At 41.1% G+C, this 72,089-nt stretch overlaps 2 protein-coding genes across 2 annotated transcripts; one reads left to right on the plus strand and one right to left on the minus strand.

Moving 5' to 3' along the window:
* Nucleotides 1-27,506: 27,506 nt before the first annotated feature.
* On the plus strand, nt 27,507-53,394 carry MEIOC (meiosis specific with coiled-coil domain). The gene is made up of 8 exons (XM_044418701.1): nt 27,507-27,546; nt 27,807-27,952; nt 32,909-33,069; nt 36,184-36,288; nt 36,766-38,617; nt 47,901-48,035; nt 50,800-50,980; nt 53,137-53,394. The coding sequence occupies exons 1-8, from the start codon at nt 27,507-27,509 to the stop codon at nt 53,364-53,366; spliced, it is 2,850 nt and encodes a 949-aa protein (XP_044274636.1). The 3' UTR covers nt 53,367-53,394.
* A 3,907-nt stretch (nt 53,395-57,301) lies between these two features.
* On the minus strand, nt 57,302-63,506 carry CCDC43 (coiled-coil domain containing 43). Its single transcript, XM_044418704.1, has 5 exons — nt 63,288-63,506; nt 61,955-62,042; nt 60,334-60,469; nt 58,769-58,827; nt 57,302-58,059 (listed from the first exon to the last, which is right to left on the minus strand). Exons 1-5 carry the CDS (start codon nt 63,450-63,452, stop codon nt 57,872-57,874), a joined length of 636 nt encoding a protein of 211 aa, XP_044274639.1. The 5' UTR covers nt 63,453-63,506; the 3' UTR covers nt 57,302-57,871.
* Between the last annotated feature and the right edge of the window lie 8,583 nt (nt 63,507-72,089).

Raw genomic sequence — 72,089 nt, forward strand, 5'->3', positions numbered from 1 at the left:
GCAACTTCAGGTGGCAGTGGTGGCATGGAATGTGTTTGCACAATTATACAACTTTTCCTTTTTTTTTAAAGTAAATTTTATTATTATTTTCTACACACTAAAAAAAAGAAACTAAAAAAAATCAGTCATCAGAAACATCAGACCTACTGAGTCAGCCTCCTATGTTTTTTTTTTATAGCAATCCGTAAACATATTCAAGTCTACACATAGTCCCATTTCTCTAGCCAATGATAAAAAGAGTTCCAAGTTTGATAGACGTATGTATCCTCTTTCTCTTTCAGAGACAAAGTCAGTCTGTCCATTTCAGCACAATCCAGAGTCTTTTTTAAAATCAGTTCATCAGTGGGTGGTTCTTCACTCCTCCAATGTTGGGCAAATACAATCCTTGCTGCAGTAATTACATGTAGAATCAAATACATTGCTTGTTTATCAACATCATCAGGTACAATCCCTAGTAAAAAAGACTTCAGGTTTAAATATTAAAGATTTTTGTAATATTTCCTCAAGCCATTTATGTATTTTAGCCCAATATTTTTTTGCCTTATCACAAGTCCACCACATATGATAAAAGGTACCCGCTTTATGTTTGCATTTCCAACATCCATTTGACACATTTGTAAACATCTTTGCTAATCTATTTGGCAATAGATACTGTACCATCTATAAAACATTTTATAAAGATTTTCTTTATATGAGGTTGCTAAAGTTACCTTGATATTTCTTTCCCACAACTTTCGCTATTTCTGTAACTCAATATGATATCCAAAATTTTGTGCCCATGCTATCATAGTTTCTTTAACTTGTTCATCTTCCATTCTCATATTCAAATGAAAATTATACAGTCTTTTAATCATTTTCTCATCTGATTATTTATTTATTTAAACATGGTCAAATGTTAACTCCTTATAAAAACCCCACATTTTATAATCTTTAACATATCTCAATTGTATTTGAACCTTATGCTACCAAGATATATTAACACCCTGCTCTCGTAATTCTTGGTTCGGTTTCAATCCTTCATCATTATCCAAAATATCATCCTATCTCACAATCTTATCAAAATTCAATGCGTTTGGATATACAAGAGCTTCCATAGGCGAAAGCCATCTTGGCAACTTAGTGTACACTTTTGTCTTTAATTTTTCCCACACCGACATTAATGACTTTCTAATGTAATGATTTAAAAAACAACCATGTGTCTTACACTTCTCATACCACATATTAGCATGCCGACCCATTTGTAGATCATGCTCTTCAAGATAAAGGATTCTCTTATTTCTTAAAGTTATCCATTCTTTTGGCCATGTTAAGACAGAATTTTATCCAACTTTTCCTGAAGTGGTCTGACTTGGCAACAGTTATCCATGACTTGTTTACATGGTTTTTTTGCTTACTGCAATGTGCTCTATATGTAATTACCCCTAAGGAATGTACAGGTAGTCCCTGGGTTACAAACGTCCAGCTTATAGACAACCCATACTTGCAAACATGCAGACTGCCATAAACCCTATATGATTATCTCTTTTAAAAGACATTAATATCTCTAGGAAACTATGCAATGTGTTTGGCAACATGTCATCAGTGGTTGTGTAGTTTCCTAGGGATAGTCACAGCTTTAGTTAGAGATATTTACAGCTTTTTGCTAGAGATAGATATTTGCTAGATATAGTCACGGTTATTTCTACAAACTATGTAATACATTTGGCAATATATCATCAGTAGCAGCCTAGTTCCCTGGAGATACCAAAAAATATGGCTTTTTGTTCCAGGAATTGGTTCAAGCGTACCCAAGCCATTGTGCTTCAGGGCACATGTAAGGGTGTGTAGTTTCCCTTTCCCTTGAACATTTGCCCTTGTAACCAGGCCCTCAGCTACTCTAAGTCCATTTATAGTGAGAAAAAGAAAATGGCTATACAAACAACCCTTGAGGCCTATTTCAAGAGAGCAACTCCAGTGGTAACACTGCCCCCCCCCCCCCCAGCAGCATAAACAAACCCTGATTCTCCAGCATTGGGTCCATCTACATCATCATCTGTTAATGTTAGGCTTAATGTTCATCAAGGTTTTATAGTTTTAAGAACTGTTTGTTTTTTATAATATGGTATATCCACATATACCCACATACATAAATACATACAAAGTCTATCACTCTCTTTAGCATCATCATTGCAAGGCTGTATTGTATTTAAGATGTTTTTGTGAATATGGAAATGTTTCTTAAGTGTTTTATGCATAGAAAAGTAAAATAGATGCATATACAAAGACAAGCATTTGGCTTATTAAAGTGTTCCAACTTTCATACAAATTTCACTTAACGATGATCTTGGGAACAGAACTTGTCCATAACCTGGTGACTACCTGTATAGAAGCTTTGGTTGTTATGAAATGTGGCAAGTAGGCTACTCAATGGTGCAGGGCATTAGAATCACATGGCACCTGCCTGAAGGACCTGCACTGGCTGATGAGCAGCGATAGGGCAAGAAGCATGTCTCACCACAGCAACTGGCACCTGTGCTGCCATTGAAAGGCTCAGACTTGTACTGCAACTGGCAGCAGGAGACAGAATCACAATTTCCCATCTCTCTTGAGTCAAGAGCAGAAAAAAGGCACACAGCACCCATACAGCACATGGCTTCAGAACCCAAACCAGGGTGACATCTCCTGTCTATTATCTCGCATTAGTTACTCTAACCCTCCTCCTCTAATAAACAAGGTTGTCTTTGCAAATAGTCGATAAGTTCTGAACGAAAAGCTCCAAGCTAGATTTTATGTCACCTCAAGAAACTCTCCTCAGTAAGACTGGGAAATGCAACACATACCATTCTTCACATGTCTACTAAAAGGCAAAATATTTAATGTTTAAATGGACAATTGAGAAAATTTCAGTACTTGCTGAGTCTTTCTGACTGGCTGTGAAAGCCACAACAAACCAATATAGGTAACAAACTTCCCATACAATGACTTGTCCATGGGCAAACCCATGGTTTGTTGTTGGACCCATGGACTGTCCCATCATCCAGACCCAGGCAATCAATCCCATTGTATGTTGTGGGAAGTGGGTAATCAGGCACTCAACAAAAGTAGCAAAAAACAGTTGTTTGATTTCTATGCTGCCAAAATGACTGAGCGAAAATAGTTGAAGCATGCCCCCTTTCTCCGTCACCTTTAGTTTTCCTTAAAAACTGGAACTTGACAATTACACAATTACTTTCCCCCAAAGTTCCTCCTACTTTCTCCTCACCAACTAGCTCTTCTATATTAGTCAGAATATAGTCAAGGATGGAGGATCCCAGTATAGAAAAATATCTCTTTTCCTGGAATTTCGGAGAAAAACTTCTGTGGAATTTCTGTGGTAAACTTTGACAGCTACCAGAGCAATTAACTTCCTTCATTAGTGTTCTGGTCCCCTCCCAGAGGATGTGAGCAATGCTGACCATGCTGACACTTGACTATACTCGTACTTTTCCTGTGCTCTTGCGATCCTTCGGCCTTTTCATGACATCATCATTGTCCTCCAGGGCCTCTTCCAAGTTTCCCAGTCTCTTTTTGCAGGTTTCTTTTTAGAGTGCGGAAAATCTGCTATTAAATTTTAAATTGCCAGAAACCAGAACAAAGGCCTTGCCAAAAGATGGAAAATTCGCTATCCTGTAGCTGTACAACAGCGCCATCTTGTGCTCGTTTAGTAGAATGTATAGAAAGGCCGAGAAATACAACTCCCTGGAAAAAGCTCCCTGTAAAGGATGCATTTTGCCTCCGCAGCAAAAATGGAGGAAGCTTCCATACCCCGATGGGTTGAATCCCTCACATAAGGTTCTCTGCATGAGGAATTTAACCCACTGCTGGTGGGTTTTTTCAGCGGGGAGCGGGGATCACATTTCACTCTAAATTGCTGAGCAAATGGTCCGTGAGCGCACACACCTCCTCAGGTGGACTCTGCCTTGCAACTACACCCACAGAACTCCTTGTCTCCACCTCTTGTCAACCTGTGCCACCAAACCTGTTTGCCCTCCCAGTGAGCACAATGGTTAAGCACAGATGGCTACAAAAGACAACTTGATGGTGGGGGAAGAGGACACATCAGCAGAGGCCATTCTAGGAGGTGCCAGAAGAATCTTTGGTGCCCTTAAAGCCTGCAACGTGCATAGTGCAAAAAAGAAGAAGTGAGGTACATGTACATGCAAAGAAGGGCTTGGGGAAGTCACAACCAGGCCAAAGCACTCTAGAGCTACATTTTTCTTGTCCCAGAAACATTGCCTATTCCATGCAGAAGTACGAGAGGAGGTGGGGTGTGCCTCACACAAGCACACAGTTGTGATCCTACCACTGCTAATTAGTATATCCTCAGAGGAACACAGCCAGGACTAGCTCAAGCTCACAGTAGGCCCCAGGGAAGCCCTCTGGATCAAGACTCCCACTCTGCCCCCATTTAACTCACAACATACTCGTACATACACCTAGAGAATTGACATTGAACAATAATGCAAAAACATTTATTTGAGTGATTGATTGATTGATTGATTGATTGATTGATTTCTGTGCTGCCCATGTCAGGATTTCAGATCTGCTTGGAATGAATACTTGGGTTCAGTGGAAGTGCACGATTAGGCACTCAACAGTTTTATTTACAGCAACAGAAATCCCTAAATTACAACAGACTGACTACAAGGAAACAGGGCATTTGCAGAGTTTTATGGAGTAGCAGTAACATATGCTTTTTTGCAGGGACGAGGATGAGACCTCAAAATGGAAGAACAATAGAAGTTCAAAAGGAATATACAGAAACACTGAGAAGCCTCATGATTCATAGAGATAAAACAATCAGCAGTTTCAGAATATAACAGGTTTCAGTGTTTGCTTTTTACAGTCTGGGGGAGGAAATTCAAGAAGGTAATGGGGGAGCCAGCAGAAAGGCAGGCGGGAGTCTTCAGGATCGCATATCTATTTGCATGCATGGGGACTTGTCTCCTTTTCCCACAGAAGGAACCTGATGGGAAAAACCCTGCAGGATGGAGGTGGGGAGGCTGGGAAGCAGGCAGTTTTCTATATTCTAAAGTATAAAACTTATAATTTTTATTAGGGCAACTCCAGCACCCATTAACCATGACAGTTCTCTGGGTGGTTCACAAGATCGAAACACACGATACAACAACAAATCAACAACGCATAGATAAAATATCAACAATGAAATAGCGACAATGAGCCCAAAAAGCCACACTCAATTAGCAGCAATAAATCTAGTAATATGCAAAATAAACAAGATAAAATGACGGTTATAAAATATTTACAATGCATTTAACTATTAAAATATTGGGTGAATTAAAAGTCTTTTACATGGTGCCGAAAAATATAAAGCGTGGCCACCAGGCACACCTCCTCGAGGAGTTGATGCGATAGCTGGAGTGCCACAACTGAAAAAGCCCTTCCCCTAGTAGCCACAGTCTTTATGATCTTCTTGAGCCATCAGGTAATAAAGGTCTTCTACATACGTAACATTATTATTATTATTATTATTATTATTATTATTATTATTATTATTATTATAACATTTCTATGCCGCCCCTTGCCGAAACCTCGGGGCGGCTTACAACATGATAAAATACATTGAAATACAATAGTACATAATAAATTACCATTAAATATAAAAATACAAAAAATACATTGATTTACAAGTACAAAATTAAAATTATCAGTATAAGATAAAAATATAGGAGGAGAAAGAGAAGGAAGAAGAAGTTGCCCAGGCCAGATCATATGTTTTAACAATTGAAATGATGTTTAAATAAAAAGGTCTTTACCTGGCGCCGAAAAACCAGTAACGACGGTGCCAGGCGGACCTCTTTGGGGAGTGAATTCCATAGGTTGGGCGCCACCGCAGAGAAAGCCCTCCTCCGGGTACTTACTCTCCTAATTTCTTTCATGGAGGGTTCCCGGAGAAGGGACTCTCCCGCAGATCTCAAAGGGCGGTCGGGCATATACGGACGTAAGCGCTCGTTCAGGTAGCCAGGACCCAAGCCGTTTAGGGCTTTGTAGGTCATAATCAACACCTTGAATTGGGCCCGGGCTTCAATGGGAAGCCAGTGAAGCTGATGGAGGACTGGAGTCATGTGAGCATAACGCCCCGTCCCCGTCAGCAACCTGGCAGCTCTATTTTGCACCAATTGAAGTGTTCGGACTGTCTTCAGGGGAAGCCCCACGTAAAGCGCGTTACAGGAGTCTAGGCGGGAAGTCACCAGCGCGTGTGTCACCGTCGCCAGGCAGTCGTATTCCAGGTAGGGGCGCAGCTGATTAATCAGCCGAAGCTGAAGGAAGGCGTTCCTTGCTACCGCTGTCACCTGAGCTTCCAAAGAAAGCTCCGGGTCGAGGAGTACTCCTAAGCTGCGGACCTTATCCCTAAGAGGGAGTGTTGCACCATTCAGGACCAGGTCAAATCCACCCTCTCCGAAACCCGATCCGCCAACCAACAGGACCTCCGTCTTGTCTGGGTTGAGTTTCAGTTTATTGGCCCTCATCCATTCCCTTACCTCGGCCAAGCACCGGTTCAGCACAGCCACTGCCTCACCTGGATTAGTGGAGAATGAGAGGTAAAGCTGGGTATCATCAGCGTATTGATGATTCCGCAGCCCACACCTCCTGATGACCTCTCCCAGCGGTTTCATATAGATGTTAAATAGCAGAGGGGATAGAATGGAGCCCTGTGGTACCCCATGGCATAGCTGCCATGACGTAGAGACATGGTCCCCCAGCACTACCTTCTGGAATCGACCGTCGAGATAGGAGCGGAACCACTGCAAAGCAGTGCCTCCAACCCCCAATCCCGCAAGTCTATCCAGAAGGATACCATGGTCGATGGTATCGAAAGCCGCCGAGAGGTCCAGAAGAACCAACAGGGATGTACTCCCCCTGTCCTTCTCCCTGCACAGGTCGTCGTACAGGGCGACCAAGGCAGATTCAGTACTGTACCCGGGTCTGAAGCCGGACTGAAAAGGATCCAGATAATCAGTTTCCTCCAAGAGTGCTTGGAGTTGTCCCACCACCACTCGCTCCAGCACCTTGCCCAGAAACGGGATGTTGGCCACAGGTCTATAGTTAGTGGCCATCTCTGGATCCAGTGACGCTTTCTTCAGGACCGGTCGTATTACCGCCTCCTTTAAAGGGGCAGGCACTCGACCCTCCCTCAGAGAAGCGTTAACCACTTCCAAAATCCAGGTCCCAATCCCGTGCTTGGAGTTATTTATTAACCAAGATGGGCAAGGATCCAATAGGCAAGTGGTGGGACGTACTCTTCCAAGCACCTTGTCCACATCATTGGGCCGCAATAATTGAAATTCCTCCAGTAATTTTGGACCAGACGGTGGCATTGGCGACTCCTCAGAGACCTCTGATTCATTAGTGGAGTCCAGCTCGTGACGAATCTGAGCGATTTTCTCCCTGAAATGCCTGGCAAAGTCGTCACAGCGGGCCTTTGAGGGTGGCATCGGATCTTCCTTAGGACCCAGGCGAACCAGGCCTTGCACCACTCGAAAAAGCTCCGCTGGACGGCATTGTGAGGAGGCAATGGAAGCGGAAAAAAACTTCTTTTTCGCCGCCTTCACCGCCACAGCATAGGCCCGATAGTGGGCTCTCAAGTGTGTTCGGTCAGATTCATCCTGTGATTTCCTCCACCTACGCTCTAGCCGTCTCCCAGCTCGCTTCATCACCCATAATTCAGGTGTATACCAAGGGGAAGAGCGGACTCTGCCCGGTGGGAGAGGACACTTAGGAGCGATCGTGTCCACAGCCCTGGTCATCTCTCCGTTCCACAGTTCGACCAGAGCCTCGACAGGAGCACCAGTCTTGTCCGCCGGAAACTCCCCCAGGGCCCCCAGGAATCCATCCGGATCCATCCGGCTCCGGGGGCGGGCCCATACAATCGGGTCCGCACTCTTATAGAGGGAGAGGCCGCTCTCGAGCACAAACCTCACCAGGAGGTGATCTGACCATGACAGGGGAGTCAAACATAAGTTCTTCACCCTCAGGTCATCCTCTACCTGCCCCGTCGTGAATACCAGGTCCAGAGTGTGTCCACGTTCATGGGTAGGGCCAGTGACGTGTTGAGACAGGCCCATGGCCGTCATAGAGGCCATGAAGTCCTGAGCCGCCCCGGTCAGTCCAGACTCGGCATGGAGATTGAAGTCCCCCAGGACCAACATCCTGGGGGTCCTCAACACCAGATCCGAGACGGTCTCTGTCAGCTCAGATAGGGAGACTGCTGGGCAGAAAGGTGCACGGTACACCAATAGAATCCCCAATCTGTCTCGTTCGCCCAACACCAAGTAGAGGCACTCCAGCCCTGGTCTCAAAGGGACCGGAAGACCCGTGAGAGAGATGGAGGCTCTGTAAACCAACGCGACTCCCCCTCCTCTCCCTTCTGGGCGTGAACAGTGTTGAACCAGATACCCGGGCGGGCACAACTGGGAGAGGGCAACATCCCCTCCCTCTCCCGCCCAGGTCTCCGTTATGCAAGCCAGGTCGGCCCCCTCATCCACAATCAAGTCATGGATGAGGGAAGATTTATTATTGATCGACCTGGCATTGAGCAACAGCACCGTCAGACCCGAGGGGTGGTTGACAAGGCTACCTGGCGCCCTCTGGTTGGGGGCAGGATCAGAAGGAGGTAACATGCAGTTATACTGTGTAATGACCTAGAATGGATCTGCCATTCCACCATTCAATACCCGCATATTACACCTTATTAGAATTCTGAGATTCCCATTTTAGTAAGTGCTTTGTGGCCACAGGCACAGTGCCATAAATGCAAAGAAGTGTACATGCCATGCTCTGCTCGGTTGTACAAATACCTTCTTCACTGTAACCATTACCAAGCCAGAGGCACTGGGAGAGTCTGTTTCATAGACCAGGGTACAGGAAAAGGAATGAAAGGTGGGGTAGAGTATAAAATATGAGTTGTGCAACATTGCTAAGAGAATATTGCAGCCAACAGTAAAACAAATCATTGTACACATTGCTTTCAGTGAGGGTGATTTCTCAGATTTGGCCATAGGCCAGGTAGCATGTAGGGAATTCTTAACAAAACTATACATATTATAAAATGTATCTCTATTCTAGGAAAAAAGGGGTTTCTTTTCCTTAGAAGAAACTGGTTTCAAGGTTAACCCCACCCCCGCAACACACACTTCCTTTCCCCAGACTTAGAGCCTTCTGTATAGCAATTACAACACTTCCTAATTTCCCCATTCCTGACTACAAACTTTGATAATTCAGCAAATTGGCTAAGTCTGTAATCATATGCTCACTTACATGAGACCAGCTTCAGCATCCATGTGTAAGATGGGGCTGCAAGCTACACTTCCCATTTGCTTTTAGAAAAGGTGAAATGGAAATTTTGCAGTTCAGTAATGTGCTACATTATCTTAGGCATTGCTGTTACCATTAAAAAGTCGGTTCCAGTCCTCTAATATTTTAAACTTCTCTGAACTAGGAGCCCTTCAAATTCATCAACAGAAGCAATAATAGGAAATCATGTAATGGATGTAAAAACAGAGGAAGAGAGTTGGTGACCAGGTGGAATTTCCAGTGATATAGACCTGTAATGAGAAAGGAAATAGGGAGAGTCACCTGTGGAAGGAAGGCTATAAGAGCAATGGAATTATAGAGCAGCCATTCCCAACTGGCAACACTCAGTCACACTGGACTTCAATTTCCATCATTCCTGGTTGTGATGGGATTTGTAACTGGGGTTACCAGACCGTTGCAGATAACTGGGACAAAAGGGGTATTGAAGACTAAATTAATGGACAATGAAAACAAGAGGGCACCTGTATTGCAGGGGTGAATAACCTGGGGCCCTCCAGATGTTTTGATTTACAACTCTCATGATCCCTCTCTTTTGGCTATGCTGATAAGAGCTGTAGGCCAAAACATCTGGCAACATGTTGCCTACCCAGGCTAGGGTGAAGGGTCAGGAGAGAAAAAGAGTTGTAGGGAAGCCCAAAAGCCACCTTCTTCAATCTCTGAGGGAAGCAAGATTTGTAAAATGGATTTCTTATGGTGTCAGCCATATTATGGCAGAGTTTCACTCATTTTGTCCTGACTATCTCTTTGGTCTGTCTGTCTGTGTAGGGAGGGGAGAAAAAGAGAGAGAGATTCTAGGAAAATAATCTACCTGACTCTTTCTTTTGACAAGTCTATTGAAGAACAATATTTGGTTTAGAGTGCATAATCACCTTTTGGACTCGTCTCTATTTTATACAAGAACCTAAGGCACCTATATTAAATGTCTTAATGTTTATTTCAACCATTGTGATTTTTCATCATGATTTTTCACATCTTCCCTTCAAACTTTATTGCATTATAATTTCCCCCTCCCAGGTTTCCCATGTGGGGTCTAACTAATAACTCCAATATAACTGCAACAAGAACAGAAAACAAATTCAATCCTCCCTGCTCTTCACAGCCCCTTACTGCAGGGAATTGCAGGACTATTTCCTCCTGACTGTTAAAAGAATTCACATTGGAGGGTATAATAGCCATAATCTATTCCATACACAGCCCCCCACACTGCATATGTTAGTTAATAGCTATAATAAACTTTAAGGATGCCCACAGTCTCCAAAGCTTATTTGGCAGTCACAAAGCCTGGCTTAGTCTCTCAGATTTTCTTACTTCTTGCCAGGCTGATTGTCTAAATGGGATTGTTTCCTTTTTCTTGTAGAGCATAGGGTCTATTCCCTTGGTTTAATCAGCTGCAGTTGCTTCATCTTCCTCCTCCTTTTTCACACTCAGGAATATTTCTTCTCCAAGATTTAAATTCAGTTAATAAAGGACTCTTTTGCTTCTCATTGGCTGCTTACTGCTATACCTGTATCCAGTGCTTTTTTTGTCATAGACCGCACCGGAACAGAGTTCTGGCACCTTTTTTTTTCAACAGATTTTCCAAGTTTTAAAAGTAACTTCTGAAAATTTGACGATTGGTCCACGTGAATTTGAATCGCCCTGTTGAGCGTAGCAGGTCGGCGGCAAAATCATTAAAACAGTGCATACGGGCTGCTTGTGTGTCGAATCCAATGCATGCGTACTTCGTCCGCACCGGTTGTGATGGCGCTGCTCGGCTTGTGGTTGGTCGTGTGCTGAGTGCTTACTGCGGGCGGCGACTGTCATGTTTCGTTACACAACTGACATGTGCGGGTGTGTGTACAGTGATTGACTACGTGTGAAAGGTAAGTAATTTCATGAGTTCTGGCACCATTTTTCTTACAAAAAAAGCACTGCCTGTATCATCAGGCCGTACTGAGATTTTGAAGAAACGAGTAGGTTATTTTACTTTTCTGCAACTATTCTGTGCAACATTGCTAGGCTCCACATTTCTGAAGGGTTTCTTGGTTGGTATCTCAGAAGAGTACTGTGTCAGATTGATTACAATAAAATGTATGACCAGTGCAAGCATATGATAGAATGGCAGGCTCGCAGGTTTGCAAAGCAGTCCCACAGTTTACTGCTAATTGGTGGGTGCTTGCTGGACACGCGGCTTGCCTTCTCTTTATCACTGTGGGATAGTTTGAGCTCAGGTACTACTTCTGATAACCAAGTACCTAGGGAGCTGACTGGATCTCAGCCTTCCATCAATTCTTTTATCCCCCCAAAATATGTCTTGGGTCTATGGCTGTGGGCTTCCAAAGACTCAGCATGCAGCTGTAGCTCTTCATTGGCTTTTGAAGCCCAATAATAACCCTTCTGTTTTACAACCACAATTCTATTGCTTCATTAGCTGTGTTCCCAATTACATCAAGTTTGGCAGAAAATCCATTTCTTTTTCACTTTAACCCATTGCTCACAGAGGTTTGCATTTGAGAATGTATTATTTGTAAAGGATATAGACCTTTCTTTGCTGCCTTAGTTGGTTTTTGAGATATCAGATCCTTCTCCAAGTCCACAGCTGATTTTTTTGCACTAAGATAGGAGGTAAATTTTTTGTTTCTCCTCTGTGATGTTCCCCAGAACATCTCATCACGGAGCAGTTGTTGTATAGCTTTTGCAGGAATGCAGTTTTTGCCCTCTGTTTTATTATTTTGCAGTATCAGTAGAAAGCTCAAGGATTGGGCAGCCATCTTGGTTGCATGCTGACTCCAACCTGCCCCTCCAGCCTGCCTCTTAAGGCAAGAATGCTCTCAAGGACTAGGCGGTCATCAAGCCTCTGCCTCTCCCTTCTTCTTGAGGGGTCAGACCTGGGGCTGTTTCTCCTGAGCCACCTGATATGTTGTGTTCCATAGTATCATCCATCTCTAGTCCCTCAAAGGAGGATTTCCCCAGCAGGGCCATAACATGGAGTACCAAGTGCTGTGATGCATGGAATCAAGTATAAGATAAGATATTAAGAAAGGAAATGTACTGAAATTATATCAGTGGAGGCACAGATTTATAAGGACTGCTGTTTGCAGTTCCTGACCATTTGGACATCTTTCAAAAGGTCTGGCATTATGCACAACTGCCAAAGTGTTTAGCGGGTGGCAGCCACCCCACCCCATCCCTTCTGGGGACCAAGAGTTACATCATAAGGTAGATGGATGAAACAAACAATATATATAAATTTGGCCAATAGTATGTGTAATTCCAGACTGTCCAATCTGGCTGACTTTGTTATGGCATATCATTTTTTTGATCCCTACAAGAACATTCATTACTTCATAAGATACATAACTGAAATGGGTAGCACCTGGTAAAGATTCCTTGCCTGTATTTTAAGATATCTGATTTGACTGCTTTGATTGGTTTATGTTGGGACACCCTCAAATCAGACTATTTAATATGATCTAAGTCAAAACAATGATCACTATGCTAAGTAACAAATTGACATCTCAACTTCAGAAAAGTATTGGTAATGGGTGGAGTGGAGGATTGGGCTTACTGTGGAAAGGAGCTGGATTATCACCAGTAACCACGAGACAGGGCGTCCTAGAACCCACTGGGATGAAAAAGTCCTTGAATGGGATAGGGCAATTCACAATAAAGGCATCATCTTCTATCAAGGAGATCTCTATCACTCAGTGATGAATAAAGATCTGTACTTCTGGATAATTATGACGATTTCATTCTGTTTGGCACTATATGGATGATGTCACTGGCATTTAAGACACTGGCATTTAAGTATACAGCCTAGAATCCCACGTGTTGGTGGATAAACTTCCCCAGCAGGAATAAAGCAGTACCCAACATTACTGTAGGTTGTGGCAAAAATAAATGAAAGATCCAAGAACATAGCTGTGGAGTGCTGGCAGAGGCACATTATTGTAACACATGACTTGGCTATTGTGAAACTTGCTCTTATAATAAAAGCAGATGAAAGTACCAAGTTTGCTAGGCTTTTTCCAATACAGCTGGGCCTTGTATCCACTGTCTCAATTGCTGCAGTTTCACGTAACCAAATGTGGAGGGCTGACTGTACAGTATACAGTGTTTGCTACTATCTATGGTTTCAGGCATGTGCTGCGGAGCTTGAATCCTTTCCTCCAACAATATGGTCCTACTGTACTTGGTAGATTTCACATCTGCCTGACTGCCATCATCCCTCTGTGTGAGCATGTCTGTGTTTCTTCCTCATTAGAGGAAGAATTTGAAACTTGAATCTGAAACTAGATGTCCCCAGGATCACATCAACTTGAGGATGGCATTGCTCAGGGCAGCCCTGAGTTCTCAGGGGTTTTGCTGTCAAATCTGCCTTAAGAGTAAGGTCCTCCTCTGGAGGAAGACTTCTTATGCAAAGCTCTGACAGGATAATACAGCTGAGTCCTGGGTGGGGGGTTGTATAAGCTCTCAGTTGCAAGGTGCTTGCTGTTGGAACAACACTTTTCATCAGCTCCTGCTGCCTTGTATACTATTTCCCAGGTCTTACCTTGTGACTGAAACTCTGTGCCTTGGACTGCATTTCCTGGGCTGCTTTTTGGATTATATTTTGTTGGAGTATCTCTGCCAATTTTGGACCATAGCTGCACCTTCAGGTCCTCTCTTCTGAAAACCACATACTTGCCTTTGCTTGTATTCTGTCTGCTCCTACCTTAAACTGATTCTGAATGGGACTGATACTTCTGTTCTCAACCACAACTTGCCATTTTCTTTGACCCTTAAATTTCCCCTAACTCTGGGATTGACTCAGTCATAACAGTGCACTGGCATGGATCAAAGAAGTGCAGGATAATATCAGTACAAGTCCTTCTAGAGACCTCTTCTGGAAGATCCAAGAAATCGAAAGGAAATTCAAACTTAGATTAGGAATGTTAAAAGATATATAGGGGAACACACTATCTGACCAGGAGAAAGTAAAGAGAAGGTGGAAAGAATATATAGAAGAATTATACAGAAGAAAGGGGGGCAGACTTCTTCAAAGAGGAATCCTATGAGGAAGAGCCTAAAATATTGAAAGTGAAGTGAAAGTTGCTCAGAAAGTACTTGGAAGGAATAAAACATCCAGCGTAGATACTGTACCAACAGAACTATTGTTGTATTTTGGGCACATCATAGGAAGGCAAAACTCCCTGGAGAAGAGAGTTGGCAAAGGAAAGGCAAAGACAGAAGAAGAAAAGAAAGACCAAATATGATATGCATTAACTCTTTTAGGGAAACTGCAGACTTGCATTTGGAAATGCTGAGCAGGGCTGCCAAGGACAAGATAGTCTGGAGGGCTTTCATTCATAAGTCAGAGACAACCTGGCAGCACATAACAACAACATGCCACCAACTGTGCAGCAACATTTTTTTTTACTGTTGGTTTTTTTTTTAAATTTTGAAATATTTAGGAATCCAAGTACACTAAGACACACAAATCCAAATGAAAAGAGCTAATTACAGCCCCATACAAATGCAAGCATGAAAAGATGGAAGAGTCACAATTGTAAAAGTCACCATTTCAGTCTGTGAGGGAGAAAGCTATATCAGACACCCTGCCTTTATGTAGACAGCATACTTTTGTCAATTATTCAAATCCAAGGACAGTTGCAGGATCAAAAACTTGCATGTCCAACAGATTAGTCATTTCGCAACCAATAGAAAAGTCTCTGAGCAAGCAACCAAATCCTTAACTCTTTTGAGGAAATAATCCAAGGAAGGTCCTCATATAAGCCAGAAATTATATCTGCTCTTCTACAGATATTGGCAGATGATACTTACAGTAAATTAAATGGATTAAAAGCAATATGGGAGAAACATCTGGGAGAGCAGATCTTAGAAAAAGACTGGTGCATTGCTTTGCCCTGGGAAAGCAGTGTTTTCAATCTTTGCTCAAATCAGAGAATCTACACTGAAAATTATACATAGATGGTATCTTACACTTCTTAAATTTCTGACGTAACAAAATCAAGCTGTCCACAATGTTGGAAGGGATGTGGTCAAAAAGGTTTACTATCAAATGTGGTAGACATGCCCTATGGCTACTGACTATTGGATTAAAATCTTTATGGAAATATCAAAGCTTACATCTCAGTAGGTACCATGTGATGCTAAAACATTATTAATAAATACCTTTGATGGCGATCAACTGTGTGCAACATCATAAAGAAGTAATTTATTTCTTATCAGTGGCAGCATATTTAGTCATTTCAAGATTCTGGAAGCCTAATATCGCCACAACTTTGGAAGTTTGGTTCCAAAAAATCTAACATATGCTGAAATTGGACAAGGTTATATATTAATTCAAATTACAGAACTCACAAAACTAGAGGCCTTTTATATGACATGACAACTCTGAACATCTTTTGTATTGGTTTAGAAATTATGACATATTTTATTTTCGATATTATGAGTATCCTTTATGGAGATGGTTGTGTTTATGCTTTATGTGAACATCATCACAGAATCATAAAATACTAGAGCTGGAAGGGGCCAAGAAAGCCATTAGGTCCAACCGCGGTTCAGTGCAGGACTCCAAGTTAAACCCTCCCTCTCAGATGGCTATCCAGCTGCATCTTGAATGGCTCTAGTGTGGGAGAGCCCACAACCTCCCTAGGTAATTGGCTCCATTGTCGTATTGCTCTAACAGTCAGGAACTTTTTCCTGATATCCAGCTGAAACAGTGCCTATGACTTAAGCCCATAATTCTGTGTCCTGCACTCTGGGATGATCGAGAAGAAATCCTGACCTTCCTCTTTGTGACAACTTTCCAAGTACTTGAGGAGTGCTATCATACCTCTCCTCAGTCTTCTCTTCTTGAGGCTAAACATGCCCACTTCTTTCAGTATTTCCTGAGACCCCAGATCATCCTTGTTGCCAAGTTCTGAATCCCTTTCCAGTTTGTCTGCTTCTTAAACTGTGGTGCCCAGAACTGAACTCTGTACTCCAGATGAGGCCCAATCAGTGTTGAGTAGAGAAGGGAACTAGTATGGAACTAGTACTTCACATTATTTAGAAGTGACACTTCTATTAATGCAGCCTAAAATAGCGTTTGCCTTTTTTGCAGACACATCACTTTGTTGACTCGAGTTCAGCTTGTAGTCTAAAACAATTCCAAGATCGTTCTCTCTTGCAGTATTGCTGAGCCACACATTCCCCATCTTGTAACAATACATTTGGTTTCTTTTTGCTAGGTGCAGAACTTGCTATTTGTCCTTACTGAATTTCATTCTGTTGTTTTCATCTGAGCACTCCAACCTATCAAGATCACTTTGAATGTTGTTTCTGTCTTCCAGGCTATTAGCTATCCCACCCAATTTTCTGTCACCTGCAAATCTGATAAGCATTTCCTGCATTTCCTCATCCAAATCATTTATAAAAATGTTGAAGAGCACTGGTCTCAAGACTGAACCTTGCAGTACCCCACTTGTTACCTCTCCCCAGTATGAGAAGGTGCCATTGATGAGCAGTCTCTGAGTCCAATTCTGTAGCAACCTGTGAATCCACCAGTTAGTTATTCCATCTAGCCCATTTTTATCTAGTTTGTTAATCGAGTTATCATGAGACACTTTGTCAAAAGCTTTGCGGAAGTCAAGCTATATTATTTCCACAGCATTCCCACACTTCACCAGGGAGGTAATCCACTTTAAAAAATGAAATCAGGTTAGTCTAGCAAAATTTGTTCTTGACAAATCCATCTTGGCTTCGAGGAATTTGTTTTCAAACTGTTTGCCAAATGACTGCTTTATAATCTGCTTCAGAATTTTCCCAGGGATTGATGTCAGACTAACTGGTCTGTAATTCCCAAGTTCTTCTTCTTTTTTTTTTTTTTCCTTTCTTGAAGATGGAGACATTTGCCCTTCTCCAGTCATCTGGCACTTCCCCAGTCATCCATAATTTCTCAAAGATAATAGACAGTGGTTCTGAGAGTTCTTTGGCCAGCTCCTTTATGACTCTAGGATGAAGTTTATTGGGCCCTGGATATTGGAACCAATGCAAACTAATTTGGCAATCCTCAACCGTTTACCTATCAATCTCAAACTGGCACCCTGCTTCTTCAAGTTCCTACTTCCTCTTTGTCAGGAAGGTCATAGATTGTTGTGTAGAAGAATGAGCCTAAGCAGGAATTGAGCACTTCTGCCTTTGTTTCGTCATATGTTATTTTCCCATCCACATTGAACTACCATTTGTTTCCTCTGTCTTTTACTATGGATGTATCTGAAGAAGGCTTTTTGTTGCCTTTAGCATCCCTTGCTAAATTCTCAGTTAATTCTCATCTTTAGCCTTCCCTGTCTTTCTGTGGTACTCTTCCTTTGTAGCCTAGCTTTTCTTCCACTTCATATACATGCCCCCCATTTTTTTGTTTTCAAATCATCTCTAATCTTTTTGTGAAGCCACAATGGCTTCCTTGGTTGTCTTCTACCCTACAAATTAACTATAATAAAGTAAACATTGCTGTATATGAATGTACCCCAAGCAAACTGGCAGAACATTGGCGGACCAATTTAAAGTTGCTTTCCATCTTTCCTGCATAACCTGGCATTGCAATCCCAAAGGCCATTCCCTAATAGACTAATTTTAATTCAGTAATTAGAGGCATAAAGCAGGATTTCCATAAATGGAAAGAACTGAAATTGTTACTATTTGGGTAGGAATGCATCATTTAAAACGATACTACAATCCAAAGTTTTTATTCCCTATGCTGCCCTCTGATGGCAAGAAATAGCCACAGCTAGTAGAGCTGTTCATGCAAATAGTCAACAGAGTGGCCTATCTAAGGCACCAGAAAATGAGGTAGACGTTTTGTCCCTAGTCTTACATTATGATGTAAAGCTTCTCAGAACTGCCAACTTATTCACAGTATTCCAAAGGATGAATCAGTCCAATAGGTGGCAAGGGAGCCCTCAGGAGCATCCTCAAAACCGGGGAATCCTATGCATGAAACTTTCAAAGAAGATATTGACCCAAATTGGGAACCCTTTTTACAAAGTTGTGTTGACTATGGAAACCCTGGGCAAAGGTCCTTGTTTACCCATATCACCACCCTACCCCTTCTTTATCACCCTTCATTCTACAAGCTCATATAAGCATGGCCTATTTTGGTTATGGAAGGAAAGTGGGTTCTGTCTTATGCAGAATCTCTTCTTGGGAGGCAAGCCAATCCTTACAGAAACCGTATTGCAGTCCCTTCTGGAAGGGAGATCTGAACTGGATGCAGAAGGTTTAGGTTAGTTTCTTCATGAAGACACTGTGAAACAAAGGCTCTGTGGTGACTCACTTTATTTTAAAAGGTATGGATTAGATGAGATAACCTGAAGCGGGATCTAGATGGCTGCTGCAGGAAACACCATTGGGAAACAGATCTGGACCAGTAGTTTTCAGAAGTTCAATGGTTCCCCTCCACCAAAAAATGCACAAATTAAAGATGCATGCATGCACTCTATCCACAACTGGCATCTCTCACTCATTAGGCTGGCTGAAATTAACCTTGGGCTGTATCTGTCATGTTGGGGGTGTGGGTGGTTCCTTATAGTGTTACATATGCATGGTGGAATCTAATTCCATACTGAAGTAAGAAATCAGACAATCAAGTTCTGTGGCACTTTGATTTTCTTGTCAATATTTATCAGTGACAGTATTTGCTATATGAGGACAAGATATCTTGCTGCATATTTAGATGTGTAAAATAAGTTATGATCTATTGTAACACATGCATGAACACACACATAGAGAGACATATGACACATATTTTGCTATCAAAATACTAATAGAGCATCTTTTATTTTACTCCATGAAAACTTCTTGATATGAGTTTGTTTTACACACACACCAGAGAGAGAGAGAGAGAGAGAGAGAGAGAGAGAGAGAGAGAGAGAGAGAGTTTGTTAACTTAAAGGACAAAGGAAAATGTGGGGGAAGGAACAACAAAACAAAAATATATTCATAGTAACTGTTCATAACTCCATTACTGAAATAGTGAGAAAAAAATCAACACTTCTGCTTCAGATTTATACATGAACGTAAGCAGTCCATGTGCCTAAATAGGCCTTCTGATAAAGCAGATGCCTAGTGGATATACATTCAGATGCAGCCAGAGCAGCAAGATCTTCTGACCATTGAATGATGCCATCATCCTGAACTTAGGAGAAAGATATAAAATTCTAAACCATTCTAAAAATACCTGTGGAGAACCACATTTTATTCTAGTAACAAAGAGAAACTGCCTGTATATATATTTTTTTTTCAAATGTTTTCTTGCCATTAGGTGAGATAATTGCCACTAAATCCGCTTTTTATTATTCAAAGCAATCAGATTTATTACATGCCTTAAGTCTCTGCTTCCTGTCTTTGGATAATAAATCCCACTTTACCATGATAGATTAACATATAGATCTAGGAGAAGGCAATTATACCCAATTTGCTCTAGTAAGATTTACTGTATATGTAAATTTACTGTCCCCCACTTCCATGTTTAAGTCCATTGCTTCTTGTCCCAAATGGAATGAACATCTGCTCTGACTAAGCCTGTATGAAAAACATAAGCATCCCCCCATTGAACTACAGCCTGTTGCCAGATATATTTGCTCAACAGTATGTTCCTCTGAGCTCAATTGGACTTGTTCCCAGGCAAGTGTGCAAAGGACTGCTCTGCTAATCTTTTCTTGAAACCAAAGATGCTCTGACATACGCAGCTGTTTGATGACAGTCATGGCTTGATCAGAACAAATTACAGCTGTTCTGAAACCTTTGCAGTGGCTACCAGTTTGTTTCTGGGCCCACTTAAATGTGCAGGTTTTAACTGGTAAAACTCTATATAGTTTGGCCTTCCGTTATTTTAGGAAGCACCTTCTCCAATAAGATAATCTCCCCTGAATTTCAAGATCTATCAGCAAGACCTTGGTTCCCATTCCATTCTCTCAAAAGATAAGATTACTATCATATCAGGAGTATTTCAATGTATTTTATCATGTTGTAAGCCGCCCCGAGGTTTCGGCAAGGGGCGGCATAGAAATGTTATAATAATAATAATAATAATAATAATAATAATAATAATTCCTTTCTGTTCCTGCCTCCAGCAGAACATGCTTCTCTAGGAATTCCTTCCATGTATTTACTTGCCCTGGTTTTGGATACAGGTGAAAACTGTATTCTTTGCCAGCCTTTGAGAAATTAGTTGGGCAAACTATTCCTAATCGTTGGTGCAAACCAGGTTTACTTTCATTCATTTTATTTTTATAATTTGCTTTTGCAAACCTTCTTATGAATGTCTTTTGTTGAGAGGCAATCTAGACAAAATAGTTATCAAAACGACAATGAAGCAAACAATCTCCAATCTTCTTAATATGATCAATACATGTCAATCAGAGTAATCTTTCCACCGTTCCAAGGAAGGGTAGAAAGCCAATTCTCTTGTAAGCAGGCAGCAGGACAGTCAATGCAGACCAGAGGGTGAAGACTTTGGAGCTTAGGTAAATCAGGGGGTGGCCAAAACAAGCACCAGGAGCTGCATGTGACTCTGAGTTTATCTTGTGACTTGCCACTTGCCATCTGGAGCACTTGTGGGCACCCACTGAGCTGTGTCTTTACTGTCCCTTTGCACTTCCCACCTCACATCACCTTTCTGCTCCCCTGCCACTTCTAAGCTAACTGTCTAACCATGAGCCTTCCTTTTCAACCAATATATCCTGCATGAGCATACCAACATCTCTCCTTCATGCAAGTCACATATGGATTGATTGTGAGTAAATAAATGTTTTTTATCTTTTGCTGTAAGTCTTTCAGTGTGGATTTTAATAGATCCAGATGCAAGCAACAGCCTCTTAATGAAATCTACTTTTTGATGCTTACTCCTATTGAGCCTATATATAACTAAATACAGAACTACTTTGCAATAGATTGTAGACCCAGACTTTGCATTTGATTTTGAAATTCCTAGCAAGTTTTTCAGACTAAGAAAGTTTTCTTGGGTTGGAAATATAAGAAAGCTGCTTTTTGGTGCAGCTTTATTAACATTATTGATTTTGGTGCATTTAAGTGTTGAAGAATGCCTTGATTTTTTGTTGCACTAAGACCAATCCCTTGAATTTTTGTTTGTTTTTCTAAGCTTTTGGGAGGTTTAAAGTTTTAAGGGAAAGAAGAAAAATCCTCTCCCTCTCTTATTAAAGGACTTTTTTCTTTTCTGTCTCAAAGAGCAAGCAGAAAAGTTTGAGCTGCTTCTCAAAGGCATACTGGAATCCATTGCCTTCCATTATTCTCTGGTTTGGAGAAATCCTGGTAACCATAGACTGTAACTCCCAGTAGAATCTCCTCTTGTATTCAAAATTTTCAGAATAAGAAGGCAGAACACATCACAAAAATGGTTGTTGGTTCAATTTTTGCAAGATTTCAACTCTGACCAATAGTGATTTCAGAATCTGGAAAGGTTTTTTGGATTCAGTCGTCTGGGCAAATGAACTAGTTGCGTTTCTTGAGGAAAATTCCCCCCAAAATGTAGAGTATAGGGATGCAATCAAAAGAATGGAATAGCTAAGGCCATCATCATGAACTCTTTGAGAGATTCTAGTCTTGAATGCTTTGCACATTTAACTAAAGCAAAATTGATTTTTGAACAGACTGAGGGGAACTGATTCCTTCCAAAGCAAAAGAGCACAATTATTTGTAATTCAAGATGTGGTTAATTTGAAGCTAAACAAGCAATCAGAAGCTGAAAAACATATCTGTACAATGACTAAGCTGTTTCAGTAACTGACAGAGACTGGCTTTCAGTTAAATTATGAGCAAAAACACAGTTTCTTTTATGCATCTTGGGCAAGGAATTCTCTACTTTTGTTTTCAAGCTGACCAAAACACAGTATGAATAAACCATTATAGCCTTAAAAGAAGAGTGTAGTGCATATTCTGACTCCCAAAATCAAAACTCCGAGACTGCCCAATTTGTTACACCCTTCAATGTGGGTTCCCCAGGCAGTGTCCGTACCGAAACCAGATTAGAACGCAATCCATAGTCGGCTTCCAGCATATGGGAGGGCCACAAAGCATGAATGCCCACATCCCTTAGCCAATGCAGCTTGTCCAACCAAGACAATAGCCCCTTGCAAGCTGAAGCTCACACACAGGGAAAGAATTTTCCAAAAAGAGATTTAAAAAGAAGGCCTTTCTTAACAAAACAGCCATAAGGGCTGAGTATTAATGAAAGGAAAACACATGACATGGCTTGTACACTCAGGAACTTCTATGCATTCCCATGATGATGACGCATTTTTAAGAATCTTGATAAAGTTCAAAATAGACATGTTGACCTTGCAAATGGAATAGTGCTGGAATAGTCACTCTAATTCCAAAGTCGGAAATTAAAGTTATTCAGATTAACAATGTCTTACATGTAACAAAAACCATGTTTGATTCTTTTGAGTATTTCAAGATTAAATGATAATGGATTTGAAGTGATTTTTTTAAAAAGGCAAGTGTGTTATATCTCATCAAGGTGAAATCTATGAACTGCTAACAAAAAGCAAGATGTACATGAGTTAAGCCTTTCAGAGGAACAAGTGCATACACCTGGGAATTCCACAGGCAAACAAGTGCATATGCCCAGAGGAAACACACCTGCAGAAGTCCTGGATGTGTGGCACAAGTGATTCTGAGACTCCAAAGCAGAAACCTCACCACAACTATCAAGGTAAAACCACCTGATTTAAATGAACTTGAGAGATGTGCATGTGGCATTAAGTTAAAGGAGCAGAGACCCTGTTTCCCACTACACAGTGAGAAATGCACTTGTAAAGTTCTGGAACTGATACACAGTGACCCAATGGGGCCAATACAAATACCCTCTAGCAGTGGGAAGCTTTATGCAAGGACCATTTAAAATTATTTCTCTAAGTATTCAGTAGTCTACCCACTTCCAGTCTTCTCAGTTGAAGACACACGATTCTTGACTTTTTAGAAATTGCAGACTTCAGCAATGTGAAAGCTGTGGCCACACCTAAAAAAGCAGTTTCCTCAAGCACATGAAGAGAGCCAACCTTTACTACTAAGCAGCCCATACAGAAATGCTGTAGGAAAACATCTGTATTTAAACAACACAACTTGGCCACACGTTACAACAGCTGTAGGAGTTCTGAGCAGAAGAAATAGCGCACTCACTCCTAGGGACTTTGTTGTAGTCACATGGGTAGCTAGCGACTTGAAAAGAACCATAGACTTTCTTGACTCTATTATTGAAGGAGAAAGAAGATACTGACTTCTATCAAACTTGGGACCTTTTTTTATGAGTGGCTGGAGAAACAGGACTTGGCTTAGATTTAAAAATGTCTTTAAATTTTTATAAATCGATTTGAATATGATTATAGAATGTTTAAAAGATATGTTATAGGGGGCTGACCCAGTACGTCTGATGTATTTGATGATTATTTTTTTAGTTTTTAGTTTAAAATCTTAATAAAAAATGTGCAAAAGAAAAGAACCCTAGACTTTCAACCAAAATTGCCAGCCACCTGTAACACAGAACTATTATGATATGCCAATGCAGATTCGACAGCTGACTTGGAAGACAGAAAATTCACAAGTGGGTAGCTATTTTTACATAGAAGACAACCCATTCCATGATCCAGCAAGAAACAAAGCGTAGTGACTTTATCCTCCAGTGAAGCAGCATATGTAGCTGCCTCACAAGCATTCAGAGAAGCATAATGGATAAGAGAACTGCTAACAAACTTTGATATAACAGTGAATACAATCAAAGCTGTATTGAAATTTCTCAGTCAGAGAAATTCCACTCCTGGTCCAAGAGCATCAGGTTAAAATACTATCATGTACATGAAATGACCAGAGAGAAGCAGATCAAGCTGGGTATTGTCCAAGTGAAGAAATGGGTGTTGTTGTATTGATGAGACTACCAGGCCATTAGCTGGCAGAATAGACTGACACTTGAAGAAGTCTGTGCTTGTTAAATGGAAAACACTGGAACGTCCAACAATTGAAGAGTGGAAAAGTAAGCTGGCAGAGTATGCAGTGGTGGCAAAACTAACTAATCATGTAAACAGAAGACAAATTGAAGAACTTAATGATACATGGAAATTCTATTATACCATGTATAAATATGATGTAAAAGGAAGCACATTAAAATGTTCTTGATCATTTATAATTGATTTGAAGTGATTGGAAAATTTATTGGTATAGAGAATTACAGTTATTCTTGTTTTGAGCTTCAACAGAGTATTGATTGACAAAGAGATAGAAATTATTGGTCTCTTTGGAAAGTTGCAGATTATGAATGTACTGGTTATATTGGTTAAAATCACTTGGCAATTCTTTTCTTATACCCCTTTTCTTTCTGTATCTTATTTATTTTGTGATAACAATTAAAATTACATATATGTAAAAAAAGAATGCAATGGAAAGAAGGCATGACAGGTATATGTAACATTGTCTACATTAATGCTGCATGGTGCTGTCCACTAACTAGAATGAGAAGAAAAGGGTTAAGACCATATATAAGCTAAGACTATCCTCTCTGCTTGAGCTGTGTCTTTCCTGTCTCATTTTCTCCTCCCACTTCACCTGGAAAGACAAAAGGGTCACAGATTCTTCTCTTTCCCCTTCTAAGCCAACTATTTAATAATGGACCTTTCCTTTGAACCAAGGTATCCTGTATGAACATGCCAACATCTCTTCTTCCAGCAAAACACATACGGATTGTCTGTGTAAATAAACCTGTTTTATCTTTTGTTGTAAGCTTCTCAGGGTGATTCTAATAGCTCTAGGTGCAAGCAACAGCCTCTTAACTAAATCTGCTTTTCAGTGATTACTTCTGTTGAATCTATATATACCTAAATGTAGAACAGTTTTCTAACATGGACTGATAAGCACAAGTTGGCTTTCTTATGGCCTTGTTGGACTGTCTAAAAGTAGTGGCTTCCTTTCAGGATTAATCTGCACAATGTAGTATGAGTGGATGCGGGGTGAAGGATGCTGTTAGGCTGGGAGGAGAAGGGTGTTATGGAGAAGGGAGGTTAGTGCCAAGTTAAAAGGCTCCCCCTCCCCCACCCTCAGGTTTTTCAGCATGAACTGATTGGCTGACAAGATAGGCTTTATTCACTCTGCTTGATGTTTATGTTTTCTGTTGCTTTATACTTGCTTTGCAATAAAACAAAATTGCTTACTTATGCTATTTCAAAATACTTATTATTCTTATTATTACATTTTGCATACCACCCATAGCCACAGTTCTCTTATTATATTGAAACTTGTTTCATTATAAGTTTCAACAAAACCCTAAAAAGATCTATCTAGCTGTACATAAATATGACTATATCAGTTCTAAACTTCAGGAAAGTTAGACCAGGGCCTGATCTACACTTGAGATTTTTACTGGCATTGTAATGGCCAATGCACTGGCATGTCACATGACATTCACCCCAAACTGTTCTCATCGCACTAGTTCTGCCATTATATCCTGGTCTTCGTCAAACCAGTTATATCACGACCTTTTCATAATGTTGTGTTTCCCCCCAGATTTTTCAGTGTGACTGTGTGTACTAAGCTGGCAGTGCTTTTTTTTGGGGGGGGGGGAGTGGTATCGGTGTATTGGGCACAGATAGCAGGATTGCAAGAAAAGTGCCTACCAGACTTCTTCGTCAAGATCAGGCTTCAATTGCTTTCCCACCTCCCTCTCCCCTCCCCCACTTGTCCAGTGAACTGCAGAGCAAATACAGTGCTGTTTCCCCTCTTCCCTCCTTTGCAAACCTTTCTGACAGTCATCTTTGTCCTCTTTCTTCAAGGAGCAACTAGCTGAAACGCATGTCTACTCAGAAGTAAATCCCATTATCGTCCGTGACTTTACTCAGAAGTAAACCACACTGACTTCAATAGAGTCTACTTGTGGGAAAGAAGAGGGGATGAACTTGCTTGTTTCTGGATGGAGGGAAATGGGGTATTGGTCCTGCTGGCTTCACCCCAGGGGAGGTGAAAGGGCAGCAGCAAGCAGTATGGCATCCTCCTCTTGCCTCTTCCCTTCAACTTCTCCATCATTTTTGTGAACAGGAAGAGTTTTCATTCTTTTCCCATCTTTTTCCAAGGGAACAAAGCAATGGGAACAAAGTAATTATAATTTACATCAGAAAATATTGAAGAGTGTTCTAATATAAAATATATCCATATTGTAACATCTTCCCCAAACAGGGCAACTATTGGCCATTGCCAAAACATAAGATTAAAGGAAGCATTAACAGTACGACATGTCCAATAGTTTTGTGTGATCTGTGATAAGTATGAAGGCCAACCTCTGTGTACACTAGGGAAGTAGCCCCTCCCAGATACCAAGAGAGGCAAGGATGGGGCAGCTAAAACAAGCCACAACCAGACTAAGCTGGAGCAGGAACAGGGAGGGGGCACAGAATGTTTAATCAGCAGTGTAAGAGTTTGGGTGGGTGCTTCATGAAAACCTTGCTTTGCTTGTTTGTGCGTAGTCCCCTTTATTCCTGGAATAAAGCTGAAAAGCTGTCTGGACTGTTTTGTTATTGGTCAGGCACACCAGATTTTGGTAACAGCATGAATGCATATATGTCAAGGCTAGCTAAGCTTGCAGCTCTCCACCCCACTGGCACCCACTTGCTGCTGGATGCACTGCCTGTGGGCGCCCACTTGTGGCTCTCAAACACCTGACATTTACCATATGTGGCTCTATTGTTGAGCAACTCTGGCCTCCCAATATATACTGTCACAGGACAGCAGTATGCAGGAGTGTACAGTTTACAAATTATATGAAATCCTTTGAACCCCTTTTAAACTGCGCGGATCCAACGTTTACACAAGTAGCCTGTTCCACAGCCACGAACCTCCACCATCAGAAGAACCAAACATATTCCTTGTGTGGAGGGCTTCATTTGGGTAGAAACTCACTACTCCACTTTAAAGTAATTGTGGCATTGTTAAGGAGGTGAGAGCTGGCTGTCAGTGCAGGTAATAACCTCAAGCTACAACGTGAAAATATAAAAGACTGTCTAAGAGTAGAGGGTAAGACTTACGATATGAAGCCACACAACAGACCGGCAGTTTTGTTCTGAAAGACTAAATGAATCCAGGGCTATATGCTGGACCAACAACCTCTTATTTAAGGCCAAGGTGGAAAAATGGTTTATCAAGGAGCTGAGAAACCCAACTATCTCGGAGGTGTGTTCTCTTTAATAGCACATCGCATTCTGCTTTTCAGCTTGTCCCGTTCTCTGTAACCTCCTCCATCCTGCACCTCACTGACTGTTCTTGTATTTATTTTTGAGCGGGAAAAAAAAGGCTGACACTATTCCAACTGCCTTTTGCCTATCTCCGGGTGAACAAATCCATCGCCCGGCTACTCATTGGGTAGGCGACACCGCGTCCAATCGCGTGCTAGGAGAGACAGGCCGAGGCGGGGGAGAGCTGCTCCGCCTAAGGGGCCGGGCTGGGAGACGGGACCGAGAGCACAGGATGGCGAGGAGGCGATGAGCCGTACAGGATCCTGACTGGTTCATTTCTGCGGAGAGAGCCCGCACTGATCACCCATTGGCGCGGAAGGGGCTCAGGAAGCAAAGGAAGAGAGGTGATGGGGCGCCCTCTACTGGTATTCCTGAGTTCAGGTTGTTGTCGTAAAGTGCCGTCAGTATCTTCCTCATCATTCACTTGCCTTCAGACTTGAGGACCTGGGGGGAGGGGGCGGCTTTTCATTGGCTCAGTTGTTGTCCGCGACGGCCAATGCCGTGGTGGAATGAGCGGGGAGGGGGGAGAACCCCTCAGAGTCGTTTCCTTCGCTGGCTCCCGCCCTCCCCCGTCTGTCAGGCTTGGTAACGGCTGCTCGGGCTTTCTCTCCTCCCCTCCCCCCGTCAGTGCCGGCCCCGGTACCCCCGGTCATGGCGGGGGCCCCACGGCGTCTCTCTGTGGGACCTGGTTCCTCTTGAAGAGTGGCAGCGAAAACGCCCTTAAGCCTGTGTAGGGAAGGGGATGGAGGTGGGGACCGGGGGCGTCAGCGACGCAGGAAGCATAGTGATGATAGGGTGGTAGGCTGAGGTGGACAGAGATGGGGGAAGTGCGTCTAGAGGATGCTGAGGGAGTGGTTCGGTCTCGGGGTCGAATAGGCGCCCTACTGAGCGGCAAGGAGAAGGATGTGGGGAGGAAGTGTTCAGGACAGGGAAAGGCTGAAGGGGAATTAGGTGGTGGGGGTTTTCTTGAGGCGGCTGGACTTCCCAGGGATACCTTCATTTCGCCATCATGCCTCATTCATGGAGTTTTAGAGGAGTCCAGCCGACCCACCTGCCACCTGAAATTCTCTTTGCCCACCAGTCATGGCTTTTTTGCTTCCTGTGGCAAATCCATTAAAGGAAAAAATGGATCTCAGAGCAATTTAGAAAAGGAGTAAACAGGGGTAAGCATAAAGACTAGTAGAGAAGGGGAAAGAAGCACAAAAATAGAAGAGCTTGAATTGCTTATAGATATGTCTGAACTAGAACTACCACTTAGAAGGTATTATGCAGCGATTCCATCTTTTTTCTTTAATGGATATTTTTGTCATAAGGGGAAAAAGGGTGGGGAAACAAGGGTTATGAGTGCAAGATATTATTGTCTGGACTCCTAGTAAAAAAAGTAACAGCACTGTAAAAGCATCATCTGAAGCAGCTTGGTAGTCATGTAAAGTCTCAGCAAGAAAACAGAAAGAAGATAAGGACAGAGTGTAAAATTAAAGGATCTGGCAACTAAACTCTTAGCATATCCTTGGAATACCAACATTCTTGGTTGCGTTGAACTAACTGCTTTTCCATTCATGCTTTTTCTGAGACTTCTTGTCACTTCACAGTAGACGAATCTGGTTTTCCCATTGTGGGAAATGTTTGACTCAAGTGACTTTGGTCTATACTCAGTGGTGTAAATTTATATTTAAATGAAAGCTGAAATGTCTTTGGGGGGGGGTAATTGATTTCAGTGCCACCTCAGCACTTGGGAGCATGAAAACTTTCTGTTTACATTTTAACAGAGTTGGCACAGTTTTTGGACTGTGCAAAAGCCACTATGGAACTTGCCTTCTTGACATGAGGAAGAAACTGGGAGGTCTTTAAATCGGCTGGTCCCTGAAATTCAGTATAGTGGAGTATATAGGCAGACTTAACTAAATAAAATAAAAAGTGTAAAGTAAACAGTCTAGATGTGGGTTAATTGTATTTCTTTTTACTTTTATTGTGTTTGTCTCAGCCTAAAGTAGCTTTCAGAGGCACCAGCAGCTATTTGAATAGTGCAGAGTCCACTGGAAGACTGACGGATGTGTTCAGTAACGTTATCATGACAGGTTGCAGCTCCTTCTATGATTGCTACAAATTGCAGGTTCAGTCAGTTTTTGGTTTTGTTCTAGATAATTTTCCTTCAGAAATATAGTAGAGGATAAGCATCATGAAATAACATGTCAGTAGTGTGGTTTTATTTGATTATGCTGACTTCATAATAAACATTGTATCTGAACTGCATTAGCAATTGTTCTCATTTGATTTCTCTACCAGTGCTAACAGGGTAATATCTTAAAGTAAGTATCACACTTTGGATCTGTTTACACACTTATGACTTTATTGCTTCTGACTTGGTCTACATCTCCATTATATGAATGCAGCTGTCTGTTTACAGTCTGCCACATCTTAGAACTGGAACTAGAGAAAATACATTCCCTGTAATTTGCCACTGTTCTCATGTGTTCTTACTGTACTTCTAAGAGAGCTACATGAGAATTCAACAAACCTGAACTTTACTTCCTTTACATGAACAAATTAAATGTAGTAGCTTTAATAATCATGTGGATATACCTATTTCAGAGTTTATAGAAGAGATAGCTCTATGTTCTCTAAAGAGTTCAGAGTGTGTATAAGAGCTTCCAAGGTGGCCTCAGGCAATGTCTCTTGAGTCTCAGACTTCCTTACTTTCAAACATCCATAATAAAAGTAACACATATTCTCAGTGAATAGTTGTTTTGACTCCTAATCTTCACATCTCAAAGATAAGGATGTTTCTAGCCAATAACACCAGCATATTGGTGTTAAGAAAAGACACAGCATTAATGTAGTATTATACCCTCTACTGTGATGAGTTATTTTAAATGATGTGCTGGTTCAGCTATATAAGTTGAAGTTCCTGGTTCAGAGGAAGTAAGCCAGTAAACTCTGGTAGCTAGAGTGGAAGGACTAGCTTGTGGGCTGTCTGGAAAATCCAGCTGGCCATAGTGTGAAACAAGATGGACATTTGGTTTGATCAGTAGGCTGGTTATGTTCTTGTAATGGTACAATGATAGTTACCTTATTGTGCTGAATACTAGACAAATTAACTATAGGGCAAGCTGAGAGAAGCGTTATAAATGGTGATGGCCCTTACTTGGCAGGGGAGAGACTGGAGTACATTGTCATGTGGCACTTGCCAGGAATTGAGCCCTATGTGACCACTTTGCAAGTGGCATCCATCTTCTGTGCACATGATTTGCAGACTTACTTTGTGCTGCACATGATGCAGAAGAAGGTTGCTGGTTGTAGTGTTATGTAAGCATTCATCTACTTCCTCTCAGTTCAGCTCAGCTCAAGAGAAAGTTCACAAACTAAAGAGGGACAGGTTCTGTGGCGTTTGATTGCAACACTAGTAAGGATCAAATCTTGCCTTTTCAGCTGTATGTAGTTCCTCAGGCAGTGAGAATCAAATCTTGCCTTTTCAGCTGTAGTTCCTCAAGAAGTGACAGGACTGCCTTCAGTTTTCTGAGGCACCTAAATCATAATGCTGAAACATAGAACTGGAAAATACTCATCTTTGGGTTTTGCAGAGCACATGGTTTGCACACAGGTTTCAGATTTTAATCCTCAGCATGTCCATGAAGGACTAGGAAGGAATCCTGCCTGAAACTCTGGAGAACGGCTGCCAGTCAATGTCAACAATACCAGACTAAATGGACCAGCTCAGTTTAAGGCAGCTTCCTATGTCTGTATGTAAAAGGACAACTGTGGAAATTGAGTAGTCATTTTAGCATTTTAAATTTAAAAACCTTAATTATTTATTTCAACCCATTTTTGCTCTTCTTTCTAACCAAAAGGACTCTCATAATGACTTAGATCAATAGTCATTATTGTGCTCGGGCTTACAAAGTAAAACATGATACAGAAGGAAAATGGAATGAGGAAAATCAGATGGGGGTGGAGAAAAGACTCCGACACTAATTCTCAAGGTTATGTTCTTATAATGACCAACTCAGGTGGAAACATTTCAGGCTGCTTGATGGAATTTCTACCACCTGGAAAGTTAGGGTATATGTCTCAGTTCTCATCTTCATTGATCTTGGACAAATGCATTCCTATGCTTAATTTTGGAAAACAGACCGCAGTACTTCATAACGCAGATACAGGAGAAGGCTGTGCACAATAGAAAAAGAATGTCTTGTGTGCAAAACCATATATAACCTTCATGGATTTAGGCATGCAAGATTGCCTTATATGAACTAAGACATGCAATGCAGCCTCCATTGTAAGATGTGATCCTTTGTTCCCTGGACAGCAGATGTTTTACATACAACCTGTTCACAAGATTGTGATCACATGATACACAAGTCACTTATACTTGTGGAATTAAAAAATGAAGTATAACTGGTAACACATAGGGTGCTTTAGAAATAAATGAAATTAGATAGTTTTGGAATTCTGTAGTTTGGAGTGCTGTATAATAGGCTTTCAGCCAAGGGCTAAATACAGTTTCAGAAAAACTGAGGGGCTACACTGCAAAGCCAAGGCAAAAGAGATGGGGCTAAAAACACCAGCACATTTTAGCTTAATCTTATTAGAACCAGTAACTAAGTCTTAGGAGACCAATATCAACCTTTCATAATGGGAAAAAAATTGTAAAATTCAGGAAACCACCAAAGCAGCTAGAGGTGGGGAGGACAGACATGGAACCAGGAGAAGGGGGTATGCTCATCTGGAGAACCCAGAAGAGCTGGATTTGGCTTCTGAACCTGAGGATCTGTACTCCTGCCCTAGTCCAACAAGTTTAACATCTCCACTACTTCGCAAAATCCCACTGAACTATGTTGAAATCAACAATGAAAGCCACTTACCTCTCAAATTAATAGCTTACTACTACCTCAACTATTAATCTGAGTACATTATATTTTTACTCAGGTCTATATTTTGGTAGAACCTGAAATGAAAAAAATATTAACCATAGAATTGTTGTAGGAATAAAGAATACTAGTAATTGTGTATTTTTTGTGAGCAATACTATGTTCCTTTACTGTGTGGCCCATGAGGCTCAGGAAAGGATATTTCTCCTGCTCAAACTGCCTAATTACGTTTAGGCAGTTTGAGCAGGAGAAAGATCCTTTCCTGTATTCCTGAGGAATACTGTATAGTATTCCTTTAACTGTGTGCCACTGGTATAACTTGTTGAACATGATGTACTTCTCAACCAAATTGTACATTTGATAAACTAGCTATGACATTTGTGCAGTAAAATAAGTAAAATGCTGATTTTATATTAATTATATTTTCTACAGAGTGAAGAAAATGTAGACTTACGGCAGAATTACAGTACTTCACTTCCTACAGCTTCTGAATGTTCAAACCATGCCGATTCTTCTCTTTTCTATGTCCCATGGTCTACATATGCAGATGAAACCAAACAGCCCCCTAGTTCTCAGATTAGTGTAAAGAACAGGTACATGGGTCTAACTGTTAACTGAATAGGAAAATAATATTATATGGTTACTTTTGATTAGTTAGTAATATCAACACGACTTAAATCTTTTTAAAAATCAACACTTTGTGGATGGTTTTTCTTTATTGTCAGAATCCATCCAAACTCTGTATCAGGTACCATAATCTTCTCTCTCAGATTGACTAGCAACTTTGAAGAGTTTTTTTAACCTTTTGATACAGAATATGGCTATGCAACTGTTCAGTTATCTATATGATTTTCCTAATTATGCAGATTTCCAACTATAGGCTAGCTGGTTCCATTCTTCCCATCTATTTGTAGCATACTTTAGTCAGAATAATGAGGAAAACAGATGAATGAACCTTTGTAGGTGCTCTTCAGGCTTTATCCAGGGTTTTCTGGAAAAAAAGTCAGGGTGCATGATGAAGTGTGCAGTTATTTGAAGACCTCCTGCAACTGTAAGGATTTTAAGTATCACACCAACCATAGTTCATTGTGCCTTATACAGCAATGCAGTTTACTTTGTCCATTAGCTTAGGCAACATGAATAGTGGAGTACGTCTTCACAAAGTAGGTAAGGGTGCTGGGGGTGGTGGCTTTGTGAGATGAGGAGGGCACTGGACTTTGATAGAAGGGCTAGGGGAAGTTTCAGCTTGTAAAAGTCACATTGAGATGAATTTTTTGGGAGTCTGAGACTCTTGCAAACCTGATCAGGGATAATTTTGAAGGTATCGCTATATCTAGATGGCATTAATATATATATATATATATATTAGGGCAGAAACTTTGATTTCATGTCATGAGCAGAGCCAGCTGGAGCCCTGGGGGTCAGAGTAGATGCCCAGGAGGCCCCTTCTGGCACACTCAGTTTCTGTGTTTCTATTTCATTAGCCTATTAAATGGGGAGTACTAGATACTGAAAAGATCTGGGACTCAAGACTCACAGGACAAAACCCACACAAGCTTGCATATGCTAATTTAAATATGCTGTAAAGTGTCTCTGTATGTCTTTAAGGGACTTTGTTTCCTCAAGACTCATATTTTTAAAAAGAGATGTATGGTTGGGGAGAGGATGGGCAATTTGATTTCAGGAAAAAACCTCAGAAAGAAAGATTCAAAGCAGGGGGCAGCAGGAGATGAAGCTTGTTTATCAAGAGGGATCAGGAACAACAGAGATAATCAGGACCCCTGTATTCAGCAAGTGCCCATGGACGGGATGGTAGTGGGACAGATGGCTTCCCAGTGATTCAGGGCTCCAGCCTTAGTAGACTGCCTTTTATCAGCACTTCAGCTATTACTTTAGGCTTCTGCTTTTCTGACATCTTTTATAATTATGACATAATTTTATAACCTTTAGATATGTTTGCTTTTGTTTACTTTTTCTTATTAATAATGAGGCAAGGAATCTTGTTCCAATAGTAATAATACATAAAAGGATGTGCAAGATACTGCTGAATGAGTATTGGTGATAGTAAGCTTTCCGTCTGTGAATTGATGTTTCAGCTTTAAATATTACATTTTAAAACATTTTGCAAGATTGTACATGGAAAAATATTGGTCTCATATTTATGTAATTTCAAGAGTCCATAGAGCTGAGCTCCTTCAGGTCCTCCTGTGGGGTTACTTCCAAAAAAGTGAACACATTACATGCAGTCTGAAACTTGATGCAGCCAAACTGAAGTGAGGTAGATAAGTTAAATTACTTACCATTTGTAGAATTCACTCATAATTAGATGGGGAAAGTTATTCATATTAGTCTCTAGGAATTCTTAACTGTGGGGTGATAGAGTGCATTTCAGTGTACGTTTTAAATTTTTTGAGCAAAATACTGTTCATCTGTCAATCTTCTGGCTGTGAAATGAGTCTTTGGGTGCTAGAGAGCTGAAACTGTCTGGATAGAGGGATTTTAAAACAGAGAAACAGAACGAGTCAGAAGGAACCTCCCAGGCCATCTAGTCTGACCCCCGGCTCCAGCCAGCTTTGCTCACAACATGCCCACCATGTGCATGTCCAGCCTGTCTTTGAACACCCTCACCGATGAGGCCTCAATGACCTCTCGTGGAAGCCCATTCCACACCCTCGGGGTCCTAACACAGGAAGCGCTTCCTGGCTTCTAAATGGAACCTTGGTTCCCTGAGCTTTGCTCCGTTGGAGTGCATCCTGCCTTCCTCTGCAGGGGAGAACAGTTCTCTACCCATCTTCATGTGACATCCCCTCACATACCTGTATGTTGCCAACATATCCCCTCTGAGTCGCCTCTTCTCCAGGTTGAAGAGACCCAATTCCCTCAGTCTCGCCTCATATCCCATCCCCTGCAAACTGGCCACCAACCTTGTGGTCCTACGCTGCACTGACTCTAACCTGGCTATATCCTTTCTGTAATGGGGGCCCAAAAGTGAGCACAATACTCCAGTTGTGGGCGCATCAGAGTCATATAGAGTGGTAGTAATACCACAGTGGTAGTAAAGTGAATCTTGGTTTTTCACTTTCCTTCAGTAAATGGGACTATGGTCCCAAGCTCCATATCCATTTTTTTTATCTTCTTGAACACACTAACTCTCAATGACCTGTAAACACATAGGATCATTATAGAACAAGTTGTAGTTCCAGGCAGTGGTATAGTTAGGTAGTTTTAGATCGTGAATATAAGGAGGGACTGGGTGGAAGCATTAGATGACCTTGAAGATAACTTCACTTATGAAATCCGTGACTAATATTTCTCTTCCTCCAACAACTACCTTTCTATACTTTCAGACTGCTCCCATATCCCATATATGCTAACCAAACATGACTTTAAAATTTTTTCTGAGCATGAGCAGTTGTGTATTTTAAGATAAGTTTTCAATTGTAAAACTATCAAGATTACAGGATTTAAATGAAGTTTGCTTCTGTTTCCTGGATGCCTTCATCACTTAGTACTCTCTGGTTGTCATTTGAAGGGATGCAGTGCCACTGAACTGCTGTCCCTGGACTTCAGGTCCAGCCTGGCTTTCACCATTGGTTCCAAGATAGAGCTTTATATCTTCTGTGCAAACAACAAGAGAGACCAAAAAATAAACTTGAACTTAGGCAGAAATTCTTAGCAAGCACTTACTCTGTTTTATTTTTCCTTAGGATTCAAACAGAAAGAAATGACTATGGCAGTGAAACAGACTTATATGGACTGGTATCTAACATCTTGGAAGAACAAGATAAATCTCAGCCATATTTTGCTGAAGGGTTAGTATGATATTAGACATCGAATAGTAATATATTGTATATGTCCATATTTTATTGCCCTTGCAAAGCTATCCTGCATCCGTCAACAGTGTAAGTCTGTGATTTATGCTTCTGTTGCTAAGGAGACTGATACGTAGTACCTGAAACTTAAAACTTTTGACTGGTTTCTTTCATGTATTTTTACCAAATATTTTAAGAAGCATATTGCACATTACTAAAGATATTGTATATTAGGGATGCATATTAAATAAGAAATATGCCAACTACATGCATTTAGACTTCAAGGAGCAATTTTTGTGTTTCCAATATGTTTAGCCTGAGCTAGCTTCATTTATTTCTCTAGTTGTGTGGCATGTCAGTCACAGCTCTGAGAAGAGATTGGTGATGGTGTGGGACATTACAATTAAAGCAAATGATAGTTTAATGGGATAAAAACCAGTAAAGAATTACACAGCTCTTACTGTTGCCTTCTTACAGAACATGCAGCTCCAATTTAAAATCTGTGTGGCCTGTGAGCACAACCCGATTTACAGAACATCCTGACCTGCTGTTAGAAACAAAGAGATCAATAGATGGCGTCATTGCTCAACAGGCTTTTTATGGTGGAGAAACTTTACCAGTGTCTGAAAAGCAATATCTTCATACTGGTACTGTAACTTTGCAACAGAAAGTGGATGATCTTTACCATGGTCTTAGTAACACAGACCTTGATGAGCAATGGCTGTACCCTTCCAGGAATGATCATGTCAGCTGTTACAATGTTCAGACCAATGAAAATGCAAAGGCACTGCCATATCAAGACTATTCATATGTGAAAGCATGTTTTAACCCGCAAACCACTCTTTTGGAAGCAATAAAAGAATCAGGTGCAGAAACTTATGCATATGGAAGAGATAAAATAGGTCTCAAGGGACATGATGCACAGATGCACCAAAAGAGAGCTGAAATGTTTCTTTCACAATTTAGTAGATACAGTGAAAGTGCTGAATATTGCAGATACCTGGATTATTCTCACCCCAATAAAGTAAAACATAATAAAAATGCAAATTATGGCATTCAAGAGAGTAAGAAAATACAAAGTGGAACACCAGAGTTACCAGCCTTAGAAACAGATAATTATACTAAACTTTTTCAAAATAAATCAGCTGTACAGAAGAAAATGGAAGATGTCACTTCAGACCAACAGAATTTTACATTTCAAAAAACGGCTGGACTTGTGTCAGAAAAGCAATTTGCAAATGAAAACTCATTTACATCTGACTTTGCATTAAAATCAGATTTTGCACTGAAGTCTCACACGACCGTTCCAGGTAGTGGCGATTTTACAAATGCTGCAGAAAATTCAGAATACTTCAAATCACGGAATATCTTATCCACAAACCCAGTAACTACTTCATCCGGCACAAATGTAAAGCCACCGTGGATCAACATGCAAACTAAAAACAGTTTATCAGTCCCTATCCGAAATCAAGGCACCTTGATGAAGTTGAATAATCATTTATCTGCTGGTTCAAAAGGTTCTAATCATTCTTATGATTTTTCTCAGTTGTCAACAGCTAATTTAAGTTTAAACAATAATTTGTTGCTTCAGAAGTATTGCCAGGAAACCCCCACTGTATTTTCCAGTTTTGATTTCAATGATGGCAGTATTGCAGATCGCATTCAGTCTGCCAATCAAACTGAAGGACTGAGTAAAGTAGAAGAAGAAAGCCTCTTTGAGTCCATTATTGACAAGAAAATTAAGCCATCAAATGGTTTTTGTGATAACTACTCCCAGCAATATGGCATCATTGAAAATGTGAAAAAGCACAGTTTTCAAGTTAAGCCTCAGAATGGACATTATGACTCTGAAGAAGGACAAAAACATTTAGATGGACTGTCACAGAACACTTACCAAGATTTATTGGAATCTCAGGGTCACTTCAGTAGTCACAGACAAGGAAGTGGAGACAATAATATTGTCAGTAACCGTGTGAATCGCAATCAAACATCTTGGTTTTCAAACAATTTCATGATGGGTGACTTGAGACACAGCTCTAGTGTCCCACAGCTTAGTTCAAACAGATTTCCTTTGAAATCCGCCCATCCTTTTGGACAATCCGTCATTCCCTTAATGGATTCCTATGATTTGTTCTCCTATGATGACTTAAGCCACTTATATCCTTATTTAAATGATATGATGTATGGAGACAATTCTTTCACAGGCTTCATGCCAACATACGGATTTCAAAAGCCAATGAAAACTCGGAGTGGGTCAGCCAGTGAGCTTCATATTAGATTGGAAGAATGTTATGAACAATGGAGAGCTTTGGAAAAAGAACGGAAAAAGGTAAAAAGAAAAATTATACTTATTAGGAGGGTGTATATTACACAGTATATCAAATTATATATGACTATGTTCCTATTCAGCCCCTAAGTGGTCCTTCTCAGGGAACCCCCACCAAAGAGAGTAAATGGGGTAGTGACCAGGAGAAGGGCCTTTCTAGTAGTAGCACCCCATCTTTGGAACATGCTTGTCAAGGAGGTATGCCTGGCGGCATCTTTGCTTGCTTTGGCACCAGGTGAAAACCTTCTTTATTTTCCAGATATTTTAATAAAAAAGAGTTGTTTTAATAGTTTATATTATTGCTGTTGCTATCTGGTATTTAAACTTCCTTATAGTTGCAGTGAGTGTTGATCTCATTGTCTTGGTTTTTATTGTTTATTGTTTTATTTAAATATGATTATTTTACTGGTTGTTTATATGTCTTAAGTTCGTAAACCACACAAAGATCCTGTGGGCTATGAAGCAGTATAGAAGTGCAATAAATAACATTTCAGTTATACTAGGATATCAAGAAAAACAGGATCCCTATGGGACTAAGCGGATAGAAGCAAGCTTAATTATCAATATTATTTACTTATTTATTTATTAGATTTATACACCACCTTTTTCCTTTAAAGAACTCAAAGCAGCTTACATAATTCAACTTCTTCTGCTCTCAATCTTATATCCACAACAACAACCCTGTGAAATAAGTTGGCTGAGAATCTGTGATTTGCCCAAAGTCACCCAGTTGGCTCCATGGCCAGGAGGGACTAGAACCCAGCACCCATGCTCTTAACTACACCACAAAAATGAAATTAAATAATAGCAAAGATTATATAGACAAGGAACATGTTTAAGAACTTTTTGTATTTCCCTGGTTAGAAGTCCCATGAACCCACTGAAACATCTAAACAGTGCATAAAGAATTGCACTGTTATCCTCCACCACAGTGGTGTCTCTTTGCTTTCCTTTGTGCAAGCTATTTGTTCCTAGGAACAGGATTCTTAAAATGAGAGCAACACTTGGCCAGGCAGCAGGTGAGAAACCTACCACTAAATGGGTTGCCCACCACTAGCTTAGTATTGTTCTTGCTGACTGGCAGCAGCTTTCCAGGAGCCTTTTCCACCCCTAGAGATCCCAGAACTTGAACCTGACATCTGCATGCAAATCATGTACTGTGCCAGTGAACTATGGCCCTTCACCAGAAAGAATAACACTAGATTAAGTTAATAAATGGGATCGTTCAGTCTTTACACCTTTTCAAATACCTACTGAATAATGTCTGAAGACTAATTCTCTTGCCTGTCTGAAGACTAATTCTCACATTGTGGATTGGATTTATTTCCTTCAAGTACAATGTAAAGGAGCCCAAAAGGTGAAACAGTGATTAAACTCAAAAACTGTACACAGCAATGTATACAACAGAAACCAGAAATGTAAATGCATATATAGAAAAGGATCAGTGTACACATTAATCATGAAGAAAGATGAAAGAAAATATTTTTTATTTATTTTCAAGTTTATGTGCAGCTGAATAGCCCAACAGTGCTCTTTAAGCAGCTAACAGCATTAAAATACATCAATTACAATCAATGAAACATTGCAATTGCAAGTACAGAAGGAGGGGGGAATCTGTTGGAGCAGAGTGACCTCTTATAATCAAAATGCAGTTAAAGATTAAGGTCTTTCTTTTTTGAAATATAAAAAACAGATTAACTTTCTAGCAAGATCTCACATCTTTTCTAATTGTTTTTATGGTAACTGCCAATTTTTAGCATAAAGTTTTCTGGCTTCAGTCACCATAAAAGCAACTAACTCTTTGTGTTGGTGCAGTTCTGTGTCATATTACTAATTGGGGAACCGCAGGGTTCTAGTAAGAAAAGCAAAGCATCTCTCCACAAGCTCTGGCTATCGAATCAAGGTGCTGGAGTGGCAAAGAACCCCCACCATGTTAGAAAAAAATACAACTGATGAGTCCCCATTTACCATCTTCCATTTCTTGATTCAACATGCTGCTGATACCATTGCCATTGCTGCAGACCAGGAAAGAACGTCTGGTCTGACAGGAGTATTAATATCAATAATAATGTTTCTGCATATACAACAGAACAAGGCAAAGACCTGTCCAACTGGCCTTTAGAAATAAAGTATTGATATTCGTTCTTGCTGTTGTTTTTGTTTTGTTTGTTGTTTTGCCATTTAGGACAGTGGCCTGTCAGAATAGGAACCTGTCCTTCCTGATGGATAAAACATCAGTGTGGTTACTTAGCCACATACCTAAACATGTTTGGATGGCTCAACTATACCTTTCCATTGTGAAGCCCTGGAAATGGGCTGCTGCAGTTCCTCAGAACTCCTTCTGGGCACATAGTGAAACTATATGGGGTGGAAGTTTTTTCATTTTTTTAACATTAATTTTTTAATACTTTGCTTAGTATAAGTATGCACAGCTCAGATTCAGACTGTAACTTCATGGGTTGGGATGGGGTGTTAAACCTCTCCCTCCACCCATCTTGTGGTGGCAGCAAAGTCTCTGTTGTAGTAAATGGAAGCATTTCCCTCTACTTTTCAGCCCAGGTTTGGTGGTGGGGGAAAATTTTGGAATGAAGATGGGTGGGGAAAGATTGGAGAACTCTCCTGGAGCACTGCGGTCCTAATCCAAATTAGGGCCATGTACATTTACACTGGATAAAACAAAAACACTGCTGTGTATAGTTTCACATTGTGTGATTGGAAGAGCATTTAGTTTGGTTGCAGGTGTGGAAAAAGGGCACAACAAGCAGGTGTGCTGGCCTCCATTCCTGTCAACTAACCTTCCCTGCTTACTGCTGCTGGTTGCAGTGGTGGGTGCAGAATAATGGCTGGGCGTGCTTGCCAGGAACTCGGAAGCTGAAACAAGGGAATCTGCACAAGGGATTTTCTGCATAAAACAGTTTTCTTCCACATCCCTTCTATCTGTCTGTATGTATTTCACTCTCTGTATTCTATAATTTATTTTAGGGCTGGGTATGCACGAGACAATAAACCACTGCATTTATAAAGGATGGTGTATTAGTATGTTTTACAAGGGACACATTTGCCTTCTTTCACGGGTTTTCCCAAGTTTGGAAGCACCACCCTGCTGCAAAAAGAGCAAAACTGCTCCCTTCTGTAAAGGATGGTCTCCTGGAGCTTTGCATGAAGCCTTGCCATTGTACTTAAGAAACCTGTGTGCAAATGGTGTGTGTGCGCGGGTGCTTGCTTGTGTGCCTGGTGGATATGAGCAGCAGACCCTCTGGCCTGCCCAATATCTACCAGACTGACCATGCTGCAATAGCTGTCTTCACAAATGACAGCTCAACCTTTTTGTATTGTTTTGTTTTTAAAAAAGCCTTCTCCACAGTAAAAGACAGAGAAAAGAAATGCTAGTTCAGCTTCTCAATGAGAAGGGCAAATTGATAACAGATGACTAAATGCAGAAGTGCTCCATTCTTTAATTCACTTTGCTCCCAAAAACCGGTCTATGCCCCCCTCTGATGGAAATGAAGTACAAACTGAAAGAGCAGGGTTGAAACTTGAGATTAATAAACAAATGGTCAAGCAATGCTTTATTTCTGTGAATGACTTCAGATCTTCAGGGCCTGATGAATTGCATATTAGAGTAAGAAAAGAACTGTCCAAAGAACTCTCAGAACCACTATCTTTGAGAAGTCATGAAAGGTGTATGAAGTACCAGGTGACTGGTGGAGGGCTAGTGCCCCTATCTTCAAAAAAGGAAAAGGAATGGGATCTTGAGAATTACAAACAATTTGTCTGACATTAATCCCTTGGAAAATTCTGGAGCTAATGAAAAAAAAAATCAAGCACTGGCCAGTTTTTTCTCCCAATAGCAGAGAAAGACCAAGTGAAGAAGACATGGGAGGAAGAGGGGCACTACCTACCATTGTGCTTGAGTATCTGTGAGGCATGGTGGAATTTTACTTAAAGTGTGTGGGAAAAATTCTCAGGGGACATAACCTATGATGGTTCTCTTGTTAAAAAGATGTTTGTCTTTTGTAGTCTACAAATTATTTTATGATGCTTTCTTTGTTTTCTGGGATTTGTACAATTCTCTGTGTGGGTTTTGTGTGAATGGGGTAGCTCTGTGTGTGTGTGTGTGTGTGAGGGCGCAAGGGCAACTCATTGAAAACATACTGCACCAGAGGAAGGTAGGTTCTTGAATAGTATTTGTAAGTGGAGGTGGAGGAAAGTTCATTTTAATGTTTTTGTTAAGTCCCTTTTGGATTTTTTCCCTATTTTGTCATCCCTTAAAGCCTCCTTTTGGTATTTGATTATTTTCTTTGTTAATTCCTCTCCCCCAACAACTTTATTATCCACCCACATCACCCTTTGCTCACTGCAAAATATTTTATTATCATAACAGGTATGCTCTTTCATGCTTACTTCTGAGTAATCCAGTCTTTTTTTATTAGAAACAGATAAAATTGGTTGTTATTCTCTTATGGTTTTCAGTGTTATGAAATGTTAAGGGATGTTAAGCAGAAAAAATGTGGATTTGGGATTCTCAGAACTTGCTCTGGATTTCTGCACTGTGTTATTTTTCACTGTGTTATGGAGAAGGTGGTTTTAGTGGAGAAGCTTATGTAAAGAGGTGGCTTTGGGTGCTTTGCAGCAGTTTGCTGCTGGAGCAAGATAATGTAGGTTCAAAGGGATGATTTTGGATGTTGTTGACAGTATTAAAGATACAACCCAGTCCTCTACTGTGCATTCCTGGGAGTCAAATTGTTTGCCTTGGTTTTCCTTTTTTCTGTGGCATATTTCTTCTGCAGCAGACAACCATGAGTGCAAAGGTTTGATTTAGTCTGGTTGGATCAGACCCAAATAATCCTTTCCAATAATTTTTCCATGTGCAACTGGTTGCAACTGGATTGAGCAAACTGGTTTCTCAGTTATACCATGAAGGCATGACCATATAAAAGATGAACACACAATGAACATGCTTATATGGAATTTCAGTTTTTCTTTTTGCAGTGGTTTGTGGTTCCCTGGTTGGCTCACGCTGCTGGCCCCTTTGCTTTGGCTGTGCTGACCCATCCATCTAGACATTTTCTTTCTTTTTTCCACAGGAATTGTCTTTTGATATTCTTCCCTAATAGGGTCTCTGGTTTCAGTCCACAGTTCTGGTTTATTTTCAAGTGAATTCTGTAATGCAAATCTGTTCTTTATGTGGACTTTAAATTCCTCAGGAATAGGAGTATAAGTTGCATTTTGGCACAAGGCTTCCATTTTTCAGCTTGATTTTGATTTTTGCTAGTAAAAAATAGCAAAGCCACAATCACAACTACAATCTGTTTCTGCTCTTGTTTTGACAGCAGAAATGCAACTTCATCTTTTCCTTCCAATTACATAGTTTATTTGATCTCTATATTCGCCATCTCATGATGTCCACATGTATGGTTGTCTGACGGGTTGCCTAAAGTATGTATTTGCAATAAACAGATTGTTGGCTTTGCAGAATTCGATAAGTTGGTCTTCTGATTTGTTTCTGACACCCTAGGCCAAATTCTCACACATTTCATTCTGCTTTGTTTTCTACTTTATTCCAGTCACCTAGAGTTATCAGCATGTTTTTGGTATGTGATTAATTTCCTCTTGGATGTCTACATAATTTTTTTAAAATTTTTCTTCTTCAGGATCTGTTTTTGGAATGTATATTTGAACGATGGTTATGTTGATAATTTTTCCACCAATTCTGATTGACATTACTCTGTTCCAACATGGGATTTTGCATTACAGCCCCTTACTGTCTGTGTTACATCTTTCCTCAGTATTAGATTCACTCTGTTTCTACTGAATTTGTTATTTTTGGAATAGGAACCCTTTGTGTTTATCTGACTGCAAATGTCCCATTCCAGTCCAGTTTAGTTCTCTTGCATGAAACATTACCATCTTTAAGTGCTCCATGTCTTGCAGGTTGCCTTTCTCATATTCCATGTTCCAATTGTATGTGTTGCACAGCATTGGACTTTCTTTTGCCTCTGTGCTCACCAGCCACTAGACTTCCTTTCAGCTTTGAACTGGTTGCATCATTAGCAACAGTGTACTTGTCCACTGTGCATTTGTATCTGTCCTTTGCTTTTCCCTAGCTAGTGGAGTGCCTTCCAACCTGGGGAGGGGTCCTCATCTTCTGGCAGTATTTCCTGTTTCATTTTGCATTTTTATAGGGTTTTCAAGGTAAGCAAATTCAGAAGTGGTTTACTCTTGCCTCCTTTTATGCAGCACTAACTAGAGTTAGCTTGAGCATCAGTACAAGTCTCCATAAAAAATTCTGTGCCATTGTCACCTTCATCTACCAGTGCTGCCTTAAGGACTTTTTCTAGCCCCGTCACCATTAGAGATATCAATTCTCTTCTGCTGATGTGACTGTTACGCCTGAAGAGGGTAGATGCCTTTTAGTCTGGGGTTTCAACTTTGAGCAATCTGCCTTGTACGCCAGCCTATCTGCCTTGTACGCCAGTCCTCCTTACATCATTGCTCTTCTCTGACACTCCAAAATCCTGTCACTGTTTTAAGGTGTGGATCCAAGTGGGGGTTCATATAATTGACCTGCCTTGTTTATAGAATGAGGGTCCAAATTTCCCAGTACTTACTTCATTTTGTTTCATCTCAGAAATTTATTAAAAGAGAAAAGCCAGAATTTTGATTAATACTTCTGTTGACTAATAGCACTTGGAGCCTCCTGGAAGTGACTGGGGGTTCAGATTGCTCCCATGGACCAAGCCAGTGAGCCAGATGATTTCAAGGGTGTAGTACACACCTTAAAGCCCCACACCTCCTATGTTGGAATGTAGCCCCACCCACTTACCCCCTTCATAGAGAGAGAGGCACAGGGAACTGATTGAAGCTAACAAAGATATCCTTGTTTCACACTGTTTGCCTTCCATTTGGGAGGGCGAATAGTGTGGAGTTATCCTTGATCAGAAATTGGAGATAACATGGGAATTCCTTTCCCCTGCCTTCTCTCTAGGACCCCATCCTTGACACAATGACAGTTTTGGTGATGAATAGTTCTTGAGATTGCACTTCCCTTAAAGCAAGAGTGCAAAATTATATCCAGTCTCCCTGGTTTCCTACTGTATCACTCTAGGGTTCCCAAATGCCAGACCTCTTATCTCTGGCCCCTTTCCCTCACCCACTCTTTGTTTCTTCTTGGCTTTTGTGAAGTTTTATCGCATTCTAAAAAGTTGAAATAACTTTCCTTAGGCTTAACTACTGGCAGCAAAAGCGTTATGCTGAAATAGACAGGTGTTTTGATCTGGTCCCTTTGCCTTTGGCACCACTTTCTGTTGAAAAGTGGCTCTGCACAGCTTTTCTGAAATTTAATTTGGCCCTCAGGCTGAAAGGAATGGAATACTCTGTTGTAAATTAGTATAATTCGTATCTTGGGGATGCTCCTTCATAGGGACGTGTGAAGAATGTTTTAGGAATTTTCAGCAAGATGGTATTTTCAGCATCTTGGCTACCCAGATGCTGGCCTGCCTTCTCTTGGTCATGAATACAACTTAATAGCAAATGTACTATTCACATGGTGCTTAGCAAGAATTGAGCCTCATGTGAATACTACACAGGTGGCATCCCTCTTCTGCACAGGTGAATTGCAACTTTCATTTGTGCTGCACATATTGTGGAAGAAGGTTGCTGACTGCTTGGCTAGGTTCACTTTCTGAGACCGCACTGAACACAAGTAGATGTATGCGAGCTGAAGGAGGTCACAATCCCTGTAGCTTCATTGCAACCCTAGTGCTTGATTCATCTTTGTCACTGGAAACAAATAACTTTCTTGGCTAGGAATGCCTTTATCAACTTTGGTTTCACCTATTCCTTAGAAGGAGATAGTTTGGCCCTAGTGCATGGTAAATGCTACATTGGATTATTGAAACCCCTTTTTTGTGGATGCTCTTCAGGTCAGCCTGGAAGCAAAAGCTACTGTAAAAATGCAGTGACAAGAATGTTTAGTGGCTCATCTTGCTGTGCAAATATTATACCAGTGCTGAAAGAATCACACTTTTTGCTATTTACTACTATGATCAAGGTTTTGTAGCTTTTTTATAAGGTCCTGAACTGCCATGTGCCTCCTTCCACATAGACTGTTCACTGAGGTTGTTAGCATTCCTAGTCTAAAATTTTAATAATATTTGTTTGTATGGTTTGATTACTTTTTTGTACTTAAATTACATTATTTGCTTGGTGAAGTTTTCATTGAGTAGATTAGAAATCTAGCAAACAACTTCTTAAAAAATAAAGCTTCAGTGTTCAAGTTTCTACTCCTAGCTATATTCTCTTTTTCAGTCGATAACCCATGGTCTGCTGATGACCCTTTTTTCTGTCCCCACATCAACGTAGTGGACTTTTCAGCCTGTGTTTCTGAAGATTTTGTTTAGCTTTATGGCAGGAAAAAAGCAGTTCTCAATGATTTAAATCCCATTATTCCATTCTCTACCTGAGCGCTGTTTTCCTCGGTAACATATCATAGTAGTATTAATCAGCATTAACGTAAGAGGATGAATGCTTCTGAGCTTGAATACGTTTTTGTATCAGAAGATACATTCTGAAGATTTTGGGTGAAATGCATATGAATCAGAATAGTATATTTTTGCGTAATTCTGTTTCTTATTCGGTGGAGAGAACAACAGTAAACATTAGGATAAAATTATTAACTTTGCTTTTTTATTTTCATTGGAGAATATTCTTCTGGTGGTCCCGTATCAACCAATGGTCTGAATGGAGTCCACCAAGAGAAGAGCTTTCAATGTGGTAGCCTCATTTCTATGGAATTCCCTGCCTTTACAGGTCAGGCAGACACCAATGTTGTGCTGTTTTTGGCACTTGCTGAAGCGATCTGTATTCCAAAAAGCCTTCCTTGCTTACCAGGCATGGTTTTAGTGTTACCTTATTTTAATATATTGCTTTTATTCTTTTGTTTGTTTTAGCTTTTTACTGTCCAACATTCCAGAATCCATATGAAACGGTATACAAGTACTGAAAATAATCAGTTTTCACCTGCAGTGTATTCAACTCAATGAGCTTTGGACTATCTAAGATTGTCACAATTAGAAATAGGTTGTAGAGGTTTGCAGTTTTGAGGTAAGGAACCAAGACTTTATTTTTTAGTTTGTGAAAATTGGACTTGACTTCACAAACTAAATGCTGGAATCCTTTGGTGATGATACCATAATTTGTGTCCTAGAAAAAGAGAGTGAACAAATTTACAATGAAAAAGAACAATTTACTATCCTAACATGACAAATTATGTTGTCGTTTTCAGACTGAATCAGCTCTTGCCAAGAATTACCCTGGAAAGAAGGTTTCCAGCACTAACAACACACCAATTCCCAGACTGACATCAAATCCATCCAGAGTTGATCGTTTAATTGTGGATCAGTTACGAGAACAAGCCAGAGTAAATTATTCAAATGTCAAAATACCTTATTTTGATTGGGTTTTATAAGTTGCTGCACATGCAGGTCATGATAGCATTGATGCTCCCCAAACTGGCATATGTATTGCTTCGATATCAGACTCTCTTGACCCTAGCTCACGGGCACCTATGTGTTGGTGGGCACATTTGGAATTTTGGGGGAATTGCATGGGCATTCCTATAAAATAGCTAGCATGCGGGGCTTGCTTGCCAGTGCATAAAATGGTTGCCCTAATGGGCTTGGCAAGCGAGAAAACAGTGTAGAAGGAAAGCAACTTGCAGAGATGAAGTCTAAGCTCCATACACAATTTGAACACACATTAAAGATGGTGCTGAAGGACAGAAATTCAATTTGCATGTCAGCATCCGCATTTTTTAAAATTAAATTGAGTGGGCAGGGAGCTTGGTAGGTGTCAAGAGAATTGATAGTAGGACAATGGTGTCCATGGACACTGCATTGGAAACCCAGCCTAAGAAGAGGAAAGCTGACTTTGGGGCAGAAGGTGACATTCCAGGGAATGGGGGAAATGATTTCTTTCACTCCTGTTAGCTAAGATATGGGGGAACTAAATAGGCACTAGTGGATGACCCTTACTTGTCCCTCTTGATGATCAGATATGGAAAGAGTATTTATTTTGATAATAATTGTGTGTAGCTTTAGAAAGTGGCCAGAAGTTTCCTATTTCAGGCTTCTTCTAATGCCAATATTGGGTTCATACCCTATCCACAGATTTTCACATACAGCAATAGGCTACACACTAGTATATCTGCATGTTCATCTGTGCAATAGGCTGCTGGTGTTTGGGGAGAAAGTGGAATGTAGAATAATCAGGAAGGTTAAAAAAGTGTATCTAGTTGTTTGGTGTAGGACTTTGTACATAACAGCAACCCATGATCTAAACCTATGGGTTGTCATGCACAAGCAGGAAAGAGTGTGCTTTCCATCCACTTTTAGGCTTTTATTCAGTAACTCATTCTTATGTTGTCACACATAACATGCAAACCCAAACCAATAGATTACTTGGAGATTAGACAACCCAGCAGTTAGTTCATGGATTGTTGTTAGGTTAGTCAATGGGTTTTGTAGCCCCTAAACAATGTACTTCCCCAGGTTCACAGTCGTGCTCATCGACCTATGAACAAGAAAATTATAGGTTGTTGATTAAAAGCAAAAGCCACTGACAGCAAACCCACTTATGTACACTGCCTCTTGTTACATGTTTTTTTTAAACATATATGCAAACAATTTTGCATAAACTTTTTTTCAAAAGGTTTCTAACAGTCATCAACAGCCCCTCTATGGGTGCTGCCTAGGCACCTTGAAAGGTCTATCAATGACTGTCAAAGTATGTATCATAAAGTCAAGTAAGGTATGCAATTTCCAGAAAAAAATGGGTAAAATGTAAAAAAAACTGTGGTGAGACAAAACAGCTTGTGATCATGGCAGGGAGGTGGAAGACAAGTTGGTCCTGCTGTGGTGTCCTCTGGGATACCCTTTGGAGGACTGAGGGGGAGGGAGGGGACCAACAAACCATGGTCTGTCTGACATACCATGAGTTGTCTGACCGGTCCACTATGGCTTATTGCCAGGGTAAGTTAGCATTATGTGAGAACAAGATACAAATTAAATAGGAGTGAGTAAGTAACCATCACACTCCCTTATTCACAGTAGTGGTTTTTGACAAACTGTCCTCTGAAGTGACTGACACATATATTAGAATAATCATACAACTCCTGAATTCTTGACAGTGTATGATCCATATTCAAAAAAATTGTACCAAGGACAAAAAGATATTGAACTGAATGCAGCCTGCAAATCTATAGACAGCAATGTATAGTAGGGGCATATGTTCATCTAACATGGCAGAAATCTTGCTTCTCTGAGAAAATATTTTCTAGCTTCTCCCAAATGGGCCTTACATATAATTTGATGACCACGTCTAAAACACTTACTGATTTTGGGGTCGTGTGTAAGGAAAACATCAATCAATCACTGATATTTTTCCTTGGTAATTAGTTTTGGTTGATAGACATACACAGGAATTACAAAACTGCCATGAAAGACAAAGATGTAACTACTTAGAGGTCAATTTTGAATTTGCTCCCCTCTCTTGAAACTAGCCACTAAGTAACCCTTTGCTATAGTAAAATCTGCAACACATTAACTTTGCAGTCCTGTTAAAGTCAGTGAAGTGCCAGTCTGTTCACTGACTAGTCAGCATTGCTTGTGAACCTCATATATATATTCCAAAAGGTTGTAAACTCTGATTAAGATTGAGCTTAATTGAGATAAGATCTTTCATTCGCCATTTTGCAACATTGGTGTTTAATGGTACAAGTCTAGATGATAGTGTGATTCTCCTCCTCAAGATTTCCATCAATTGTGTCACAAAATAATACATTTTCCTTTAGGAAATACCTGACAATATAATTGCAAATGCTGTGAAATCAGAGGTCATAATCCAGTAAGGCATGCTTTGTAAAGTTTTTAACCTTTTTTCATTGAGCAACAGATTCTATCTATGCCATTTTCTCAAATTTGAAAATAAATTTAGGTCACAGAACAGTTTGCAGTGGGAATGTTGTGCTGTTTTGTCTGAAAAAAATACAAAGCCAAAAGAAGTGTAGGGCCCATAGAACCTGGTTATGTGGTGTTTGGATGCGGAACAGCTTTCTCACTGTTGACTTGACTTTACAGGTGACTTTTTCTTGACTGTTGAAAACTCTTGTCCATTTACACTTGTAGGTTGTGACTCTTCTGGGAAAGATGGAACGTCTTCGAAGTTCTCCTCTTCATGCTAATATTTCCACTGCCCTTGATAAGCACCTGGAAGCAATTCACATTGTGCAGTCCCGTAGAAAGGATGAAATTGTTAATGCTTCACATCGGCAAAGACAAGGAGCCCCCCGGTGTCAAGATGACAGAGGTGCCTCTTTAAAAAAAAATGTTTTAAAGGTTATTCTCTAGCTAGAACAGGCTAGGTTCCCTCCCATTTTGAGGCAGCATAAGGGTTCTGCCTCAGGGAAAGGAGACACATTTAATATTACTTTGCAACTTAGACAGCTGACACTGAGAAAACAGTTTGCATATTTAATAATAGATTCCCAATGTAGTGTTGGATTCTGTAAGGTTTCTTCAAGACTTCTTTGGAGTAACTGTTTTTGCATAAAGACATAGAAGTTGATGGGCAGCCAGTCAAGTGTAGGAGGAGTGCAGAGGTGAAGATTAATCTGCCTTTACCCTCAAAAAGATTTAGATGGCCAACTTTGGCTAGCTGAATGTTTTCTTTTTCCTCATGAGAAGAAAGGATTTCCAGGATTTGGTGGATATTGGCATTGCCTTGTTCCTCCTCATCCCATTCTCATACCTGTCCCCAAGATGGAAATAACTGTGGTGGCATTGGGATAGCTGTCCAAATGGCAGAGTCCCCACTTTGGAAGCCTTCCTGTGGGCACAGCAGGGACTTTGCCTTTTCCTGTGGCTGCCCAGACATCATCTACTGATTGTGCCCCAACAAATAAATATTTTATCTCGCATATACTGCTGGTGATTGCTAAATTAGCACCATCACAAACCCTAAGGCTATGCAGGTGTTTTGGTTCAGATTTGGAATGACAGATCAATTCCTGTAAAAATTTCTGTCAGGACTTCTTCTGGAATTAAGGAAAGAATATATGGTATTGCATCATGTACCCTGATAAACATAAAATTATACTTCCTTTTTTGTGCTTGGTTCCTTCTGACCATCATGAAACAGGGTTGGCAAACTCCTTTCAGTCCAAAAGCCAAATTCAATTCCAGTAGTGGGCAGCACCAGAGGCAAAATGCTACAAATACTAAATAAAAATCATAGCTTAATGTTCTTTCTACAAGGAACTAAGCCTTAGAAGAGACCTTTCTACATTTTTGGAATGGAGAGGGAAGGGGAACCTGGGAAGCCCACAAGTGATTGGTGGGTGCGAGGAAGAGAGGGTGTCACCTGTGGAACACTGGATTGGAACCCTAGTAGGCTCAGATTTGGCTCCCAAGCCTGAAGTTGTCCATCCGATTGGAAACAGCATTCAGTGTCAAATGCTTTACAAAGTTAGTGACATAATCACTACCCATATTAGCAGCAAATGTGGTTCCTCCCTCTCCCCACAAACTCCTTTAATAGGTGAGAGAACTTGTTTTTTCCTCCAATAGTTGTGGCTACATGTGTATTGTTTTTTAACTATTTCACACTGCCAAAAAACCATGTTTGAAAAGAAAGCTGTCAAAAGGAAGTACTCCAGTAGGAGGGGTGGGTTGCACTTTTCCACTTTTCTAAGCTCCTAGATGCTCTTTCTTTAGCTTTTCCTAGATGGAAAAGCTAAAGAACACTCTGGACTGTCAAGATGATCTTGCTGAGAATTGGGTGATATACTTGCCACCCGCTTTTGCAAGTAAAGATCTCAGCTTTCAAGTGAAAGCAAAATATTTCAAGCCTGGATGAAATATTTTATCCATGGCTGCTGACTGCTTTAACTTACCAAAACATTAATCAGGCAAGAGTTCACACTTCAGATAGCTGACATTGTATATTCCTGAACTTCCAACCCAGAAAAGGAAAAAAACACACACACATGCTTGGGCACTTCGGAGGGGCTGTCAGTTCAGAGATCACAAAAACTGAATTCCTTACCCAAAGGTGGGGGAAAGCTGTGACAACTGCAAAAAGGGCCACAAGGGAAAGAAAACAAGATAACTTTTGTTACAGAGATCCCTAGAATACCTCTGGGAGGTCTGAGTGGGGGACAACCCATGGTAAGCCTGATCACCTGTCAGGAAGAAACAACCCTACACTATTCATAGAGGGGATTTTTCTGTCACATGATCCCATAAGGACAGCATGGGACAAAGAACAAAGACAATGTTCCATGTGGATTCTATTCCTTTGGTGTAGGGGAAAGAGAGATTTACAATTCTGGTATCTTGCAATTGAAGCATCTTGCACAAAGTTCACTGAAGTGAACAGAAAATAATCATGTAGTTTCTCAGTGGTAGAGATTTTGAACAATACATAAGCATTCATAAACTGTCTTCCCTCTCCCTCCATCTCAGATGTTTTTGCTCTTGCACTGGCTATTAAAGAGATGTGCATAGCCACACGCAAAGCTCGCACTACACTGTGGTGTGCTCTCCAGATGACCTTGCCAAAAACAGCCTTTACTTCTGGACCAGTTGAGGTGGAGAAAACTTTACAAGAGCTAGTCCAGCCTGAGGATAAGCCATATGAACAAGTGAATAATGGCAGTTCTACAATCCAGAGAGGAGAACCCAAAAAACACTGAGGGGAAAAATGGATAAGACATGGATGAATTATAGCATGGTACTAAAAATGGTAAATGCTCTTTTAAAGCGTGTTTGGCCAAATTAAAATACTCATGAACCAAAGTTTGCCTATTCTAAATCCAGCACCTGTTGACTGGCTGTTAACACAAAAATCTTAAGATGTTAACTGCTCTCAGAATCAATATATAGATGAGGCTGATTAATGTGTTAGGTTAAGTTAATCAGAATGTTTTAAACTCCTAAAATATAACTTAAATCCATTCCACAATGCAGGCATATGCAATGAGAATTTTGCCTCTGTGATAAGTTCTTTAGATTACATTAGTAAATGTTTTCAAATAATGAATCAGAATTACTGTCATAGGCTACTGTGTCCTGTCTGGTAAGACAAGTTTTGATTGTGCTAGAAAAAAAAGGTTCAATGAGTTCCTGAAAATAGAAAGAAAAAACTAAATATACCCAGTATGAAAGTTAAAAATGAAAATATTTAAAAATATTTATGGATTTGCAATCTTAATCTAAAGAAATTGACCAGATTTTCTTAATTAGTGATGTTATCATAAAGCCAGTATCCAACCATGCATGTTAGGGAATATAAAAACAACACGTCTGAAATCATTTGTACCTATTCTTTTCAATAGTATCAATAAAATATTGCCTGTTTCGGAGTATTTGAATGTAAGCATTCAGAGTATTTGAATTTACATTTATATAATCTGAGACTTCAAGAGTCGCACTGCAGCTAAAATTATTATTTTAATACCCTCAGTTTACTACATTTAAGGAGGGTATCAAGTTTTGAAGTGCACTTTTTTGTAGTTACTCTTTAGCTAGTTTGGTTTTAGATTGTTTAGTTGTCTATTTTGATTTCTTAGTTTGCATCTGCATGCTTAGTACTGTTGAATGCTTGTTTTTTTCCCTTAATATATATTAATATCCTTTCATTGAATGTGAGTAATTTATTAAATTAGCACATTATTATGTGGCTCAGGAGATCTTGGGTTTTAACAATCTAGCATGAAGATAAACTATATATAATGTCTGGATAAAATTTACTGATCTACCCTTGGCTAGATATGCAGGTATTTTATATATATCTGTGTTCTTCCAGCTTTTAGAAATCCTGGTATGCTAAAAAGCGTAATCAAACCACATAAATTGCCTTTAGATGATGTAAGAGACTGATTGAGATTGCAGGAGAAACTAGGGGGCCATTTTGATCATTGATACGACTTTCCACATGCTGCCGAAATAAACTGCATATGACAGCAAATTCATACTGACATACCATAGTAACTACTGCACAAAGATGGGTTGAGTTTTGAAATTGATATGTTGCAAGTTATTAAAATAAATATTGTACTAACTATACTTTCAATAAATTAATTTTTGTTGCAAAAAGCAGAATGATTTATACATGTGTGCATTTTTACTATTGTTTCAAGATGTTGGCATGCACAGCCTCAAGGTGTTGGCATGCACAGCCTTGTAAGTCAAAGCCCTCCTGAAGAATGAAATCCTGGAGTTTTGTAGGCTATATCATACCAATAAATAAAGTGAAGGTCATCAGTCTTTAAGTTATTCAGGTATGAAGTGTCTTCTCTAACAGATTACAGGTTTCACTATCCCTTGAAAAGAAATATTACTTTGTGGTACAACTCCCAGTCCTTCTGTGATTTATCTTCGATTGTTCCTTTCAACTCCATATTGACAATGCTTAAGCTATACACTGGAAACAAATACACTATTACAAACTGCTTTTAAGAAAGGAAGTGATAGCAAGTAGGCATTTAAGGATAGGGGTGGTCGGGATTATTTTCTCACACAAGGTAGTGGATGTTATCCAGAAACTACCAAAAGAAAGCCTATGCTGATACTGATGGCGAGCTAAGCAGTTTTTAAGGAACGCTGAGCCTGCATGATATAGAATCTAATTGCATAAGTTTAATTCAAAGCAGAGGGCAGTGAGGTAATGCCTTGCCTGGGATCCTAATTAACCCAAAGCAGGGAACAGGAAAAAGAAGTAGGGGAGGGAAGGAAGTTGGTAAGTGTTGGCTGCCTTCAGCTCAGTAAATGACATGATAAAGCCATAACAAAATGTTCCTGGCTCTTATGTCAGCTCCCAGGATGAACCACTAAGCCAGTGAACTCCATTACTTACTTCCATAGCAGGGAATGGGTATCCTTTGATCTCAAAGGGAGATCAAATCATTGAGGCCCATAGCCTTAGTACTGGTGCTGCATGTGCAAACCCAGGTGGTTGAGTTCCCAGTGTTGGGCAGCATCACTGAAGTGGACATTTGCTAAAGGGTGCGTCACAGGGAAAATAGCTTTACCTTGATCAACAATGCAGTGAGGTAGCATATGCAGAGAGGAATCTTGACCATCAAACAGCTGCTTTCAGAAGGAGTGTTCCTAGTGTGAAATTTTAGAGGGTGTTGTGCAACTGTTGCATAACCTTGGAAAGCTTAGGAGCAAAGTACTTGACAGAGCACCTCTTCCAGTATAAACCAACCCATATGCTACAACAAACAGTACAAGCCCTCCTCCAAGGGAGGTTCAGTGGATAGCAACAAAAGGAGACAGCTTCAGTGATGTCCCCTCCCCCTTGGTGGAATGCTTTCTCAAATCAAGTCCGCCTGGTCCACATTGTCACCTTATTTTGTGCCAAGACTTTACTCCCAGGCATTGATGAGGCTTTTCAATATTAGTCATTTAACGGGTCTTGGATTTAATTGTTCTACCTGTTTTAAGCTGCTTTAAATTTTTGTATGCTAAAGGTTTTATGTTATGTTTTATCATGTGCTTTAGGTTCTTAAATGTGTGAACTGTCCAGAGAGCTTTGGTATTGGGCAGTAGAGGAACGTAATGAATAAATGAACACATTGTTCCACTTTCTGTAATGGAAGTGACATAAGACTTTGATTTTTTGTAAGCTGTCCTGAAGCCTGGGCAAAGGACGGGGTAGAAATAAGACTGAAAAACCTGTGGGTAACCCCTGAAAGATTACAAGTAGAAGATGATGTCTAAACCCTGTGTAAAATTCCATAAATGAGAGAAGGATTTGGCCTGCATGACTGCAGGGTGGTTTGTAAACCGCCATATTGTCTTGTTGCCCACTTTCTGCAGGGCAGAGGGATTAGCATAACTTCCTTCAACAGCATGACTTGTCATATTGTCTAAAAGCACCGTGGCTTGTTGCCATGGGCTCCTGGTTCAGTAAGTGAATTTAGGCTAATCAATTAGATATTATAAAGGCCATGCTTTCAAAAGGACAACTAGGTGTGAGTCCCTAGAATGAAGGATGCTATGAAAATAACTTAGTGGTATTTTCACCTAACAATTATCAACATTTAGTGACCTTCCCAGATGTAGGGGCCCTTCAGGATTGGAGAAAGTTTCCTGCAAAAGGCTTACTGACCAATTCAAGTCGGTTTGATGTGGTGGCAACTTGGTAGGTAAATATTTACTTATATATTTGTCAAGGTGTTAGGGTGATGCTTATGCAAATGTGTGTAAGTCAGTATAGCTGAGCTTCTCAGCAACAATATGTAAACAAGCGGTATCATACTCATGGGAAAGGTATATACAATGGAAAGAATAGCACCCTGTCCTACAGCAAGAAGGGGTTGCCTCATATTGCATCCTGTACAGCACCTCTGAATTCAAGGCGGTTAATGAGTTGGTTAATGAGTTTAAGACAAGACTTCAACAGGTTAGATGGGACTACCATGCAGCAGAGTGACTGGGGCACTTTAGGTGGCAAATTGCTGAAGGGACACTTTTTACCATTTGGTGCTAATATTTGTCTCTTGGTAATTTGAACAATCTGTTCCTCCACTTCAACTCACACAGTGTCAAGAGGTTGCACTGCCAACAAGCACAATAGATTAAGAGCTGCATGAGCCAAGGATTCAAACACATCTCAGCCTAATTAAATTCATGGAACTTTACTTAAATGCCAATAATACAGCCTTATTGAAATTACACTAACCAACCTCCAACCAGGAGAAATAACTTTGGAGCACTTTCAGTTGCAAATCATTAAAGTGAAGTTAAGCAGGGTACTGGCTAAGGGTATTAACCTTCCTTGGCTTAGATATATGGGTAACTGCATTTTGTTCAGTTTCACCAACCAAAAGCAACCTTTAGTGAATATGCAGAGGAATTTTAGATACTCTTCCTCAATTTTAGTTTACCCTTATGTGATTAATAAAGTGACAACAAGAAGAAACCACCATATAGTTATTTCATTACAGGGATCGGGCACCACTCAGCCCAACAGTTGGGCAAGAAGATGTGTATACACAATTTTCGTTCACTGCTTCAAGTGGGCTTGAATGCAATCCCCTGGAAACCTTTGCCTAGGAGTTGTTGCTGATTTAAAAACAACTCCTGAAGTGTTCAAAAAGGGATGCCTTCTGCTGAGTATAATGTGCGTAAATTGTCTCTGCAGGGGGAAGGGGAAGAGAAGAGAGGAAAAAAGTCCTATAGTTGTTCCCAACTATCGTTTCCTCTCGCCTTTCTGTGTTCTCTTCTTTTCTTTCTCCTTACGTTCTTGCTTAGTTAACTTGTCCTTCTCCCGCTGAAGCTTGTCTTGCTCCTTCTTCCGCTGTGACTCATCACGCAGATGCTCCCTCTCCAGCTTCCGAGCATTGATAACATCTTCTAGGTTTGTGTTTTTGAACAAAGCTGGAAAAGGAGCTGAGGAGAACATGGAAATATTTTCTTTACTCTGTCTCCTTCCCCCTCCCTCACAAATCATTCTCAATTCACCTCAACACTGCCATTTTCCCTACATCAGAATCCTCAAGCCATCTGACCAGTATAGCGAGATGTAAGGATTCAAATACAATATGCCACACTGGAAAAAGATGTGGACCTGGTGTTCCTGTATTTAATATCCAACTCAGACCCACCTTCCTCAAATGTACAATGAAAACAGTGACTTTACCTCAAACTACAAAGTATGTTCTGAGAAGAAATTCAAAGAGACTCTGGACAGCAATTCTAATTATAAGAACCCATATAATTATAATAATTATAATTATAAGAACATAATTATAATTATAAGAACCCTATATAATTCATGACCAGCTTCCATGAGATAAAAGTTATTTCTTTAGCAAGACATGAAGCAAAGTTAGACCAGCTCCAAATTGCCAAATAAATCTTTCCTACAGCAATGCATATAAAACAAGGCTATACTCACAACCTAGAACTTGCAAACAAGAAGCAAACAGGACAATTACACTTCTACCTAACCGTCTCAAGATCCTAAACCTATCATCTACTATACTAAAATTCTACCAAACAGTCATTACTCTCAAACAAGTCAACATTCCAGCCTTCGTATTACTTGACCAATGGTGGCCTCAAAAGACTTTCTCTGAAAGGATACATTTTTCAGAGGTGGCAGTCACTGCTGCTGCTCCACGGTCATCTTGCGCATCTATTTCAGTATGTTGAGTTAAAGAGATTTGGCTATTCAGAATAAGGAGTGGGAAGGATAAGTAAAAGAAGCATGAATACAGGCTCTAGAAAAAGACTGAAGCTAACACAGAACACTAAAGTTCCATTCTTCCAAAGGCCAGAATACTCTGAAGACTCATTTGCAGCTTTTCTGTACTCCATTTGCTATTACAAGGTGGGAAAGATGAAGATACCCAACCTGTACTTGTTCCTAGCATCTGACATTTGGATTACAGCCAGCCTCTTGAATTATCTATCACAGATAAGACAATACAATTGTCTTCCGTAAGTATCCCTAGTCTGTTTTAAAAGCCATCCCTACCAGTGCCTTTCATAACATTTTGAAGCAAGTTATTTCCTAAGTTACAGTGGTACCTTGGCTCACAAACTTAATTCGTTCCAGGACTCTGGTCGTGACCCAAATTGATCATGAGCCAAGTTAAATTTCCCCTTAAGGTTCAATGTAAATAAGGTTAATCCATTTGGTAACTATTTTTTCTTAATCAGAAAAATGTGAAGCAAAGTGACAAAGAACAACAAAGATTGCAGCCATCTCCCCCCACCCCGAGCACGGACATCTCCCCGCCCCCCCCCCCCGTTTGAACGGGATCGGGCCCCCCGCCCCTATATGCAGGCACCCCCCCGGGGGCCGGGGGGGGGGGGGGAGAGGGGCACGATCGTGCTGGGAGGGGAGATGGATGAGATCGTAGTAGCGCTGGGGGAGAGATGGGCAAAAATGCGTGCATGCTGGGAGGGGACACGGACGCGAATGCAGGCGCGCTGGGGGGAGTAGACGGGCGCAATCGTGCTGGGGGGAGAGATGGCCGAGATCGCGGTTGCACTCCTGCAGGAAAGACCAGTGCAATCATGGGCACACTCGTGCAGAGAAGATAGGTGTGATCTCGGCCATCTCCCCACCACCCCCAGCATGATTGCGGCCATCTCCCCACTTGGGGGGGGGGGGGGTGATGGCCGTAATCGCAGTTGCCACCCAATGTGGAGTTCACGACCTGAGTCAATTTTTTAATGAAATTTTTGTTCGCGACCCAATTTGGTTGTGAACTGAGGCATTCATGAGCCGAGGTACCACTGTAATTATCTTCCTATTACTTTATTTTAGCTGTCCTCACAAATGAATATGCAGCAACCATGGCTTGCTAATGTAAACACATATGTGTGAAGATGAAACCTATTATTTAGCTAATGGAGTAATACAAGTGTACTATTTTCTGATCTAAGGGACAGCTCCAGAATTTTATTTATCCCTCATAACCTTTAGCTTTAACCCTCTCTTGTGTTCAGAGGCTGAAAGTCCTTCAAGGGACAGGGTTTACCTATTAAAACACATGCCCATAGCAATCTATCTGCACGCAGGGTCACTGCAGACAATTAGCAAAACAGGGAACCCATGTACTCCAGGACTTGAGTCACTGGGCCAGCCAACCATAGAGACATCCCAGAAGAATTTCAGAACTTGCAATACAGAAAGGATATTCTTCCTCATCTGTCACCTCAGCATACTGTGCCAGGAGGGCAGCTTTTTGTAGTGTCTCTTCCTTTGATACCTCCTTGGGCTTCATCACAATTTGTGCCTGTTTTTCAATAATGTTAGTAATAGCTTGGACTTCATCTGGGGAGGGAAGAGGACAAAGCAAATAAGAGAAGTCTGTGTCCCTCCATCTGCAGACGCAATGTGCATTCTATTCAAGTCACAACATCTTGGCTTTGCTGCACCTGAGGCAGCTCAGGCCAATTTGCATGTGCCTACGGGTGGGGCACAGTGTCATATTGAGCCCAGGGCTCAAGGTGAATAACCTTTAGGATCAACAGCAAAACAATGAAATATTATAAGCCCCATAAAGAAATTACTCCAACTTATCCCTACTTGCTGAATTCTTTGTCTAAAAAAAATGTAATAACTTGTAATCTTTGATAGTATATGAAGGGTACCACCAAGAACCGGCTCTGAACTGAATGCAGATTGTAAAAGAAAGAAGTTCAGGCCCGAATGATTTAAGATGCAATTCTATGCATGTTTAGGCAGGGCTAAAATCAAAAACGCTCAGCATACCACAGCTAACATGCTTGGAGCTGGTAGACTTTTACTAAGTATGCATAGAATTGCATCCTCAAGGTCGGAGCACTTTCTTCTTTTTACTTTTTTATATTTAAACATAATACAGCCCTATATGTATTGCAAAGAATAGGAATTCTTAAACTGATATGTTTAAACATCAGCCTAGTACCTTAATACCTCCTTAGGTTTCATATGTTAAAATAGGAAGCAATTCACCATGCGGCACCTTCTTTTGCGGACAACTATCTTTATCATAATTATCTTTATGACAATGTAGCCTAGATATAATCAAGGACAAGGTAAATAAAGGCAGGTCCGCTTTCTCCATCTATAACTCCATAGATAGCTTTTGGTCCAGAAGAACCTGTAAGACCATCCTGAGACCTTGGTAGCAGACGGGATAAAACGTAATTAATTAATTAAGCAATTAATACCTGGCTCTTCCTACTTTTCATGTCCTCACAACCATTATGTTCTTGCCCTGCATTCTTCCAGGACAACTACCCGCAGTCATCCCGCTCCCTTCTGCCTGATCTCTATCTCTCATTCCTTGTGCTGGAACTCCCTTCCAGAACAGCCAAGTCACAGCAATCTTATGCCAGTCGCCTCTTCAAAGCCCACATCTTCCTTAAAACCTTAGACTTAACATTTTAGACTTCACCCCCAATTGAAACAAAACCTAAGTACATGTAAACAAATTCTGTTTGTTTTACCCTGGCTGCCTCCTACCTCTGCTACCTATTCTATATAAGGTTGAAGAATCTAAGTTCCTTCGGTGGTCTTCTGGGTTGCAGCTCTGTAAGAGTCATGCACACTGATGGCATTATATAAAAATACTGTTTATAATTTTCTAAAATACTGCAGTTCCAGGAAGCAGATCAGAGATCAACTGTAGAAAATATACAGGGAATGAAACACTGAAAGCAAGATATAATGAGGGGAGAAAAATCTATAACGTTTTAGATAAGGAAGTAGAAAGTCACACAGAAAGCACCCAACAGCTACTCTGGTGATTTCAAAAGAACTGGCATGAAATACCTTCTTTTTTTTCATTTGTTCCAGTATTTTGGGTCTCTGACCACCTTTCAACTATTTCCTTGCAAACTTCTTGTAGAATTTCTTCATCCTGATTAAGAAAACAAAGACTTTGCAGTTGGAAAAAAAAGGCTTTTCAATCATCAGGTCACAGCTCTTCACTGCTTTTATGAGGATGCTCTATAAGTAGGGATGACCAATTAGAGGCTTGAAGGTCAAATGTAGCCTCTCCATTGCCCTCCTGACAAATTTTATCACATCACCTACTAAAATTTAATGAAAGAAATAGTTCAAAAGCTTGGTTCAGGAAAGCCAAATTGTTTTAAATTTATGAGAGAGTCAATATTTAAGGGTATGTCTATGTTTTTGACTGGTACAGATACTCCACAAACAAGATGTCTTTAATGCTCATTGGTTATGGTGCTTGACCATTTAGTGATAAAATCAATTCATGCAATAAAAAACACCTCAAAACAAGCTATCTAAAAACTAGGATGGTTTCTAATAATATAAAATCTGTTCTAGGCTGATGAATGGAAGAGATAAAATTTATGAACAGCTTTTCTTGACATAAGGATGTACCTGGGGACAAAAGTTAGTATTTATAGTACACCAGGTAGAGGTGGATCCCACTGTGTACCAATCCAATCTGTAAAACATGTTGCTGCAAAGAACATGCTCTTCGCATATTTCTTTTTTAAGGAATGGAAAATAGACGAAGGAGCACATTTTTAGGCTGTAACAGTAATTACCCTTATTAAGCAGTCAAAACATCAGAGCCTATCTTTGTCAGGCACTAACTAAGGTTGCAATCCCATGCACATCTTTTTTAAAGAAAGTTATATTAACTCCTTGGGACCTACTTCAGTCATGTATAGGTTTGTGCTGTCCGTGTTCCACCATCGTCTTCAGTAATTTTATTGAAATTCTTACAACAATCCTGCAAAGTGGAAGAACATGACCAGCCACCCATAACCGCAATACAAGGGTGGGAGGAAATGAGAGAGAGGCTTGCCTAAGGTGACAGAAACGAGATTCAAAACAGCAACAGCCTCGCTGCATCGGGACGTGCTGGCTGTAATCTTTATCAGAGCATTTATAAGAAAGGGGAGATGATTGCCCCAGCCACCGGCTAACTTCTTAGACCTAGCTGTGTGCGGTAGGGATGCACTCAAAGAAATAAGCACGGACAACAACAATGCAGTATAATAATTCGGATTCCACGCCTGGCTCGCTCCTCAGCCCCCTCGTGCTGCAATGGCGTGCGGGAAAAGAAAGGAGAGAGCCGCGTACGGATGCCGGCCAGGGCCAATTCCGCAGGCGCTGTCACACTTACCGATTCCCCCGCTGCCAAAGCCCCCATCAGCCCTTCCAGCCGCTCTGCGTCACACTCCGCCTCCCGCAAGACGCCTCGTATGTATCCACCGTACACGTCCGCATCTAGACCCAGCGCTTCCAGACGTTTCTCCAGCCACAGCTCGAAAGCGCAGGGCGCTGCCATCTTGAATCATACCCCGTCCGGGCCAGCAGGCGCTCTTCTGCGCGCATGCGCTATCCTACCGCAGCCTCAGCGTGGATCACCTAATAGAAAATAGAGCGATATAATTTGACCGATCGCTGAGCAGAAGTCCCACCCCACCCCTCCGTCTCTATAGGTCATTTCCTGGTCACGTTGTGAATCTATTTTTAATGTCTCTCTCAAGGAAAGAGGACCATAAAAAGAGAAGAGAAATCCCTATAGAACTCCGCAAAACTTAAGGGTTCAATGTAGCTGTCCTTAAGCACTATAGGGAGTCTAAAAGGGAGGAGGGCAACTTGCAGCCGTCCAAATACTTTGGCCTACAAATTCCATCATCTTTTTGAGTGGCTGGGACGATTAGAAGTGTAGGCCAAAAGAATCTGGCGTGACCTTTGCTGCAACCCATGTGGTACTTTTTGTGGGAGATTTTTGACTTAGAAGATAAAAGAGGACTTAGCCTCTGCTCCTGCAATATTAATCATTGATTAGGTGTTAAGTAGAAACTTGTAACAGTAACAATAATGTTATGGAACATTATCAAACCATATTTTTTATTTTATTTTTATACTGTTCAATAGTGAAGGCTGTCTGGGCAGCTAACAAAAGTTAGCACACAAAAAAGACATAGCAATTGCAGCATAAGCAACACAGCATAACTGCAGTACAGGATGAAATGCAATATTAAAGCTAAGGTTAAAAGTTAACTGTGTGGCAAAAGTGGGAAAAAAGACTCAAAGAGAGTTCTTTGGGGGTATACGATCAAAAGAGCATTAACTATTTAATTAGGCATATAGGTAATAAATGCAGCATGTATGCAGTCTCAAAAGGGACTACAAAGTCTGTACAGGATGCATTTTTAACCTAGCAGTTTTACATACAAAGTTTGGAAGGGGTGGGAGATCATGTGGGGAATCACATACACAATATGCTAGAGGTGTGTTAGGGTAAAAAAGTAGGCTTAAACACAATAGAAAGAGAACTTTCAGGACAGGTAAACAATTAGCATTTCTAAGAAATGCTATAGCATGAAAATAGCATGAAAATCTGGATCTGAGGTAGAGGTTCTCATTATTTTTACACAGAAAATCCTTCAGGTGACCACCCAATCACAGAGCACATCACAACAATCATGGCTCTTTCATCCAGGCATGGATGAATCTGCCTTTGCACAAGTGGAAGAAAATTCTGGATCAAAATCCTATTTTGTCAACTGAGCAGATGATGGAAGGAAAGCTGCCTCACTATCCATGCAACACATTCAGAAAGGATTCAGTAAAATCCTTACATCTCTCCTGCTGTTGGATTACCTGCAGGCAGATGTGACCCATAATTAGATGATGGGCTGCCTCTAGAACCCACGAGGATTCATTAGAGCTTGTGCATCAGAAATAGGTTTTTATATTATTGGAGAGTCACAGAACATCATTGGATTTATTTTCATTCTATCAGGATCTGTCCTCTCAACTGTGATCCATGATTATATGGTGGGGCTTTTCTGCAGGAATCATGAGGGCCCTGCTTCTGACAAAACTTTAGTGCTGTGGTGTGGCATAGCATGCTGAATCCATGCTAATTGTCCTGGCGCACTACAGCGAGAAGGGTGTAAACTGTGAATTAGCATTTGAATTGAGGTGTCCAGTGTAAAAATCACAGTGATTCATAAGGATCCATTCCTTATATACCTGTCACTGTTGCATAGGAACACCTACTCCCAAAGAATACAGTATAGAAATGAAATAATAATACTAATGATTTTATTCGGAGGAGGCTGATCTGTTTTGTGATTGGACAGTGATCTGGGGGAATTTCCCTGTAAAAATCATGGGGAGTCAGCACTCTGATCCATGATTTTTGCACTATGGCAGTGCCAACAAACACCAGATTCATGAATTTCAATATTCAGTATCGGGAAGCAGATGTGTTTTGTGATTTGGTTGTCTGGGCAATCTGTGAGTGAAAATCATATGGATGCAGGAGGAACAGTGCCTCAGGTCCATGCGTTTGCATTGTGAAAGTTTCAACTTTCTGGCAGATCCAGGATTTTCATATTTCAAAACATGGGAAAAAGTGTTTTGTTATTAGATGGTGTTTTGTGGGCTTTCCCCTGTAAAAATCACAAGAATCCATGCCTTGGAACAATATTTTAATGTTATGAAAGTGCTTTACGCACTCACTACGTTTCCCCTCTTTGTCACCATGCCAGCCTTGTGCAGACGCCTCACAAGGTGGGCACCCCTCTCTGGCTAGTAGCTTTACAGCCCTCGCCAGTCTGGCACAGGCAGCAAGAAGCGAAGGGGTGAGGGGGCATGGCAGCCAAGCCTCAGGGAGCACAGACTGGAAAGGAGGACAGGAGTACCTCCAGCAGTAGCAGCCACAGGCGTGGAGCTCCTACGTGATTGTTGCCCTGAACGGAAGTGGCACGCAGGCAGCACGGGACCTCACCACCTGGGCATGCTCCCTCTGTCCCTGGCTGCTGCCCTCTTTGCGCTGGGCTGCCGGGGAGAGGCAACCCCAGCAACGTGTGGAGCGGGTATGAGGCACATGTGAGGTGAGGCAGGGAGATGTGTGGGTGTGTGCTTATGCATGGGCAGGAAGTGTCCTACTCGAATGAGTAGACAGGGGGCTCTGCTGAGCAGCAGGAAAATGACACGGCTGCTGGCCCAGGGGAGCAAGTGGGCCAATGTAGGGGAGAGGGAGGCAATGCAGTGGGAGCAGTGCACACTGGGGGCTGATGGGATACATGCAGCCCTTTGGAGGCTAGGGGAAACTACTCTTGAATAGTTACCTCATGAATGTGTGAACACAGGACACAAGGTAAAAAAGGTAACTTTGAGGCATTCCTTAGCAATGGGTGTAAACACAGCCAAAGTGTGAAGAAGTATTTGGTTTTATCTGTCCTGAACTCCTGCACCGATAGAACTTCAGTTATTGGGCAATATAAAAATGAGGCCTGCTCTTGGATACACACCTTAATCTGGTGCTGTAGTCTGAGAGTGTCAAAGAGCAATGCTGCCTGTAGGCCAGGCTGTCTCACTTTTCTGGTTTTCTAGCTCAGTCATCCAAGGGGGAATGGTCAAAGCAGGGACACCAACAGAGATGCATCCACCCTATTCAGGAGGAATGCCATATTAGCAGAAGAGAATGGATATCTGATGGTGATGGGTGCAGAGAAACTTCAGAAGGGTGGCTACTAGCCCATGGTAGTAGTTGTAGGAGGCACAGGTAGAGCATCTTTTGCAGAAAATGCCAGTGATGCTTGACCTAAAACTGATAATTGTGGCACAGAGGAAGGCAAAGATAAACCATGTCTGAATTTGCTTACTTGAAAACTCTATGGCAAAACAATGCAAAATGAAACAAGAAATACTACTAGAAGATTAGACTCCCAGGTTGGAAAGCAGTCAACTACCAGGAGAAGAGCAAAGGACATGTATGAATAGCACTGTTGCTAATGATACAACTAGATCAAAGCTGAAAGTAAGTCTAGTAAGACATGCACAGGGGGGAAAGGAAAGTCTGATGCTGCACAACACATGCAATTAGAAAATAGAATGTGAGAAGTATGAATCAAGGCAAACTGGACACTGCCAAGCAAGAAATAGAATGGATAAGCATCACAGTAGTTGGTGAGTGTGAACTAAAGTGAACTAAATGGGATATTTAGTCCTCCAGTCCTCCGTCAGCTTCACTGGCTTCCCACTGAAGTCCGGGCCCAATTCAAGGTGTTAGTGATGACCTATAAAGCCCTAAACGGCTTGGGTCCTGGCTACCGGAAGGAGCGCTTACGTCCATATACGCCCACCCGCCCCCTGAGATCTGCGGGAGAGGCCCTTCTCCGGGAACCCTCCGTGAAGGAAATTAGGAAGGTAGGTACTTGGAGGAGGGCTTTCTCAGCGGTGGTGCCCAATCTATGGAATGCGCTCCCCAGAGAGGTCCGCCTGGCACCGTTGTTATTTGTTTTTCGGCGCCAGGCAAAGACCTTTTTATTCAAACGTCATTTTAATTGCTAATATTATTTGCTTAATTCTTCGGCCAGGGCGACTTATTTTATAATGCTAATATGTTTTATATTTTTAGTGTTTTATATTTTAACTGATGTTGTAAGCTGCCCCGAGGCTTCGGCGAATGGGGTGGCATAGAAATTTTTTAATAAATAATAAATAAATATTTTCAGTCAGACAAATACAAAATATTTTACTCTGGAAATGACAAATGCAGAGGAAATGGAGGGGTTCAAACACTGAAGCAAGGTGTGGAATGTGCAGTAAGGGGCTATAATGCAATGTCCAAACAAGTGATATCAATCAGAATAGAAAAACTTATCAACATTCAAGTCTATACTCCAGTAACAGATGCTGAAGAAGAAATCTAATGCCAAGGAATGTAGCAAGTATAGGATCATAGCACTAATTTTCCATGTAAGGAAAGTGATGGTCAAAGTGTTGCAGCAAAGAACATTGCCCTGCATGATACAAGAAATGTCCCATGCTGGGTTCTGAAAAGGAAGAATTCAAAAACATATTGCAAACAAAGCACAGAAAACAATTTTAGAAGATCAGTCGCTGCTTTATATATTCCAACAAAGTCTTTGACTGTGTGAATCATGAGAAGCCATGGATGGTCCTGAAAGAAAATGGCGTGCCTCTGCACTTGATTTCCCTTATGTACAACCTGTTTATAGAAAAGAAGCTACTGTGAGCACTGCATATGGAGAAACAGAATGGTTTCCTATAAGCAACAGAGTCAGACCAGGGTACATATTATCTCTCTATCTGTTCAGTTGGTATGTAGAATATATCATGAGAAAAGCTGGATTAGGATCAGAAGTAGGAGTAAAAATTGGTGGGCAAAACATCAAGAATATACAATATGCAGATGATACCATCTTACTGGCAGAAAGCAGCAATGAATTAAAACAACCTTTGATGAAAGTGAAAGAAGAAAGTGCAAACCCAGAGTGCAGCTGAGCATGAAGAAAACAAACATCATGACTGCAGAAGAATTGCACGACTTTACTGTTAACCATGAAAAAATAGAATTGTGAAAGATTTTGCATATCTTGGCTCAGTCATCAGTTCAAAGGAAGACTGTATTTGTGTGGCCTAGGCCTCTAGTGAAACATCCTTGATGATCTTTTCCAATTCTTTCATTGTTCTGCTTCCTAATCTCAGTCTTCTCTAAATATCTTGGCAGTAGTCTTGGTTGCTTGTATCCAATAGTCCCTAGACCATGAGTCCTCAAACTACGGCCTGCAGGCCAGATCCGGCCCACCATGCCCATTTATCTGGCCCGCCTCAGAGGTTTTGGACTTGCTTAGAGAAAACGATCTCTGAGCAAGTCCAAAAGCTCTGGGCTGGCACAGGCATTCTTTAAAACTGAGCGATCCGGCCCACTGCCCCTCCTCACAGTAGGCCCTTCGGGCAGAGGTTGCCCCTTCTCACCTCAGCCCTCCTTGCTCTGCCCCCCGTTCACAACTCTCACCCACCGTTCCCAGTGAGGCTACCCCTTTCCCAAGCCAGGCCCCATCATGGATGGCCTGGGGGCGGTTTCCCTCCTGTCAGCAGTGCAGGGCCAGGGCTGGTGCGCGGCAGGCGCCTCGTGAGGGCCGACTTGTGGGTGGTGAGACATGGCAGCTGGCAAGTGAGGGAGGTGGGCGCGACTGCCCTCCAAGGCCGATGCTCCACCGGGTTGGGGACGAGGAGAGGAGGGCCTAGTGCCACCGGGACGCTCGCCAGTTGTCCGCTGCTTGCAGAGACGGTGCCCGCCTGCCCGCGGCTCTCCACCTACATTTAGGCGGCCTGGTGACTTGGTTTACCAGTCATTTGCGGAGCTGTGCCGGGGGCGAAGTGGCTGGTGCTGCCTGAAGAAAACGATTGGGGGGTGTGATTGAGATGCCGGGGGGTGGGAGGGTTGCTCACTTTGCATCCACAATTCCTGCCAGGTTGGCGAGGGATCCAGGGGCGGACAGGCTGAGGTGGAGCAACTTACTCGGAGAAGGCCTCAGGGAAGCAAACTTACTGGGAGAAAGCCGCGGGGCTCCCACACCTCCGCCACGGCCTTCTCCAAGCAAGTGATCAAACATTTTTTAATTTTTATTTTTTAATGTTATTTAATTTTTAAATTAATTTTAGTTTAATTAATTTTTAAATTAATTTTAAATTAATTATTTTAAAATTTATTTTAATTTAATTAATGTTTTAATGTAGTCTGTCAGAACCCTGAATCTCAATTTGAGAAGAGGAAACAAAACTCGGGTTTGCGGGAAAGATCAAGCGTCCAGACCATCTAGGCTTTATTGTATTACCCAAGGTTCCCGCGGTACTCACGATAAGGCATGCATTACTGGTCAGGTAGAGGTAAACTCTGCTGCAAAGCTTCAATACCATTATAAGGTATTTTATAGGTACACAGGTACAGGGCAATTGATGACAACGCAGACATTACAATAAGATTCTGAGGTCATCACATACAGAACAGATAAAAGAATGTCAGTCAATCATACAGAGACAATGAGATTACAATATTTCTAATTGCAGTGTATTGACATTTTAGTTCAGTAGCTTGAACCCATCTCCAGGTCTGCTTAGACATGTAAATTCAAGCTACTGAGAAACTATTCATGATAAGCTCAGACTCTTATCTAGACTCTAAACATTCTGAGTGACCAGGGCATATGAAGTCCTGGGCTAGGAAGATACTTCCTTGTAAAACTGAATTCCAACAATGATTATTTAATCACTGTGAAGGTATACAATGTAAATTTGAACTAAATGGCCTATGTACTGTAGCTTACAGGTAAAGGTGAGAGAAAGGAGCCGGGAATGCCATTTTAAACAGTGACAGCTTGGTTTTGAGAAGGAGTACAGGATTTGATCCCACAATGCAAAAAGCACACAGAAGTAATGCTTTTCAGACAGGATTTATCCACATTTTCCGAACAAGTCCAGTGCCCCAACCGTCTGGGGGACAGTGAAGTGGCCCCCTGTTGAAAATGTTTGAGGACCCCTGCCCTAGACCAACCAAGGCAGCTTTCCCTGATCTGCTTATCTATGAGCGAAAATAGCCCTCCAGATGGTTTGGCCTACAAATTGCCCAGCCCCATTCGACGGGGAGGCAAAACAGAGGCAAGTTTTAGCCAAACGGCCTTCAAACAAGAGGCTACTAAGTAAAAATTTTGCTCCTTGGCACAAAACAATAGGTTTTTCCTCATTGGAGTGACAACTAGCAGACAACTCAGCCAGCTCTGGTGGGTATAGGCATGGACAATTTGCTTGCCTATTGTCCTAAAAGCAGGCTCGAGGGCCTTTCAAGACTCCTGCAATCACTGGTAGTTCTTGCCTGCCTACTGCATTCCCTTGCACCAAGGACTGAAGAGGCTTAGCTTGGGGCACATGGAAGTAAGAGTGGCATTCAGTCCTCCTGGCAGAAATGGCATGCTAAGTGTCAGTCTCCAACTGTGCATTCTGAGACTTGAAACCTCAGCCCCTGAGAAGACTGCTCTGCTGAAGACAGAGAGCAGCCCTGAGGTAAGTTTTTGTGAGGTCATGCGGTTGGAAGAGGTGCAGGGATGAAGTCTGAACATTATGCTTTCCCAAATTCGAACAAGTTGCTAATCTCTATAAGTGGCCTTATTCAGATTCTTACAGTATGCTGATACCTTCAAGGTTATAGAGTCAGATTTGGGATCCACAGTATCTCTTTTAGTAGTTTTGAATATTTATCTGCCTGTTGAGACAGGGATGTTCCATGATCCAGTGCTGAACAGCCTTTTGAACATTGACCTTGTCTGCATTATGAACATTTCTTTCCTTAACCCAGCTTATTAATTTGAGGTTCATATGCATAGCATACAGTTTCCTTATTAAAAGGTTTCTAGGGCAATATTTTGCTGATTTTGTTTTACTGATTTTTAAAAAATAAACTGGAGCAAATATTGCTTCAGACCAATTTATTGGAGTGAGGCCATTATACAGCACAAGCACCCTGGACGTTGTTCTTGCATTCCTGGTAGTAAGAAAAGGAGATGCAAGAGTTGCATCTTATACTAGGTGTATATTCACACATTACACTAGATGTGTGCCCGTGATCTATATATGTTCATGAAAATAGGTATGAGGATCTAGGAGTGTTCAGCCATTCTTGTCTTGCCTAAGCATTGCCTGTTAAGAAGGGATCCAGGGATGAGCTTGCTAGCTCTGTTTCCTCCTTCACATTGCTTTCTGCATACGAGTATTGCGGGTGTTTGTCCACAGAGAACAGCCTCCTCTATCCACAGAAGTTCTCTTTTTGATTTCAGAATTTCAATTACTGAAAATAAGCAATGATTACATTGATTAAGGGAAAACTTGCATGATCAGGTGCTTTCAAGAGGCATTTAAAACATGCCATCATTTCTGTTTCTCAGAGCATACCAAAGGTTGCTCTGAGAAGTATTCCAAAGGTTGTGTGCTATCTCTGAGAAGTCTCACTCATGCATCTCTGAGACATCACCACTTTCTCAAACACCTTAACAGAAATGGGATATTTGTGGCTGTGTTAGGAGAGTTTTTTTCCCTAGGAATGGCCACACCACTGCCTCCTCCAAGGCAATAGGAACCACACCATCATGCTCTGATGTCA

Source organism: Varanus komodoensis, unplaced genomic scaffold (assembly GCF_004798865.1).
Source record: "Varanus komodoensis strain SLA01 unplaced genomic scaffold, ASM479886v1 scaffold92, whole genome shotgun sequence".
Taxonomy (NCBI): domain Eukaryota; kingdom Metazoa; phylum Chordata; class Lepidosauria; order Squamata; family Varanidae; genus Varanus; species Varanus komodoensis.

Excerpts from the sequence above, each read along its gene's own strand:
- MEIOC (XM_044418701.1), top strand. The coding sequence starts at position 27,507 with ATGGTTTATCAAGGAGCTGAGAAACCCAACTATCTCGGAG. Across the intron at positions 27,547-27,806 it reads GAAACCCAACTATCTCGGAG|GGGCCGGGCTGGGAGACGGG; the intron begins GTGTGTTCTCTT and ends GCTCCGCCTAAG. Across the intron at positions 48,036-50,799 it reads AGTTACGAGAACAAGCCAGA|GTTGTGACTCTTCTGGGAAA; the intron begins GTAAATTATTCA and ends TTACACTTGTAG.
- CCDC43 (XM_044418704.1), bottom strand. The coding sequence starts at position 63,452 with ATGGCAGCGCCCTGCGCTTTCGAGCTGTGGCTGGAGAAACGTCTGGAA. Across the intron at positions 62,043-63,287 it reads CTTTGGCAGCGGGGGAATCG|GATGAAGAAATTCTACAAGA; the intron begins GTAAGTGTGACA and ends TTTCTTAATCAG. Across the intron at positions 58,060-58,768 it reads GACTGCCACCTCTGAAAAAT|CTTTGTTCAAAAACACAAAC; the intron begins GTATCCTTTCAG and ends CTCCTTTTCCAG.